This window comes from Carassius carassius, chromosome 35 (genome assembly GCF_963082965.1).
Source record: "Carassius carassius chromosome 35, fCarCar2.1, whole genome shotgun sequence".
NCBI lineage: Eukaryota > Metazoa > Chordata > Actinopteri > Cypriniformes > Cyprinidae > Carassius > Carassius carassius.
This window is the reverse complement of record NC_081789.1, coordinates 25,825,920-25,898,008: the sequence shown is the minus strand read 5'-3', so window position 1 is coordinate 25,898,008 and position 72,089 is coordinate 25,825,920. Positions and strand designations below refer to the sequence as shown.

General features: G+C 36.5%; 3 protein-coding genes across 8 annotated transcripts in view; 1 reads left to right on the top strand and 2 right to left on the bottom strand.

The window, feature by feature from the left end:
* Positions 1-8,378, bottom strand: part of slc6a16b (solute carrier family 6 member 16b) — an 11,966-nt gene extending 3,588 nt beyond the window's left edge. The window contains exons 1-8 of one of the 3 annotated variants that reach the window (XM_059525196.1): positions 8,130-8,378; positions 5,810-6,014; positions 5,575-5,732; positions 4,086-4,206; positions 3,780-3,955; positions 3,565-3,675; positions 2,873-3,114; positions 2,551-2,734 (exon numbers count right to left, since the gene is read on the bottom strand). In XM_059525196.1, coding sequence (XP_059381179.1) covers positions 2,551-2,734; positions 2,873-3,114; positions 3,565-3,675; positions 3,780-3,955; positions 4,086-4,206; positions 5,575-5,732; positions 5,810-6,014 — 1,197 coding nt within the window. In that variant the 5' untranslated portion in view covers positions 8,130-8,378. Of the gene's footprint in view, positions 1-2,550; positions 2,735-2,872; positions 3,115-3,564; positions 3,676-3,779; positions 3,956-4,085; positions 4,207-5,574; positions 5,733-5,809; positions 6,015-7,140; positions 7,381-7,647; positions 7,801-8,129 lie in introns of those variants that run through there. The other 2 variants (XM_059525194.1, XM_059525195.1) reach the window with 2 other exon arrangements.
* An 11,259-nt stretch (positions 8,379-19,637) lies between these two features.
* Positions 19,638-29,267, top strand: LOC132116381 (epidermal growth factor receptor kinase substrate 8-like protein 1). Of its 2 annotated transcripts, none has more exons than XM_059525207.1 (15): positions 19,638-19,885; positions 20,621-20,762; positions 20,844-20,902; positions 21,811-21,940; positions 22,352-22,440; positions 23,114-23,188; positions 23,360-23,508; positions 23,585-23,723; positions 25,253-25,305; positions 25,577-25,673; positions 26,608-26,733; positions 26,805-26,925; positions 27,294-27,456; positions 27,642-27,774; positions 28,972-29,267. In XM_059525207.1, exons 2-15 carry the CDS (start codon positions 20,672-20,674, stop codon positions 29,056-29,058), a joined length of 1,512 nt encoding a protein of 503 aa, XP_059381190.1. In that variant the 5' UTR covers positions 19,638-19,885; positions 20,621-20,671; the 3' UTR covers positions 29,059-29,267. The 2 variants fall into 2 exon arrangements, with proteins under 2 accessions (XP_059381190.1, XP_059381189.1); XM_059525206.1 differs by having other exon boundaries at positions 19,639-19,885; positions 20,656-20,762.
* A 13,679-nt stretch (positions 29,268-42,946) lies between these two features.
* Positions 42,947-69,237, bottom strand: LOC132116375 (netrin-3-like). Of its 3 annotated transcripts, XR_009425626.1 has the most exons (10): positions 69,054-69,237; positions 68,266-68,339; positions 62,056-62,224; positions 59,489-60,737; positions 51,600-51,788; positions 46,691-46,840; positions 45,366-45,419; positions 44,590-44,664; positions 43,116-44,453; positions 42,947-43,041 (listed from the first exon to the last, which is right to left on the bottom strand). XR_009425626.1 is itself a non-coding variant. In XM_059525197.1 (9 exons), exons 4-9 carry the CDS (start codon positions 60,525-60,527, stop codon positions 44,119-44,121), a joined length of 1,842 nt encoding a protein of 613 aa, XP_059381180.1. In that variant the 5' UTR covers positions 60,528-60,737; positions 62,056-62,224; positions 68,266-68,339; positions 69,054-69,237; the 3' UTR covers positions 42,953-44,118. The 3 variants fall into 3 exon arrangements, 2 of the variants coding, with proteins under 2 accessions (XP_059381180.1, XP_059381181.1); XM_059525197.1 differs by having other exon boundaries at positions 42,953-44,453; XM_059525198.1 differs by lacking the exon at positions 68,266-68,339 and having other exon boundaries at positions 42,953-44,453.
* Between the last annotated feature and the right edge of the window lie 2,852 nt (positions 69,238-72,089).

Genomic DNA, 72,089 nt, shown 5'->3' with positions numbered 1-72,089 from the left:
ATATAATGTCACATATATAGTAGCCTAAGAACAAAATAGCCAACGTATTATTATTTGAGGCACTTTCTTGCAGAATTCCACTGAACACATCAGACAGCGAGGGTGCATGTCCCTCATCTGGTGCAGACACGAGTCTTTTTTTCTGCGCTCTGATCTCAGTCTCCTGCGCTTGGAGCTTCTCCGTCTCCACGCGGGTTCTCCTCATCCAGCGCGGCCTGGATCATTTCTCGTGCGCGCTGCCTTATTTCCGCATCCAAGTAATGGTCTTTATAACGCGGATCAAGCACATTAGCGATGAAGTGCAGAGGATCCGAATAGATCTCAGTGAGACGTGTGCTAACAGACTCTATAAGACTGTACTTTTCTTTGTTTTCACTTCGTGGTCCGTCTTAATCTCTTTGTTAGGAGACGCTTTAGTGCTGCGAATAAAGGAATAAGAAGAGAGAGAATGTTCTCACTGGTGTGAAGTGAATGTCGCGGGGAGCTCGTGGTCTGCGCTATGCAGGTGCACGTGCAGGTCGCGGTTTCTGTTTGCGTCATCACAACATTTCGGCCGTGTTGTTTCGGTGATAAAAGTCCATCGGCCGAAAACCGAAAATGCCATTTTCGGCCGAAAATTTTCAGTGGCCGAATTTTCGGTGCATCCCTAGTCTTTTGACTTGATGCATTTGACCCATTTTTGTATAGAATTACTAGTACATAAAGATATGAGACATTATTGATTTAAACATGAACCAAGTTACTGTACTAAATATTTTAATACAAGAACAGTGCTTTTTCAGTACAATATATGTACATAATAAATTAACTTTGTGCTTTACAAACAGTACTCTATTAGTAATAGACTAACAACAATGTGACTACCTCTTTGAAAAAAAGTTGTTTTGCAAAATGTAAACATTAGAACTAGGGATGCACCGAAAATTCGGCCACCAAAAATTCTTTTATAGACTTTTAATCACCGAAACAATACGGCCGAAACGTTGTGATGACGCAAACAGAAACCGCGACCTGCACGTGCACCTGCATAGCGCAGACCACGAGCTCCCCGCGACATTCACTTCACACCAGTGAGAACATTCTCTCTCTTCTTATACCTTTATTCGCAGCACTAAAGCGTCTCCTAACAAAGAGATTAAGACAGAGCACGAAGTGAAAACAAAGAAAAGTAGAGTCTGTTAGCACACGTCTCACTGAGATCTTTTCGGATCCTCTGCACTTCATCGCGAATGTGCTTGATCCGTGTTATAAAGACCATTACTTGGATGCGGAAATAAGGCAGCGCGCACATTTTTAGTTTGAATTTTATTTTAATACTGTGCATTGTTGCAATGTGCTTAATAAATATTTGCATAATTTGTAATTATGTATTTTTATGTATTTTTTTTATAATTTATTTAATTGTAATTATCTTTGAAACTTTAATATTAATTTATGCAATTGCAATGTCTTAATTTTAGTACAGTTAGTACACGGTCATAGCAATAAATGCAATGGTAATAATTGGCATTATTTCTTTCGGTGTTTCGGTTTCGGTTTTCGGCCTTGGTTTTCTCTTTTTCGGTTTTCGGTTTCGACCAAGAATTTTCATTTCGGTGCTTCCCTAATTAGAACACAATGGTGTTTTCTTTGTGAATGTTTCTGCCAAGGTCTGTTGTGTCTTTTTTTTTTGTTCCGTGTTTGTAGCAGCAGTGCAGTTTTGTTCAGCACAAAGCCTTTCATGCTCTTCAAACTGTGTTTTGTGCGTGGTACGGAGATGATGGAGTGGTTGGTTGTGACCCTCTGCTTTACGGCGATCTGCTTGCGACAAATTCTACAGCTGGGCGACTTTTGTGGCTCGTCTTTTTCGTCAAAACCAAACCATCTCCTGGCTAAAGATGCTGACGTCTCGCTGTTAGCTCTTCTGGCACTGGTTTTGAGGATGACTGTGTTTTTTCGCTTTCTTCGCTCATTTTTGTGTTGTCGCGCTCGAAGCTAGATAACAAGTGACTGATGAGTAACATGCGCACGGCACACTGTAATGATGCAAGACGTCAGGGGCACTGAGGCATTATGGGAAATTCCCTGTATTAATAAAAATGTTTTAGTTTGTGTTTTCTAAAAGTTAAAAGAAGCCCTGTTCGTGTTCGGAGGCTATTCCGGTTGATCATCTTTTGGAGTCATCATTATACAACGCAATTTTCTAATGATGCAATCATGAAGCTCGCCACTTGAGGACGCCACAGACATTCAAGAACAACTTCCTAACTTTAGACTTCAGTTTTCTGCAAACAACGCATATTTTACCTTTTCTAGCAGCTATTTCATTAACTGTACATCGGCTTTACTCTTTAAGTTTTTGGACTGTTGCCTCAACATAAGAAACATCATAACACATAGGTAAGCGCTCCTATGTGGAATTTGGATATTATCGTCTAAACGATATATCGCCCATCTCTACTACCAACCACCTAAAACATTTTAATAATACCCTCGCAACCACCCAAAACTATATTTTGCACCACTCATGCTTTGTTCAGAAAAGATAAAACATGTAGTTGTGTTCTGTACCTGTTTCAGCTCCTCCTCCAAGCTGCAGGCGGTGAGGTTGTAACCATAGATATTTAGCTGCTGGCCTCGAGTCTTGTACAATTGCTCATACTCATTCAACGTCATGTCCTCCACATCTGACACATTAATGATGAGGTCAGGGAAAGGACGGCTGGACATCGCTTTAACCACGGCCCTCATGTTACTGCAACATTCACAAACATACAGCTAAACATCTTAAAGCTTCAGTAAAAGATACCTAAATAGCCTATACTTGAGGCATTACAATGCATTTTTAAGATCAAACATTCACAGATCATTTGTGTCTGAGCTGCACACTGACCGGTTAACACACTTCGTGGCGATAGTTTTGGCTCTGAAACCCAGCACAGCAAACACCACCAGCGTGGCCAGAACGGACGTCATGAAGTTGACTCCAGACACGGTGAATGCGTCTCGATGGCAGTTGTTGTGCCTCGGGTTGTAGGAAGAGTACGCGATCACAGAACCGAAACCCAAACCCAGAGCGAAGAACACCTGGGTCGCTGCCTGACGCCACACCTGAACATCAGCCCAGATCTCCAGCTGAGAGAAATCAGACATTGACTTTAAACACACCTTTGGGGAAACTGAATGGCTTCAGAATTACACTAAACATGTCACATGATAATATATAAACGTACATTTATTTATTAGATGAAAAACTTAAAATACAAATGTTGGTTTGTCAACTAATACAAATGTTTTTCCTTGAAATACTAAAACTAGAATAAAAATAAAAGCTTAATAGAAATAAAAAAACACTAATAAAAATTATCATTGCACAGTTACCAAAAAAAAAAAAAAAGTATTATTAAAAACTTTTTTTTTTTTTTTTTAATTATTACCTACTATATTATTATATAAATAATATTAATCAACACTGATTTTTAGGTAAATAACACAACACAGAGAAGACACCGTCTTGGTGACTACAGTAATTTTCATAATATAAATCCCCAACTCAAACACACAGTTTAGTGTTTGTTTACATACCTTGGGGTAAAACATGAATTTGATGCCCTCGGACGCCCCGTCTAGTGTCACGCCTCTGATCAGGAAACACAGCAGCACCACGTACGGAAACACGGAGGAGAAATACATCACCTACACACAACCCATACTGATTAATATCATCAACAATCAAATTACAACACAAAATAAACATCATATATATTCAGATTCAAGACACAAACACAAACTCCAAGTACCTTGCCGGTTGATTTGATGCCCTTGTACATGGCCAGACAGACGATGACCCAAGCGGCCAGCAGACATCCAGTGATGATGGGGTTTAACTCTCCGGTTTCATCAATGGAATCGGTGATGTCCAGAGCTTTACGGTACCAGAAATATGCCGTGGGAGAACTGGCGGCACATTCCTTCACTGGGAGTGAAAATTAGATAATGCATCTCCATGTATAAAGTCAGATTTCTGGCATCAGTTCTTCATATCTTAATCTCACAAGTGTAAACTACTCATTTTATAATACACTACACAGACTCCTAATCCTTACCGGTGTTGTTCCCTTCTGTCGGACAGGCTTCCCAAGGTAGAGTATACTTGAAAGAGCTTCCCAAGTAAAAGATACTCCAACCGATGATGACGTTATAATACAGAGCTACAAAGAAACACACCTGGGAACAGAGAACAGGAAAACAGTGTATTAAAGGTCATATATTGTACACCTTTCTGGAGTTTTATTTTAGGTTTTGATGTCCTTAAGAATATATATTTGCGGTATAAATACCAAAAACCATCTCATTATTTTTTTACAGCTCCTTTCTCAGGAGGTCTTCTAAGAACAGGTTGATTTTAGCCCTTCAAATTAATATTCATGAGCCTCTTTTCTGATTGGCCTGTTGTTTTCTGAGTGACACACGGCCAGGCCGATCACAGCGCTAGCTGCAAGCAAAAACTGGAAGCGGCCCATTTAAACCACAGCACATTCGGCTATGTAAGGAGCTTAAAATATCACAATATATTGTTGTGATGTTGGGTGCCAGAATTGATGTAATACAGCCTCAAATTAGAAATTTGATTACATATCTGCAACCATTGCCAGACAAAAAAGATTTATGACATCTGTCATTAAACGTGATAAAACAAGCTGAATGTACAGAAATTATCGTCAAAAATGCTCGTGTTTGCAGCGCACACTTATTACAAAATGTCTATTAAAGTATTGTCTTTTGTTGTGATGGACAGATTTCTTGCATCTCACTTAAATAGTTAAATAGCCCCTAGACCTCAGTTATCTTGAAAAAAGCCAATCAAGATTTAATGTTGTTTACATGTCTATCTGTTGTTGTTGTTGTTAAAATGCTTAAAGAAAAACCAAGTGCAAATTCATCACTCGACACCATTGCAGAGCATTAATCGTTTCAGCCTTATTCAAAAGTAATCTACAAGTATTAAAAAAAAATAGTAATCCATCGAGTTATCCATATTATGTAACTAACTGCAACTTTCATCATTTAATTTGTAATCAGTAATGGACTACAATTTGCAAGTAATCTACCCAGCACTGGAGAGCAATACATAAAATGAATTATCCAGGGAATTCACAGCCTCAATATCTTAATTTGTGCTGCGAAGATGAAGGTCTTAGGGGTTTGGAACGACATGAGGGTGAGTAATTAATGACAGAATTTTCCTTTTTGGGTGAACTATGCATTTACAATTGCATAATAATGCATTTAGATAATGTATACAATTAGTACATATGATTTATATACTTAAATATGAAACTAAGTCCACAAGTATTAAATGCGGTGTATAGTTACATTTAAGCCATCTTAAGGAACAAAGAATACAAATTTCCTCAAAAACAAAAAACTTTAAAACGTCATTTTGACAATAATATGGCATTTAGAGATAAAATTATTGATTGAGGAGGATTTTAATGACATTTTGGTAATTCTAATTTTCTGCAGCTGCTAAAGTAGTACAGTTTCTTTATTATGCATCAGTGCAACTGACTAATAAAGCCACATAATACTCACCACACAGCTGGAGTAGCCAATGCCAACAAGTCTGGGAGAAATGTGCCTCCAGACGCCGATGCTGCCCTGTCTGATGCTCTGACCCGCCGCCAGTTCCAGAAAAAACAACGGCACGCCGACCAGTCCCATCAACAGCACATACAGCAAGATGAACGCTCCTGAAAGACAGTAATATGACGATTACAAAACAAAATCAATCAATACATGCAATCAAAACGATCTCGTCCTCACTCACCTCCTCCGTTCTGGTGGCAGAGGTACGGGAATCTCCAAACGTTTCCCAATCCCACACTGAATCCCACCTGAGCGAGGAAATACTCCACCTTGCTGTCCCATCCGTCTCGGGCCGTTTCCATTGTGACCTCCTGCTCGAGCACTAAACCCGCTTCAGCTTCGTCCCGCTGGCCGTCCGCAGGCAACGGCGGCTTCTCTGACGTCATCTGAGAGAGACACAGACACTCATTTGACCATTCAAACAAATCACACATAAAGCCACTGCGGATTTATCTTTGTTATAGAACATACAGCTATAAAAATCAAGTTCATCTTGCTAGTTCAGTCATAAAACTGCTCAATCATGTGTGCTGCTTCATGTCTGATGGCTATTCAAGTTCACTTCTGTCTGAGTAATCAGTCCAAGAAAATGATGGAGTAAAAGCAACAAACAGCATTAGAAAACAATCATGTGAACACCGTTTGATCTGTGAATTTATACTGGATATAGATTTTAAAAAATGATTCGCTAAAGAATAAATGAGACTGTTTGTGTTTTATACGTGAACACACTTAAGAGCAAACTCAAACTGCATCTCAGTTATGATTGCTTTTAATATGCAATGAGTGAGTGCATGTGTTTTTCAATTTGCATAATTATTAATATTTTTGCCATTCAGGTGATTATACACACAATGGAGATGTAAAAAAAAAAAAAAGCTTGATCTTGTTTTACAAAATGACATCTTTTAATTGATCCTTTCTGTGAAAATGCTAATTACTACATAAGGCTGTTAAAGATAAGATATTAAGATATTACATGTTAATGTACTATAAGTGTACTATTATCATCATAATCATCAAAAACAATAAAATACTAATTATTTTTATAATTTCTACAATATTCTAGTGATTAAGGATTTGGAACAATTTGAGAAGTAGATGGACCAAAATGAGATCTGAGTCCACTTTCAAGGCAAAAGAGAGTGTGAATGCAAAAAAATAATAATAATAATTCCTTGATTCTACCAGACTCTTCAAGACCTACCAAAACACGTGGTAGTGCGCATGCGTACAAGAAACATAATCAGTAAAATGACAGTTTATGCTCTAAAACGATCATTCAGAAAAAGAAATGCACGATCAAACAAAACCAAATGCTGTTTAAGTAAGATCTAACACTGAGCCAGTAAAGCAGCTGAAACAGTTAAAGAGATCAGCTAGTGCATCTCACACATGAAACAAAAATGAAATAAATCACCAATATGCGCCCAAATTCGCATGTAAATCAGTAAATCTTACTTTCAATATATCTTTGTACACATAATAAATAGGAATTAAATAAATTCTCACCGCTGCTGTGATTCTCAAAGCACGCGCACGTGTTAATGTCTTACGGCGCGGGCTATTGTCACCGGCTCACACATACACGACTCAAATCCTCTTAATAATACCACTCTTCAAGTTCCCCAGCTGATCCATACAAATATAAATTACAAAACCAAGTATTTAAAGTACATAGCGACAAAGAACAACATTTATTTTCGCGCTCTTTCAGTGTGGCGAGCGCTTCCGATGCGCGGTTGTAGATTCACGGAACTTCAGCCAACACCCTCGTCATATTTGTGTGGCCCCGCCCACCTACGTATGCGACGTTCTGAGCTTTGGGAACGAGTGTAAAAATATTCGTGCTTTAGCATAGTACATCACATTATTTTCCAATAGTAAAAATGTTAGAGTATAATACCTTATTTAAATTTAGAACTTTTATATAAAAAAAGGTACAGGAAGAAATGTTCAACGTAACTGATGCATCAAATAGGTTATTGCATTATCCTTCGTTTCTTCTGTAATACTCACAACAAAGTTTTCATTAGTTTGTCCTTGCTCCGCATCCATAATTATCTGTCTCTATATAGCATCTGCTGAATGGTTTATTTAGGCCTATATTCTTAGCATGATTCTGCGTGCTGTACAGTTGACATGCGGCTCTTTATTTCCTTCCAAAAATTGCTGAATGATGCAACTTCAGACAGGATTACAGTGAGTTTACTGTAAGTTACTGTCAAGCAGGTGGCGCTGTTGTCTCTTTGCATCTTATTTCACAGTCAAAGTGACCCAACTGACCAGGACACGAAACTTTACTCTCATACATTGTAAATAAGCCTGGCCAGGATTAATAATTGCCTTAGATTGTTCTAAGATTCATTTAATAAAAGCAACATACAAACTACATAGGCTTTACAATGCAAACTGAATATAATTTTAAAGCTTCTTTTTTATTACTATAACCATGTACGTCATCTGACTTAATAAGCAAATAACCATTTGTCATAACCTACCGTTTTGTGACTGAAATCCTAGCAGATTCCTCTTTGAAAACATCCACGTTGTCCTCTGAATATCACACACAAATCAAATTATCCAGCACTTTTAGCCACACAGCTGAAATGTCAGGACCCCAAAGTCCAACAAAGCAATAAAATGCGTCGTGACTAAACGATCAATTTCATTTTAAAAACCAAGTGCTGTTTCAGCACCGAAGAGAAGTTCATTCCCATGGAGTTTATTTTGCCACGTTGAGTTCCATCGCAGCTGTCAATCACAAGGAAGAACCGCCCAACACAGCAGCCAAGCCCCGCCCATAATCTTGTGAAATGTGGAGCTCGGTTGGACAGAGAGCTGACCTGAGAAATGACATGACCTTTGTAGACTTAACAGTGTGAATAAGAAAAAAAGAGGTCTCAAGACGCGTTTTCTAAGAGTCCTCTTTTACAACGCAATTAGCCATTCTTTTACGAGTTCTTGGATTATTATTATGAGAGTCTCCCACTTATTGATAGCCTATCGACTGCCTGACGCCTGCAAATTATAGGCCTTCATTATCCTGGAAATATAATTGAGGCAAAATATAATCGGTAAACAGTCTGTGGGTTGATGTTTGCACAGAGCTGTATATGGGGAGATAACATGCTGGAATTGTTATGCATTTTTTTAACAAGATGAGAAAATAGGGAGACTTATTATTGTATAATGTTCTATTATGTTGGTATATTAAATGACATAGTCATGTTGGTGTTTTGGGGGTTAGTAACCATTGTACACTGTACCATTATGTTGAGAATGTGCTGGGGTTGAGGATCTGTAGTAATGAAACTTTCATTAAAAAAAAAAACAGCAATAACAAAAAGTTACTATGTGATTTAATTAGGGATAGTGGTTTCAGACTATTCTGTTTTTAAGTTCTGAATTTAGGTTTGCAGTTCTCTACATTAATAACAAGGTGAATATAAACTAAAATATACTATTTCACACAAATAGTAATCCACAAAATAATGTAAAAAAAAATTACAATCGATAAATTATCAAATTTGCCTTTTATCTTTTCAGTTGACTATCATAATTAAATGATTTCTAAGACAAATGACAGGCACTTGTCTCTTTAAGAATAACATATCACAAATAAGCTGGGTAATTATTACAACTTTTATTGACACCTTTCATAAACCAAATAATATGTTTGACACCTTTTCTGAAAAAAATACAGTCAGTAGAAACAATGTCAATTATAATATAAAACAACTTTGAGACATAATTTTTTTTATAAAATATGATTGTACACAAATCAGTGCATAAACTTTAGTATTATCAGTTAAACAACAATTAAAAGATTTAAAGAATGGATATCTGAATACAACAGTTCCCATGGGGCCTGAAAGTAGTTAAAGTGTGTGTGTGATTTAAAACACTATTAAATAACTCCTGATCAGTCGTCATTAACAGTAGCTTCTTGTGCTGCTCTTTTCTGAACCTTTTCTTCACACAAGTGTGTTCTCTTCATTAAAGCTTCAAGGGTTGCTAGATATAATGCGAGGGACAAAGATCAAAAAGTGTTCACAGTTATCAACCCCTGTATGACGCCTAAGATTTGTGAACCACAAAAACAGATTTGGTTTCATGTAATGTAAGGCCTTCACGAAATTAATTTCCCTAGTTCTCAACAAAAGAAAAGAGTTCAAAGAGCAGGAAATAAAGTGAAATAAATACAGTGCGAGAATTCAAGTTCAAAACTGCACCACAATGGACAAATGACAGAACAGCATCTCATTCAAATCAATAATACAGAAAACTACGTAAACCAAAAAATAATGCATTTGAAAATGATGAATAAATATAAAGAATATAAGCACAGCTCATGTAAAGCCGTGGAGGATGTGTGAAATATGCAAAAAGCAAACTGAAGAAAGTTGTCCAGGATGGAGACTGAACTGCTGTCACATACAAGAGTTTAAGCTCCAGATTTTTTCTTAAAAAAGCATACATTTCTGTATTATAGGCCCTAAGCTTTGGAATAAGCTGCCCTTATAATATTAATGCTGCCTCCTCTCTCCAGACCTTCAACATAAGACTCATCTGTTCACTTTGTTCAGTGAATAACTGATTCACCTCCCCGTGTCTCTGTTTCCTAACTTTGTTTGTATGTTACACAACCACCCTCTTGACATAACTGATGTCCATCATCATCTGATTGCATGAACTCTTATCTGCAGTTATTTGTTGTCAACAGCTGTTTGTCTGAATGTTCCCTCCGATTGTCAGGTGCATTCTGTTTGCCAGTTGCTTGTATTATTTTGCGTAATGTCCTTGGCGCTATAAAAATAAAACATAATATTCATAAACATTAGTCAAGAGTAAAGTACATTATTGATATCACTACTCCTGCCAATAATGTAAACTCACCTCATCCTGGACCTTCTCTGGATGATCACAAGAGACTGAAATATCAGTAATGAGAACAAAACATCAGTATATATGGATGTCCTATAGAAGGTTTAAATCGGCTTCATAATTGAAATGGTTGGTGTTATGTAGGGATGTAACGATATTGACGATATCGCGCTATCGCGGTGGTAAACGTGTCTCGATATCGTCGTGGTTGGGTTACAATATTAAAAGGACAGGTGTCCGTCAAAAAGCAAGAGGAATAAACACAGTCCCGTGGAACAAATCATTGTTAACTACATAGACCATGATTCTTTGCGCTGCGTCGTCACAACAACCGTTGTTAAGCCAATAGGATTGTACGCTGTCCACACAAGCTCACAGCAAGCCAGCATGGCCGACAGCGATACTTGTAAGGATGAAAAAAAACAAAACCAAAGTTAAGATTGTGCCTGCCCCTGCAGCTTTTAAATCAGATGTCTGGAAACATTTTGGTTTCGCCATGTCAAAAAACGCAAATTCTCTCACAAAGAAAGTCCTGTCCGGTCATAAAACCCTGAAGGAGGCATTTTCAACAACTATGCCACACAACAGCGCAAGGGCTCAAGAAATCACGAGGTACATCGCGGAATACATAGCGTGTGATTTACGTCCCTTTTCTGCAGTAAATCTTTTGATCTTTCTAAAGAAAAACTTGAACATTAGCTAAAGGATAGTTCAGTGTTTTTCAGAAGGCTTTTTGCCAGACTATTTAAGCATTTTTTTTACTGTTTTTTTTTCTTCTCCCTTGCAATGTAGATATTTTGATCTTTCTGATGAAAAACGTGACCATAAGCTAAATGATAGGTCAGTGTTTTTTAAAAAGCTTTTTGACTGACTATTTTATTTAAGTTTAAGTTATGTTCCTAAATACCAGTTTTAAAAGGCTGCTTTTATTTGCCTTGCACATTTAAACCTGACTTAACTTGATCTTTGTTTGCACTTAAAGGGAATTCCCTATTGTTTACAATTGTTCTAGTTGCTCCTTAACTTTGAACATTGCACAGAAGCATCAGTTATGCAACCAAATATTACTATACAGAATATTGATGTTCCTGACTACAACTTGCACTTTAAAAGCACTATGTGATCAGCGTTTTATGTCGTCATGGATCCATAAATACAACAATAAATTGCCTGTTGACTGGCAAAAGCAGAATAAATGTCAGCATTTTTTCGCTATTATCATCACAAACACTATCGTGAGCTATTTAACAATACCGTGAGCTTTTCCACAATATCGCAATAAATATCGTACCGTGAGGTCAATACCGAAATTGTATTGTACCGTGAGATTTTGATATCGTTACATCCCTAGTGTTATGATAAAGGAAAACTAAAAAACTAGTTTTCTGAAATCTCTTAGAGAATCTAGTAGGCTTCAGTACTCACAGTCTGGTCTCACATGCTCCATGCTGTCCCATCGAACAGGTTTCACTGTATTTGCATCTATTGACCCTTTAATTTGTGACTTTTCTTGCTTGTTCTTCATCTTCTCGTTCTTGCTCCTCTGATGATCAAACTGCAGTTTGATGGGCATCATTCAGGTTTCAGTGTTCTTCTTCAAACATTTCTGTCTGTGTTAAACAAGACGTTTAACATTTTGGAAACAATCGTGTTTGTTCAGTCCTTAGTAAATCTCCACTCGTCGAAGAAAAAGTGAGGAGTTCTACTTTTGTTTTTCCTCGTTGAAGGCTCTATTGCATTATCCTTTGTTTTTCTTAAGTCCACGAGACAAAGTTTCGCAGTTTTTTCTTGCAACGCAGTCGAATCTGTCTCTACATCATCAGCTGAAATGTTGATTTATATTTTAGCATGATTCTGCATGCTGTGCAGGTGACATGCGGCTCTTCACTTCCTTTGGAAACTTACTGAATAGAGTTGTGACGTTCGCGAACGAACCGATTCTTTTGAACGGCTCATAAACATGAACGATGGGAGCCGAGTCGCGGCTGGAGGGGAGCGGTTCTTTCTGTCGTTCTTTTATCCTATGCGTGTTTCACACAGATGCACACAAATGAGCTCCTCCGCGAGACAGAACAGTTGTAGGGGGAGGAGCGCACCCAGCGCAGGCCAACCCTTTATAGCGTGATGATATTAGTTATTAGTTGTGCACGCATCCTTCACATCCTGCGTGCCTCTGTCATTGGGTAGGAGCGTTGAAAAAAAAGCTGTTTTGCACAGACATTTATTGCAGCCCACTTTGTTATTGTTCATTGACTTGAAGGGGCTGATGTTTGCAAAGTTTACAGTAGTAATTGTATGTAGTATGTAGACATTTCCATTTTATTTATTCTAACTTTAAATATTTTTTGTTTTCTATCAAAATGTTCTTGTGTGATAACAATGTTCTTGTGTGGAAGTGTTTGTAGTAAAAGCTGTTTTGCACATAAATTCATTGCAGCCGGCTTTCTTTTTGATGTTTATTCGTGAGTAGGTATTGTATGAATAACATAAGTCAACGTAGCTTTACACACTCACACTTTGTACTAAAGGTAAATCCAAAATAGTGATGTCACTGTCTAAGCAGAGGGATTTGTGCAACCCTATGGAATATAGTCCACACATGACAAATGAGGTAATAATCAATATTTCAGAATAATTCAAACTCAGATATTGGTGTGTGATATCTGAGTTTTAATTATTTGACTACAAATCTCACCTCATCATTCCTCCCAGTGATTATTTCCAGGATAAACTGAGATGGCTCCAAGCTGGCTTCTTAAAACTGACTAAATATTTAAAAGAGCCAAAAGAGCCGTTCTTTTGAACTGCTCTTTGAAAGGAACGGATCGCGAAGATCCGGATCCCCTCAAAGAGCCATAAATCCCATCACTGAATGTGAATGATGCAACTTCAGAACAGAATCACTGTGAGATTATAGGTTACTCTCAAGCAGGTGGCGCTGTTGGATCTTTACATCTTATTTCACAGTGAAAGGGAAAGGGCAAGATTAATGAAAGCAACACACAAACTATAGACACTCTAATGCAAGCTGAACACCATTTTAAAGCTATTTTATAACTAAAACCATTGAAATTTCATCGGAATTAATAATAAGTAAATAATATAATAGTCATAATCAACAACCTTTTTTAAAACCTAGCTCTCTTAGTACTGATAATGTAGCAGTTTCTTCTGTGAAAACCTCCTTATAATATAATATATTTCCCAAATAATACATTTAAACAATTACGACATTAATTATCATGTTAAACTGAGCTCAAAATAAACATTACGATTCCCCATCATGCTTTGCTCTAGATAGAATGTTTAAACAGTGGTTTTATGACATTTTAGCAAGATGAGAAAATAGGGAGATTATTAATATTTAATGAATGCAACCTATATTAAAAGTGCCATGGATGCACTGTTACTATATCGTTACAGTGATTTAATAACTGATATTGGTTCCACACAAACATTGGAACATTGTTCTCTAAGTTATTTAAAATATTTCACATAGAATCAACTAAAATTAGACAAAATACAGCTGTGCATGACTGAATCATATTCAACCAAAGAGGATTATTTATTGAGTTACAAAGTATTGTTCAAATGACAGGATTTTAGTCAAGTTCTGAATTTAGGTTTATTGTTCTCTAGGACTAAACATAACAAGGTTAATATAAACTCAGAGCTAGTAGAGAGATAGTAGAAATTACTATCAATAAATTGCTATCAATTCATATATATATATATATGTGTGTGTGTGTGTGTGTGTTCTCTTCATTAAAGCTACAAGTAAAGGGTTGCCTGATATCATGTTAGTGACAAAAATCACAAAGCTTTCTCTGTTATCAACCACCAAAATAAGACATGAGATATGTGACCCACAAAAAAAGACAAAAACAGATTTGGTTTCACGTAATGCGACGCAAGGCTTTACAAATGACATTTCCCTAGTTCTCAACAAAAGAAAAGAGTTAAAAGTGCAGGAAATAATGTGCAATAAATCCAGTGCGGGAATTCAAAGTCACAATGCAACACAATGGACAAATGAGAGAACAGCATCTCATTCAAATTCAGTAATACAGAAAACTACATAAACCAAAAACGTATACATTTGAAAATGATGAATGAAGAAATACTGTCTTTGCTACAGGAATACAAGCACAGCTCATAATACACAGCCGTGGAGGATGTGTGAAATATGCAAAAAGCAAACTGAGGAAAGTTGTCCAGGACGGAGACTGAACTGCTTTCACATACTAAGGTCCAGATGATCTCTAAACAAATTCACAAACATTAGTCAGCACTAAAGTCACCTACATTCTTGATTTATCAAGATCAGTCAGTTTATAATCACTACATCTGCAGTAATGTAAACTCACCTCATCCTGGACCTTCTCTGCTTGATCAGAATGAGACTGAAATATCAGTGATGATAAAAAAAATATCAATATATATGGATGTCTGAGGTGGTTTTAAACAACTTTATAATTGAAGAAGATGGTGCTTCGATAAATTATAGTTTGTTTTAATGTAATCAAGCAGTAAGAGACATGATAGGCCAATCAGATCACTTACCCAAGACATTTTTGTATCTCAGATTTCTCCTGTTATCTGTGAGATGAATGTCTGGGCGGTTCAAACACTAACAAAACACATCTAGATTTGAGAATACAGTACTGGTCAAAACAGAGACATCTATGAATCAGCTGTGTAATGCCAAGTTGAGTATAAGAGAATCTCACGCGATTTGATGTATTTTCTGTTTGACAGATACTAGATTGTCCTGATTAGAGACATTTTGCTGGACAAATTCATCGAACAGAATCAATGTTTCTCATTAGTGTCACTCTCTTCTGTTTATTGTCTTGATGGTGATTTCAAGAGGAACTGTTCATAAAAAAATGAAAATTATGTCATCATTTACTCATACAGTGCATGCCTTTCCAAACCTGTATGACTGACTTTCTTCTTAGGAACATAAAATAGAGGATGTGAAAAATGTAAAGCTGTATATATATATATATATATTCACATCTAAGAACCATACATTTACAAATAAGAATGTTGGGCTTTTGGTGGAGGCTGACATTTTTGCATATAAAATATTACATTTGGGTCACTGGAATATTACATATTGGCTTGTATTGCCTTTTTATGGTGTGTTTTATCCTTTTTGGAGATTTACATCCCCTGCTCACTGTAAAAGAGCAGCTTGAACTTTTCATCCTAATGTCCTTATATGCTTTTGTGTTCGATTGTAACATGAGGGTGAGTAAATGATGACAGACTGTTTATTTTTGGCTGAACTATTCCTTAAATGAGTCAGAGTTTCGGTCTCAGTGCTCCAATATTTATATGCTTATTTAGCTCATTTTGTTGCATTTCATTCATTCCTCATAATAAAGCATCTGAGATAAGCTCTCTGTGCATCAGTGTAAAAGTGAATGTATGTAATTACTAAAAGTGTCTGTAAAGTGTCCTGAACCCGCAGGAATCCCAGCCTGCAGGCAGCTGAACAGGACCGGCCGAACGGTAGGAGAGAGACGGGGAAGGTGTAAAAATGACACGTTCTAAAGCTACAAGCAAGCTACAAGCTACAAGCAAAAACAGTCCAAAACCGTTATTAAAAATATTGTCAGAGGACAACAGTAGATGGACTTTTTCACTGAAGAAAGCATTATTATGCTTTGTGGAATTCAGCCAAAAGCAACAGTATTAAATTAAAAGTGCCTCAATGATGGATTAGTTTCTTACAAACCTGCAGCTTATGGCTTCAAAAGATGTTAACTGATGGGGTGGATCACTTGTGGATTATTGTGATGTTTTTATCAACTGTTTGGACTCTCATTCTGACGGCAAATCACTAATTTAAAGTATGATCAACAGGTATAGTAATTTAGCAAAGAGAACTTAAACAGGCCCATTACTACATCATTTAGCAGTTGCTCTTATTCAGATATGCTAAGGGTGTATAATTTAGTAGGGATGTTAGGGACATGTCCCTGTCACTATCATATATCCAGCTACTACTAAATCATCCCTAGCAATAGTTTTGATCAAACTATTAAATATATGTATATAAAACCACTGTTGTTGTAATTTTGGCTGCATCTGAAATAGGTCATACCATTGATAATACCTGAGAAGTTAAAGTAAATGCACAAAAAATATGCTGTAATGTAAATGTAAAAAGCTGTAATCATTGTATCGTGAATCATTTGTGAGCCTGGAGCAAAAAGGAAAACAGTCTTAAGTCTCTAGGGTATATTTGTAGCAATAGCCAAAAATACATTGTATGGGTCAAAATTATCTTTTCTTTTATGCCAAAAATACTCAGGATATTAAGAAAAGAAGATATTTTGTAAATATCCTACTCTCTAAATATATTAAAACTTAATTTTTGATTAGTAATATGCACAACTTTAAAAGTGATTTTCTTAGTATTCCAGATTTTCAAATAGTTGTATCTCAGCCAAATATTGTCTGATCCTAACAAAGGACAATGGAAAGCTTATTTATTCAGCTTTCAGATGATGTATAAATCTCAATTTCGAAAAACTGACACTTAAGACCAGGTTTTGTGGTCCAGGGTCGCATTTGTTTCAGATCGAGACTTCAGAATACAGTTTTGTTTGCTTTAGGGTTAGCAGAGCTTTGGATAGTTGCCTTGTACTTGTCTTTATCAACTCTGAACGAAGAAAAGAGAGCCAGGTTTTAGTTTATGTATGTGAAATTTAGCTAGCAGAGAACATCAATTTGTTATATTTAGCTGTATTCACTTCTGAGTAGTCAAACGATCAAAACAGCTTTAAAACCGCTGCTGTAATGTGGTTTTACATAATCAAAGTTTTATTATTGTCTGATTCATATAAAAAAGCTTTTTTTATTAATTTTGAGTATGTTAGTCACCCATAAATAAAGACTTTAGAAACTGTGGTTAAAAGTCAGTCATAAATGTGAATTTTGGAGTAGTTGGATGGGGAGGAGAGTGTTGTCTGCTGTTATGTCTCACCAATGTCAAAATCAAACCTACGCCCTAGAAACATACACTTCAGAGAGTTGTTATGATGGCCAAAATATATAAACCCATACAAATATGTACTGCCTAATAGGAATAAAACAAGCCAGTGCAAGAAGTGAGTAATCAGTCTGTAGTTTGGGAGATTGTTCTTACATGTAGTCTACAGGAAGTTGAGTCTATATGAGTGTAAAGAGAGTAAGTATCTAATATTTCTGTAGGAGAAACAAGGTGTGATGAGGTGTGTGTCGCTGAATTATACCAATTCACAAACACTCAAGTCCAGCACACAACTTTTCCCCATTAAATATCCAGTTACAGTCACAGATATTTCACATTACATTAGTAAAGTGAGTGCTGTTTTTTTTCTAACTTTAAAGCACTGTAGTTGTTTTATCATTAAAATGAGCTAATTTCATTTAAATAACTATATTTGGAGAGTTTTGGGAAGGTAAATTTTTAATCAGTTAATTATCTTTATCAAATAAGTAGGATAAATGTATAAAAGGCAGCTGAAGAGGTAATTCATGCATGCATGCTCCTGATAACATTGTATGTGTTGCCATGTTTTTATCTTTTTTACAGCCTGATATCCGTGATGCTCATTCCTCTTCTCATTGAATCTTATCGACTGTCCAGTGCTGAGGTGATTTTAGAAGTCTGTAAGAATACAACAGAGAATAGAGCGACTACATGTACTACTATTAAAACAAATGGAAAAAAAACTAAGACCGAAACTAGCATGGTTCAAAAATCCTTACAGTTTTAGCAATGCATGCATTCATTTAATGCAACAAATAATATGCATTAAATTGATAATTCACCCAAAAATATAATATACTGAAATTGAGTTTGTTTCTTCATCAGATTTGGAGAAATGTAGCATTTCATCACTTGCTCACCAATGGATGCTCTGCAGTGAATGGGTGCTGTCAGAATGAGAGTCCAAACAGCTGATAAAAACATCACATTAATCCACAAGTAATCCACACTACTCCAGTCCATCAGTTAACATTTTGAGAAGCAAATATCTGCAGGTTTGTAGGGAAGAAAAATCATAATTAAGACGATAACTTCAAACCACTGCTTATTGGCTGAAATAGGAATACATAATCCATAATAATGCTTCCTCCTGTGAAAATGTCATCTCGTCTGAATCAGGAGAGAAATCTGCATAGATGAAGCAGCGTTTGAAAGCGAAATCAGTCCAAATCAGTTCTAAACAAATATGTTGGCATATTTTTTTTTCACTGAACAAAACATTATGTTATACTGTATGGACTTTAGTATTTTAGCCAGAAGTGACGGTTTAAAGTTAAAAACGTCTAAACGTTTGTTTCTTACAAACATGCAGCTTTTTTTGCTTCACAAGACTTTAAATGATGAACTGGAGTGGTGTGGATTACTTGTGTATTTTTGTATTTGTTTATCAGATGTTTGGACTCCCATTCACTGCGTATTGTTTTCAGCACATTTAAAATTTTTGGGGTAAACTATCCCTTTTACTTGAATGCAATGCAATGCCACATGAGCCACTTTGGATATAAGCATCTGCCAAGTGCATGAATGTAAAATGTTATGCACAAACCAAAACACTAGTTTATTAAAAGACTTTGAGACTTCAAGAGAGAAAGATCCTGCAGCATTTGAGACACACATATGGACACTTGATCTAATGCAACAAAAGTTTCAAATGCTCACTCGAATACATTTTGTATCACCAGGCAATACTATGTACACAGTCCAGAATATTTATTTTCTGAATGCATATTTAATTGCGAATAATGACAGATTTGTTAATTGTTCCATAACTGACCATTAATGAGTAATTGAAGGAGTTTGCCGTGTCCTCTCTTCTCCACTGCGACTGCATAACTCCCCATCTCTCAGCCCTTCTCCTGCTGGTTAGTCAGAGCGTGTTTCTTCAGCTGCGCATCTGTCAAAGTGAGGCGAGTTTCATTTTAGCAATCACTATTAATACCTAATTCAGATTCAGATGATACTGTTGTGATTGTCCAACCAGAGCCCTGCCTCTTTGATTACATCATTCTCTACCAGTTTGTATATTTCAGGCATCAGGCCTGAAAGCAAGTTGTGTCATTACACAATAAGGGCAAATGGGTACGGTTCTTAACAGTCAGGTAATTTTGTGATTTCCACAGTGTGTCCACAACCTAGAGAAATAGAACCTATTACTGAGAACACAAACTGGTTTAACCAGTTTTATAACTTGAGAAGGCGTGACTAAGAGTACAGTGAGAGAGGGAGAGGGAGAGAGAGACAGATTTGCAGAGGGAAAGATTCATTGGACCTCGGCCGTTCTTTAGGACTAAACACTTACAAGACAAGCGGGACACAAGGAAGGTACAGTGTGTTATCTTTATCTGCTGTATGTGCTTATCAGCTACATATGACTGAAAGTGTGTGTGTGTGTGTGTTTTAGAGCAGGAGGCACACTGAAATAACCTCAAGGCATCTCAATGTCAAACTGAATGCCAAACATATTTTCTAGGATGGTTAGTTTTTATCATGAATGAGCATGTGTGGTTAACTAAGACTCTGCTAAAAGTGAGCAAAATCTGACCAAAGTTCACTTTAACGATGTCCTTAAAGAATAAAAATATTCATAAATAAATTCAATAATGTTTTTTCGTTCTTGAAATGCAATTTCTTTTAGGGTTTGTGTTAATGTATAATGAATATAATCATTTTCATATTTAAAAATAAATGGTGTGTCATTTAAAGTACAGCCCTTCGCTCGACTTTGTTGTTTTTAAACAAATTTGACTTTGACTGATTTTCCTAGCTAAGTAAATTAACTTGATTCAAAAAGGGTGTTTTATTCTTGTCCAAGTCTTTATGTGGAAGATAATATCTAGCTCTTTTTTCCATGTGTGGTTTTTCATAGGGGCGTTTTTTTTTTTTTTTTAGTTATGCAACTTAAAGTTGTTTGATGTGTTTGTTAGTGATTCATTAGCATTGTGTGCCGGCAATTAAATCACATTTTGTTTAAAACAGCGTGACGCACATCAAAACCGACTGAAATACTGCAGATCTGCTCATTGTCCAACAGGACACACACTTTCATTCTGAATAAAGGGAGTGTTGTTGTCATGTCAATCTGTGTGTTTCAGGTTCTCTGAGTCCAGTATGGATTATACAGGAATCCCGAGTCCACCATACACCCAAGCCCCAAATCCACCCTCACCCGTCCCTCCTCCACCCTATCCCGGCATCAGAGGTGTGTATGAATCAGCGCCTATCAATGCTTATCAATACTGATCATAAACAGCCACAGATTAACACTCTTCCTCAACTCTAGCTAATGGACTGGTGAACGGTCAACCTGATAAATCATTTCTTAGGGCTCAGATGGAAGTGGTGAGTACATATAAACAAATACAGAATTTAAATACAGAAAACGATCACAGAATTATATATAGACAGCATGTATTTGTTCAAAATTAAAGTCAAAATTCATTCTAACATGCTTAATTGGTGCTCAATCATACCATTTATAAAGTTTCTTATTATATATAAGATGAAAACTGCTTTTTCTACTTAATATTTATATTATCTTAAATTTCGAATGGTAGTATATCATGTTTTCCACAAAATTATGAAGCAGCACAACAGTTTTCAACATTGATAATAATCAGAGATGTTTCTTGAGCATAAATCAGTATAGTAGAATGATTTCTGAATATCCTGTGACACTAAAGATTGGAGGAATGATGCTGAAAATACAGCTTCGAACACAGGAATAAATTACATTTTACAATATATTCACATAGATCATGGTTATTTTAAATTATAATAATATGTCGTAATACTTTTACCGTATTTTTTCTCAAATAAGTGCAGCCTTGCGGAGCATAGGAGACTTAAAACAAATTTAATGAAGAAAAAAATCTAAATTATTACAAAGTTTTGACTTGTAGTGACCAGTAGTATGCATGTTAATACATATATATAATCCAAATTTCTATAATTAAAAACTTTATTTACTTTAGAAATCATGTTTAACTATGGTTTTGTTGTATTTGACTAACATCTGGGAACATATTTCACCCATATTGTCCACAAGTACAGCCGAATTATCTTGTTTTGTTAAAATAGTGGATCTTTATGCGACTGTTGACTTTCCACACTCTAGTTGACCTTCAGTTTGACCATTAGCTTGACCTATAACGCCGCATTGATATGCCTGTTTACATTACCAACAGAGTTAAGAAAAGATCTCTGCATGTATTTTCATTACTAACTGCCTGGTTTCTCTCTATTTCTAGGACTTGCTAAATCATTGTTTTGATGATATCGAAGCATTCATCGGAAAGCTGCAGCAGTCAGCAGAGGCTCAGATTATCCTCGACCAAAGGAGCAAAAAGAAGAAGAAAAGCCAGAAGAAAAGTGCAGATGGTATGAATCTACCTGTAGGAAAAATCAAACCTGAATGCTTAATGAAATCTAAAGCGAAGCTCTGAAACGCAGCTGAACTGAACGCTCTGTAAAGAGCATACTGTAGTGAGATCCTATCAGCAGATGGAGCCTGTTATCTGCAGTTCCTAGTACCATCAGGACATCAGCTGATGGGAAAGTGTTGTGTTACGAGGCCGACAGCAGTCTCCACCCTGTGTGTGTTGAATACTAACAATCTCTCAGTTAAAATAATATCACACCTGCATCATCTTAAACACACACCAAAACAAGCCTGCATTTGTTCCAGGAACACAACACACCTGGAAATCTTCACTTACAGGTTTCATTATTTCTTGTTAAGGGCACACATGATCAGTGTTTAAGAGTTTGTTGTGTGTTTGTGTTTTACAGAGGATCTTCTTACAGCTAGAGCCAAACCACCTTCTGAGAAAGAGTTTCTCGACGCTTTTCAGAAATTCAAATACAGCTTCAGTCTGTTGGTGAGTCGATATGTACATTTATGAAAAAATATTTTAATGATGGGTAACGCTACACGATAAGCAACGTTGAACATTAACTATAAAAAGCATTTATTATTCTCATTTCATAATAATTGCAACATTTAGCCTACTAATAAATTATTAAAATCCAAATATTAAAAAAGATCAAAAGCAGTCTTAAGTCGCTTGGGTATATTAGTAGCAATAGCAATTTTATAGATATATAAAATATAGCAAAATTAAAGATATATTTTTTTAAGCCAAAAATCATAAGGATATTACGTAAAGATCATGTTCCATGAAGTTATTTAGTAAATTTCCTACTGTAAATATATCAAAACCTAATGTTTGATTAGTAATATGCATTGCTAAGAATTCATCTGGACAACTTTAAAGATGATTTTCTCAGTATTTGGATTTTTTTGCTCCCTCAGATTCCAGATTTTCTAATAGTTGTATCTCAGACAAATATTGTCCTCCTAACAAACCACACATCAATGGAAAGCTTAATAATTCAGCTTTCAAAACGAATATATTATATAGTTATTCATTGTTATTAAAATGGTTAATATCAATCATTGCTATTAATAATACTATAATACTATGGATTATGTAGTGTGGCATCATATATATCTTCTCTCAGGTTTCCATAAGCGTACTGTTTGTTTTACAGGCACGGTTAAAATTTGCCATCTCCAATCCGACCTCAGAGGAGCTCGTGCATCACGTCTTCAAACCGCTCGAAATGGTAAATGCATGCTCATATTTCTCCTGTGCAAACAGCAGGCCTTTGTTGCGCTGCATTGTTTCTAGTGTTTCATCAAATGTTTGCACACTATTGTGTAGCGAAAGCTGGCGTCCATCTATTGAGCAGTAAAGAGCACTCAAATAATTCACCTGTATCTGTGTGTGTTTGTAGATGGTGAAGGCTACAGGAGGTCCTGGTTTCGCTGCGTCCGTCTCCAGCCCGGCTATGACACAAGGAGCCGTGACTCTGCTACAGAACAACCTGACAGCACAGGACAATGCACTGTGGATCTCTCTAGGGCCGAACTGGACACAACATAGGTACGAACTCTAATTTTTAGGTTATATGTACCTTAAATATATGTGCACATGCTGATGGCTTGTTACCTTCATGTAGATCTGCTCTGCGGAGCCCCGTGGCGCCGTACACACTCGTGTTTCAGGACGGATGGAGACCGCCGGGGTCCGATGCTGCTGGATGGGTCGATCCTGTGGAGTTAGAACACAGACACGACGCTGAGCTCTCAAAAGTAGAGGTAAAATCATCTAATAATGTACACTAGTCTTAGATAGTTTGGGTTAGGGGGAAACAAGTCTCGTACTCAACAAGGCTGCATCTACAGAAAGAATTGTGAAATATTATTACAGTTTAAAGTAACTATTTTATATTGTAATATATTTTAAAATGTAATTTATTCCTGTGATCGAAGCTGAATTTTCAGCATCATTCCTCCAGTCTTCAGTGTCACATGATCTTCAGAAATCGCTCTAATATTGCTGCTCAAGAAACATTTCTGATCATTATCAATGATGAAAACAGTTCTTTTTGTGAAAACGGTGATGCCTTTTATTTTTCAGGATTATTTTTCAGGACGAACAAAGAAGCATTTATTTGAAATAGAAATCTTTTGTACGGTGCCCGTAAAGTGACTTGTTCAGTTTACTTAGTTTCGTCGTGGCCACGAGATATTAATTTGTGGGAGCAACATCCATTTCTCGTGGCCACCACTTCTGATGTTGAGGGAACGACATGTGTTTCTTGTGGCCACAAGTTTAATGTGTAAACAAACCTGCGTGACCATAGCAACCCAGGATTATCAGAGATGGAACCATTAATATTTTATTTTTTAATTAAGTAATTATTATATGAATAATTACTTAATAATTACATTAATTATTATATGCTTTGGCTACCGGGCTGTATTATATGCGATCGTCAGCATTCAAATGAAGTTTATCATAAATAAATATTACATAAAGTGCATAATAAAATATAAAAACTTTTTTTATCCATCCTACAGTCTTGTAAGTCCATTAACCGATAGTCTTTCCACCGTAATATATGTACATTATTATTATTATTAGCCTATTATTATTGGTTATATTTTTTTATTTTGTTTATATTCTTTTTTTTTTTTCTTTACTTAACATTAATATAATTATCTCTGATAATCCTGGGTTGCTATGGTTACGCAGGTTTGTTTACGCATTAAACTCGTGGCCACGAGAAAAACATGTCGTTCCTTCAACATCAGAAGTCGTGGCCACGAGAAATGGATGTTGTTCCCTCAACATAGCATCTCGAGGCCACGACATAAGGATGTCGCTACCTCGACAAAATGATCTCGTGGCCACGACATAATATGAAGTTCCCACGAGTTAATATGCATTCCCACAAATTAATATCTCGTGGTCACGACATATTATCATGTTCCCATGAGTTATTATGTCGTGGCCACGACAAAACTAAGTAAACCGAACAAGTCACCTTACGGGCACCGTACTTATGCAAAATTGTAAATGTCTTTACTGACACTTTTGGTCAATTGAATGCATTCTTGCTGAATAAAAGTATTCATTTCTTTAAAAAAAAATGTTTTAATTCGGCTAACCACACAGTTGGATGAAAAATATATTGTTAAAACCGAATTAAACACACTAGAGTCTACATTCATGTCAAAAAACACACTAATAAATCCCACAAATGTGATTTCCCTGTCTGTCACTGTGTGTTTCGTGTGTGTGATGTTCTTGATAACATGGTTTTTGTCTCTGTCAGACTCAGCTGACTCAAGCGTCTGACCGTCACACTGCTCCCGTTCAGACTACAGGCCAACCGTAAGTGTGATTCACAGCTGAAGAATCAATCAAATCCTTTCAGATGTGTCAGTTTCAGCCATGGCTTTTCAGTATTTATGACTATAGGGTTTGACTAAAAGACTAACTAACACAAGTTCATCCATTGAGTCAACAAGCAACCCAGAGTTTCTCTTCTTTTTATCTCAGTAATCAAAGGGGGTTATTTTGTAACTGCATTTTAAAGAAGTATTTTGTATTAATGTTATTCAAATGTATGATCTGAGAAAGCATCTCTGTTTCTCGTCCTCAGTGATGGTGGAGTTAAAGAGCTCTTATATCGCTGCAGTTATGATTTTGTTGCACGAAACAACAGTGAGCTGTCTGTACTTCAAGGAGAGACACTAGAGGTTACACACACACTTATCTATAGTAGTTATCAAGATAAGACATTTTTCAGAATTATTATTACAATAAATTCATATTTCAGGATATTAATAAAATATATATTGATGTATTAATATGTTTTGGAGTTAATATTATATTATATTATATTATATTATATTATATTATATTATATTATATTATATTATATTATATTATATTATATTATATTATATTATATTATATTATGTTTTTATGTTTTTATGTTTTTATGTTTTTATGTTTTTATGTTTTTATGTTTTAGGGGAACATTTATTTATTTTGGAGACAACATTGTTATTTTAACAAAATATATTACTACTACTACTACTAATTATAATAAATCTTAAAAATAAATAAACACTTAATTTATTTATTGATATTCTAAAATATTAATTTATTTTTATATTAATTAAAAAAATGTTTGGTTTCACCGTAAAAATGTTTTTTTTGATAATTATATACACACACTAATATATTTATTAACAAATAATACAATTCATTTATTAATTACAAATTATATATTTATTATAAATAAATAATTATAAATAAATAATAAATTATATATAGATATTATATTTATTTAATGTATGCCATCCCCAGGATATATATAAACTGTGTGTGTGTTTGTGTGTGTGTGTGTGTGTGTGTGTGTGTTTTATTTTGGATGCGTTTATATATATATATATTTTTTTTTTACTATACTATTATAATATAATATAATATAATATATATAATATAATATTTTTATAATAGTTAACCCACATCTATATTAGTTTACAGTATATCCCTCCAAACTGAGCTAAAGAAAATATGATCTCTCATCTCACAAATTTTATAATGCAATATCATATTTAACACCTCCAAGTATTATATTAATACAAATAATCTTTATTTTCCTGTTGTTTGTCCGTGCTCCAGGTGATGGAGTCATCTAAGCGCTGGTGGAAGTGTCGTAATAAGTTTAATGAAGTTGGGTTCGTGCCCTTTAACATCCTGGAGCCGGTGACACACATTGACAACCCTGTGCTTCACAAAACTCCTAAGGTACTGAATAAATCACATCAGCAAACAGGCTTCAGAAACCACTTCTTCTGACATTACACTCTCTGTTTCAGCCTCCCGCTGCTCCACCGATGTTCAACAGCCCGTCCAGCCCGTCCGCCGTGACCTCTGACCTCAGCGCCGCTCGGCCACGCAGCATGATCATCGGGTCACTGTCTGAGGACACGGAGAAAGGTACAAACACATCACAATCAGATTGTTGATCATTGACCTTTTTTTATATTTTCAATTAGATTGCACATTTTTATTTTGTTTTTATTTTTGTTTGTACGTGCTTTGTCATTTTTTTAAATGATTATTATTTTTTATTTACTAGTTTTATTTCTGTAGTTCATTGTTTTTATATTTTATTTGATTTCAGCTAATGCTTATTTTAGGTAATTATTTTATGTTTTTTATTTTAGTTTTATATAACAATAATAACCCTGCTCAAAAATCTGCAGCAAGCGATTCAAAATATTCCTACAGACTATAATATCATGCATTGCTCAGGGGCAGGTTTTTGATCTTGTGCTGATATTGATTTGCTGGTTGTGTGTCAGTGATGCAGGTGAATGACGAGCTGCTTCACCGTTTGACCAGTGGGAAGAATCTCTCTCCTCGTCTGGTCATCCCTCGTTCAGCAGAGACGTCCGTCCCGCTGGACTTCAACTCACCGCCCACAGAGGTGGAGATCTGGCTGCGCAAGAAAGGTTTCAGTGAACCGTGAGTCTCACACAGGACACACTTTACAGCAGAAATTAATAATCATTCTCCACCTGTAACTCCACACATCACTCTCACATTCACTTAGTATGATTTTATATGAAGTATGCAATACATAGGAGTTTCAGTCTACACTTCTGTGATCAGTGTTTGAGGTCAGTGAACGGCTGTGGATGTGTGTGCAGGACTGTCCAGTGTCTGCGGGTTCTGAATGGAGCTCAGCTGTTCTCTCTGAATAAAGAAGAGCTGCGCGCTGTTATTCCTGAAGAGGGCGCTCGAGTCTACAGTCAGCTGACCGTCCAGAGAGCGCAGATAGAGGTGCATCACACACACACATCCACGTCTCTGCTGTTTTACTTGAAGCTGCAGATGATTGATGGGGGCATTCTAACTAAAGATATAGAAGAAAACATTTGAATATTTTTTTAGTTGCATTTATTTCTTAATTTAAAATGTAAAAAAAAAAATGCTACATTAAGAAATCTAAAAATTCCTGAATCCAAATGTGCTCTAAAAATTCTGAAATGTTACATACATAAATCCCCAGCATAATTTAGGTATATTAAAAAAATATGTTTAAATATGTTTTATACAGGATTAGAAGCTAGAAGCCTTTAATTAAAGGTTAATTAGTGATAATTTATATTTTAAAATTATAAATTAAAAATTATAAATTATAAAATAAAATCCATGCAGCCTAGAGTTATTTTAGTGTCAATGACACATTATAGTTTTTTAATATTTAGATTTTTTTAATGTTTTGTTTTCATTTCATTTAATTGTTAGTTAATTTTGTTACGAGTTGTAATTTTTATTAGTTATTAGTTTACTAGTTACTTTTATTAGTTATTTTGACATTTTATTAGTTTATCAGTTATCTATATAGTACATATTAATTTTAAATGATTGGTTTAGTTGATTAGTTTTGTTGTCGAAATAAATGAATATGACAAAACTGCTGACAGCTAGCCAAAATAGTTTTGTTTTTTTATTCTTTTCTTTTTATATATATATAATTTGTTTAAAGCTTTTGTGTTTTATTTTATTTCAGTTAATATTAATTTTAAGTATCAAATTTGTGTGTTATTTCATTAACACACAATACGAACCCTGATGCAGTCAGAATTTTTGCAATCCTATTTGGTGCAGCTATTTTCTGTGTAAACATTACGTGAGGGACTAAGGCTATTATATTTCATATTTTGAAGCACTGACGAACTATCAGAAAGTGTTCCGTTTTAGTATTTAAAACTATCTGCCATTTTACAGTATATAGTGCAGAGATTGAAACACTGGATCACTCTGCAAAGTAACGACCTGCTAAAAACTGCCTTAACACTGAAGCGTAAGATGTGTTAGTCTAGTAGTAGTTTTAATATCCTGACTTAATATGCAGCAATCAGTCTAATAAACCCTTTTATTATTATTATTATTATTATTAAACCAAGCAGTTTGATCTTGACAGCCAGCGATCAGCATGCATTTATCATCTAACCACATCTGTCCATCTCTCAGGACGCTCGCAGAGCCACAGAGCTGGAGACGGTGATGGAGAAGCAGAAGATGAAGGTGGATTTGAAACTGGAGAGTGGAACTTTATGAAGATCTTATCTTCTCTTAACACCCTCTGTCTGTATCATACACATGCAGAAGATCATTTACGCTATTGTAACCTGCTTTAAGGGTTGTTTTGTCTTCTTATTTAGTTTTACAGCATGAAATAAGAATGCAAATCGGCACAATGTTGTACAAATTTCTAAATTCTCTATGTAAAATGGGTTAATATATTCTTAATAAAGACATTTAATGCACAAATGTGAAACTATTAAATCATCTCCCGCCTCAAGAGGGCGCCAGACACCAACTAACCACTCACTGAAGCACAGCAGATTAATAACTCTTCTGAACCTGCAACCTTTGGGTTACCAGCCAGGTCTTGAACTGGTGCTAAAGAACACACAAAAAAAAACACTTTAAACCTTCAGGATTCGGGAATCTCAGCATGCACTTTGACAAGAAGAGCAATAGTGATACTTGACTAAGTAATGATATTACTATAAATCACAAAGCCAAGCCCAAGTTTGTATGGGTCCAACTAAATAATAAAAGGTTTTGGTGTTAGTTTTGTTGTTTTGGGACTTCAATTCAAAATCTTTGCCAAAGTAAATGCTATTGCTCCATTGCTTGGTCAGCTAAACTACACATTTACATTCACAGCTCCAACAAAACCCACAAAGATAGAAAACACTGACTAGAAAAATGATGACTCACTAATATAACAAGAGATCAACTATTATCTGCTGCTGTCTATGACGGGTGACTAAAACTAAGATATAAAATAAACATTAACAGAGATGAAATATGAAAACTGCTTTTATTTCAGCTAGAACATTTCTCATTGTCGTTTAACTTAATGTACAGTATATCTGGTCTGTGGAGGGGCTTATTTTATTTTATTTTTTTATAGAAGTACATGGTAAATATACAGTCTTCCCGCACTGAACACACACATCACAATTGTATATAATGTGTGTATGTGTGTTAATTTGGCTGTGAGCAGCAGCAGCAGCAGCTCAGGTGTCAGGTGTGTGAGGTGACGAATGTGTGTTTATATGTTTGATTAAACCAGCTGCGTGTGTATGTGTGCGAGATTCATCAGCTAATTAAACCCATTTTTATGATTTCACACACACACTGAACCTGTACAAACATGAGTCTGATGCTTTAGGCCCAGAAATCTCTACTGTATGCACCTGAAAGAGAGCTATATTCAGTCATCTCAATGGCCGTAGCGATGAAGAGCTGTCAACTCTGCATCACGAAGCTTCGAATCATTTGCGAATGCTTTGTTTCGAATCAGTAGAATTGAACTCGCCGAGTCACGTGATTTTGCTGTTGATTCAAAGGATCGCGTGTCACGAATAATTCGAATAACTTGATCATTGTTAAGGTTAACGTCAAGCTCGTGGTACTCTCCAAAATAGTGGAATCACTTTTGAATAACAAAAAAAGAAGAGAATGCAACATTGCATTGTTATGAATTGCATTCACACACATTTTAGAACACCATGCATGCAATCAAGTTTGTTTAACTTGAAGCATTTACTTCATGTTTGTTTGTTTAATCTTTTAAAATGCATTTATTCATTTTCTTTCTTTTTTTTACATTTTCAATTATTTGATGCATGGATATATTTAAATGTATATTTTATGAATATATACATGCATTTAAGATTTTGTTACCCAGTCATAACACTGAAAATTTTACAAATTTAGCTAGTATTGCAAGTTTCTAGTTTTGCCTGATTTGTTGTATACTGACACATTTAAAAAAAAATACAAATGCAACATTGCATTGTTATCATGATTTGCATTCAGACACATTTCAGAACAAGATGCATGAAATCAAGTTTGCGTCACTAGAAGTGTTTACTTCATGTTCTTGCGTAGATCGGCATCCAGGCCTTCGCATTAAGTTTCTCCTCATATCCTGACTGTGAGGCGCTCGCTGCACCTGTTCAAGATTTGTACTGAAATGCTCTAGTATGTGTGTGTGTGTGTGTATCAATATCCAGACTGGATATTTCACATGAGAGCAGGAAGATGACCTCTGACCTTTGATCTCTGAGGAGTTCGTGTTTCTGTTGAGTCCCTCAGGTTCTCACGGCCCCTGCAGGTGAACATCATTTCAAACACATTCCAGGATCCTGCACCTGCAGCGGCACGGCTCGTGTGTGTGTGCGCGCGTGTCACTCAACAGGCCGTGATAATGACACAAAGCCTCTTTGGATCCGACCGACCGCTCGCTCCGACACCAATCACAGAAGAGATGATGAAAATTCCGTCACAACATCTTCTCTCTTCAGCCTCTCCTTCTGTTTCCCTCCGACACTGAGAAAAACGAGGGCAGAATAATGAGAAAAATACAAGCGGGATAACGTACTGGATTTTGGACAGCCATCTGAAACGCTCCAGAAATGTTAATTCTAGCAGAACATCAGAAACATTCCACTGGAACATCAGAAACATTCCAATGGAATATCGGGAACATTTTACTGGAAATACACTGTCTTCACCTCAAAATTTTCCACCAAAACATCAAACATCATTGGAAAACTGCTTGTTTGCCATATGAGAATTACCACATTGAATGCAAAGCAAAAACTCATTTACACTTATTTATCTATATAAATGAGGACATAACAAAGTTATAATGTTCTAATAAAAAATTTTTTGTATAAAATAATTTTATATAAATTGTACATATAATTAATTATTCCAACAGGCTTAACCCAAACCTTTAAAGAACATGTTCAGCACTCTTACATGAAAACAACAAAAAAATACAAATAAATACAAATAATAAAATAAATTACTCCATAATTTAATCCTTTTTTTTAATTGCTAGTAAATTACACGATAAGTTACAAAGAAATTGCAAGTAACACATTGAATTAAACATAACATCTTGAAGTATTGAAATTAGAAAAAAAAATTACTAATTAAAAAAAAACCTATTTTATAACAATCTTTCAATAAAGAATATCCATGGGTGTTCCCTAAAAGCCTTTTAACTTTTGAAGAAATTTTGCTCCCCAACTAAGTAACCCCTCACACACACACACACACTGGGTGGTCTAGACAATGAAGACAGTGTGTGTGCGAGTGCATCTTTGATCACCGTGTGTGTGTGTGATTTTGAAAAGTTTTAGGATCATCATCACTGAACTAAAAGGCTGCTTATTTTAAATTAGGCAAAAATTAAACCCAGACTCCACCTAACAAGACCACTGGGAATACAGGAGGAATGTGTGAGTGTGTGTGTGTGTGTGTGTGTGTGTGTGTGTGTGTCTGGCAGACTTGCCTCTTTTCTTGGCAAAGGAAATGAGGAGCTAAAAATTGATTTCATGCTGCAGAAAGAGCGCTGTAGAGAATGCTGAGAGCGGGAGAGAGCCACCTGACCGCGTGATGGATGGAGAGTATGTAGACAATGCCTCACACATACGCGCTCTGGGTCTGAACGAGCTGTCTGCCGCTCTTAAAGCCTTTTGTTGCGCTTCTTCTGTCTGTCCTTCAGATTGTCCAGATTGTTTTCCCATAGCACCGTGGAAGCTCCTCCTCCTGGGCGCCATGGAGATGTAGCTTTGCATCCTCAGAAGCCTCTGAACGTTTGTGAACGCATGTGAACGCAACGACAAACAACGCGCACTGGTCAGATGAGGATGCTCAGCAAAATAATCCAAAAAATCATCAAACCCACTTTTACATGTTCTTGGAGTTCTTGGAGTTATTATTTACAGTCACCTTACAGAAACACTTCTCACCATTTATATGAATAAAACTAAATTCTGTCTTAACTTGCTAACCTCACATTAATGGTGCTGTATGTATTTTTTTGGACTGTTCTAACGTATAAAAATACTATGTCTGCAGATATTTAGGAAACATGCTAACATAATACATAATAATAAAACATAATAAGTTCATGTTGTTTCTCTGAAAAACAACAACAGCCTGTTCTTCCTTCCATGTCGGAATGTCTGTTTTTGATTTGGTCCGTGTGACTCCGCCCACTGACAATTTATCCAATAGTAGGGGTGAAGTCAGCAAAAGTGTGACCCTTTTTTGGTGAACGGTAATTTGTACACAATTAAATCAATACAAAAATATAAATACAAATAAATCAATTCTACCAACACAATTTATGCTTTAAACAAATTATCAGTGTCTTGTGTCCCCCAGTAGGGTTTTTTTTTTTTAAAGAATATTGGTTGTTGTTATAAACACACAGAGATTCAAAAACATATAAGTACCCATTTTTTTTCCTTCTGGCTTTTTCTGGTAAATTGGGACACTGCATCTTGTAAAGTGGGACAAACATTTTTATCTGCTTTGCTATGCAGCTGCTTAAGTAGCCTACTCATAGGTTGTTCTGGTTAGTTTTTAAAGCAGCTGAGGTTACTACAGCATCGCTATGCAGTTGTTGTTAGTGTGTTCTGGTCTCTGAGACACTGCAGACAGATGGATGGAATAAAACACGAAATACATAAAAACAGAGCAAAGTTGAACCGTAATCAGAGTCTCTTCAGCTTTGTTTCATATCTTGGCTCTTATGTGTTCATTCTTCCTGGCAGGATGAAAAACTCTCCATCAGGTTGGAAGGAAGCTTAAGTTCTTCTGCAGATGCTCAGTTGGACTGAATACTGCACCGGGACATAAATCTTTCAGTTTGGAGTCACTCTCACATCAGCTTTATGGCATGTTATGGGTCATTGTCATTGTGTTGAAAGATCATCTCAGTCCCACGGATGGCATGTTACAGTGCCACTTGTTTTCCCTTCTGTCCTTTTGAGTTTTACAGCACTCACCTGCTGCGGTCAGCGAACTCCAAACATCATGATGAATATTCACAATCAAATCTGGTCTTAGAGTAGATTCTTCCTCTGGACTATCCAGAGAGTTTTGCGTGCATTTAGGCCGAACACTGGCTGAGATGTGATACGAGTCTGTTTAAATAAATTCCTTCATTCATGCCGAGCAAATTGAAAAAAAGAAGAAATGGAAGGTTCTGGAATTGCCGAGTTAATTCCCAGACGCTGTGGGGAACTGAGGCAGGCAGGACACGGTAACACGCGAGGAAAACTTCAGCATAACACTGCACTTCAAAGTCACACACAACACACAGCGCATCTCTGAAAAACACACACACTGTATAAAAAGACTGGCTTTAATTCAAAGCACCTGTGAGCTGTTTAATCGCTTTTTTTACCAGTGTGAAGCATGTACATTATATTTTATACTACAGGTTTAACATAATTTAAGCTCTAGATAATCTTGACTCATGCATTGGTTTACAAAATAATACATAATACATAATAAAAAATAAAATAAACAATAAAACACTTGCAATGGAAATCTATGGCGTACATGCACTACAAGGTTTAAAAGCAATATGAGAGTTGAGTTTGTTACATTTATGATTTATGATTTATGAGTCTTTATTTATAGTTATACTAGCCTAGCTAATCATAATTCGTAAAGAGGGCTTTTTATGTTAGCATATTAATCAGACAATAATAACACAATTGTGATTATGTAAAACCAACAAAATTAAAGCAGCAGTTTTAAAGATGTTTTGATTGTTTGACTACTTAAAAGAGCAAAATATAACTTAATTAGTGTTACCTGCCACACTTTCACATACATAAACCTCTCTTTTCATTAATCAGAGTTGATCTAAATATATGGAATCAATCCAAAGCTCTGTTAATCATAAAGCAAAAAAAAAAAAAGTTTATTCATCCCATATGTGCACTTTTAAGTTATAAATGTATTTATTTTTTGTTGTTAACCTGGGAACACATCCCTTCCAAAAATGAACCATGGTTTTGCTACACTAACAATAGTTTAACCATTTTATTTGATTCACGATACTTGCTCTGAAGTCCTGATCTGAATAAAAAGATATACACACCCGCTCTGAAGTCCCTATTTTAATTAAAAGATTCACGACCCCCCTGCACCGATTTTGTGATCTGAATCAAAAGATTCACAAACCCGATCAGATCTTCTAATTTGAATCAAAAGATTCACGAAACCGCTCCGATGTTCTGATCTGAATCAAAAGATTCACGAAACCGCTCCGATGTTCCGATCTGAATCAAAAGATTCACGAAACCAATCCGATGTTCTGATCTGAATCGAAAGATTCACGAACCCGTTCCGATGTTCAGATCTGATTAAAAAGATTCACTAAACCGCTCCAATGTTCTGATATGAATCGAAAGATTCACGAAACCGCTCCGATGTTCCGATCTGAATCAAAATATTCACAAATCTGTTCTGATGTTCCGATCTGAATCAAAAGATTCACTAAACCGCTCCGATGTTCCGATCTGAATCAAAAGATTCACAAACCTGTTTTGATGTTCTGATCTTCCGATCTGAATCAAAAGATTTACAAAATCACTCCGATGTTCTGATCTGAATCTAAAGATTCACGAAACCGCTCCGATGTTCCGATCTGAATCAAAAGATTCACGAAACCGCTCCGATGTTTTGATCTGAATCAAAAGATTCACGAAACCGCTCCGATGTTCCGATCTGAATCAAAAGATTCACGAAACTGCTCCGATGTTTTGATCTGAATCAAAAGATTCACAAACCCGTTCCGATGCTCTGATCTGAATCAAAAGATTCACGAAACCAATCCGATGTTCTGATCTGAATCGAGAGATTCACGAACCCGTTCCGATGTTCAGATCTGATTAAAAAGATTCACTAAACCGCTCCAATGTTCTGATATGAATCGAAAGATTCACGAAACCGCTCCGATGTTCCGATCTGAATCAAAAGATTCACTAAACCGCTCCGATGTTCCGATCTGAATCAAAAGATTCACAAACCTGTTTTGATGTTCTGATCTTCCGATCTGAATCAAAAGATTCACGAAACCGCTCCGATGTTCCGATCTGAATCAAAAGATTCACAAATCTGTTCTGATGTTCCGATCTGAATCAAAAGATTCACTAAACCGCTCCGATGTTCTGATATGAATCAAAAGATTTGTAAACCTGCGAAGCTCCAACCTAAATAATGATTTGCAAACCATCATTTCAGATTGGGACTTCGGAGCACTTATCACACATTTTATCACACACGCAAAATGATTCACCAACCCAATACTAAGTTCCTATTGAAATCAAACGATTCACGATACACACTTTGACATCTCGATCTGAAACAAATGATTTGCGATTTGGACCATATTCAATACCGCGATTCATTTTGTGAAACAATGGTTCAACTGATTCTGACTGAGTCCTTATAAAGAGCTCAGAGATTAATCAATATTAAAAACTATAGTTTAAAGCAAAAATATATATGAAAGTAGAATATGAAACAAGTATGAATATTTGTTCCTTTTGTCTGATCTAAGGCCAGCACGAACATGAAAACTGTAAGTAAAATTGCTCCACTTGTGATGGTGTTCAAACTACACGTGCGAGACATGGTTTCAAGGGTCTTTGTGTATTTTTCACTAAATGTGTTGAAATGATTACAGCAAATGCTGTGTCTCTCTTCACCAGCTAATGAGATACACAGACTTGGGAATTGCTCTTGGGATGAGAGAGACTAAATTTCTAATTGTAGAAGATCAGCATTAGTGTGTGTGTGCTTTGGTAATCCTCAAGATGTGCTTTAATTGATACGTGTTGAAATAAAGGATGAAGTTTCCACTTTAAACCCAGTAACTTGAGAGAGAGAGAGAGAGAGAGAGAGAGAGAGAGAGAGACTGGGTTAGTATGTGTGGAGGTTCTTGTACCACAAACCAAAAACTGCTAACGAGAGAAGTTAAAGAAGAGTGAAGTGACATTCAGCCAAGTATGGTGACCCATACTCAGAATTTGTGCTCTGCATTTAACCCATCCGAAATGCACACACACAGAGCAGTGAACACACACACACACACACTGTGAGCACACACCCGGAGCAGTGGGCAGCCATTTATGCTGCGGCGCCCGGGGAGCAGTTGGGGGTTCGATGCCTTGCTCAAGGGCACCTAAGTCGTGGTATTGAAGGTGGAGAGAGAACTGTACATGCACTCCCCCCACCCACAATTCCTGCCGGCCCGGGACTCGAACTCACAACCTTTTGATTGGGAGACAATGTTTAAGGGACAGTTCACCCTTTTATAAAGATTTACTGTTTATTTAGGATCGGATCACCTTTATAAGGCTGTCTGGGTCTGGAGTCGGGCATCTAGCTTCATCTGTCTTTATTTTGGTTAGGTTCAGATTCATCTGCAGTTGTTGTATGTTGTAAAAAAAAAAAAAAATCCATTCATGTCATGCAAAAGCACGCAAATAAGATTGGGAAAACCTATTAGTAAGTCTGATTTTATTTATTAATTTACTTACAATAAATAACAGTAAGATGTATTAAAATAACTACATTGTATGCATATTTACTTTTGAGTTGAAAACATTATTAATGAACAAATATTTAATAAAGCTTTCAATAGTTAGGGGGGAACGATTGAAAATAGTACAATATTTTGCTAATTACTTATTGCAAATAGTTGCAATTATATGCACCTCAGCATTGTAATACATTATCAACCAGTATGAGTTGAGTGTAAATTGAGTGTAAATTTTAATTCAAATTATTAAATGGATGCCAGCTTATTGGGAAAAAGCCCTCCCTATACCTACCCTAACCCTACCCAATATTTTATTTTCAACTTTCTGATGATTTTCTTCAATGTTATATATAAAAAAATGCTTTATTGATGTGAATTTTTTTTTGCCAAAAGGCAGATTCAAACCCATGTCAGTTGTTTCAATTGGGATGGTATGACACATGCTTTACCATCTACACCACTGAATATGATGAATGGCAGCTGTCTTTTGAAATCTTGACTAGCACAATCGCAATCCGCCAACAATACCAGGTAATTGTAATTTTGTAGTGTAAAATAGATGCCAATTTTGTTTCCCCCAATAGTTAAACAGTTGCCCACATCCCGCGACTAAGTTAATCGGTCATTTGAACTGTATGAACGAATGAATGAGTTCACAGAAAATAATCATATTTCCCCATTACAGGAATTAATGTTGTAAATAATGTTCAGTTTCTTGCACAGACTGATCATTTCACTTCATAAGACCTCAGTATATAGTCAGGAGCCACGAGTATTCATTTTGTGTTGCCTGTATGTGCTTTTTTGACTCTCAAATTGACGGTAGTTGCTGAAAATATTCTATACTATTCTGCTGAAGAAAAACAGTAATCTTTGATATCCTGAGGGTGAATAAATGAACAGCAATTCCATTTTTGGGTAAACTGTCCCTTTAAGACAAAAAGTTAAAATTTGCTCCCGTCGTCCTTATGCTACAGAGCTTTGTGTTCTTTTTCAACTCCAGCAAACTCAGACTAATGAATTTACTGAGATGATGTTACAGCACTTTGAGGGGCTATTTCACCTTAAATGCTTGGCTTTTAGCAGATGCTTTGTATCTTAAATGACCTACAGTACGCTAATTGCAGGTTCTGTCCCTCTGGAGCAGCTTGGAGTTAAATGTCCTGCTGAAGGGTACAATGGTGACAAAGAGTGATTGTAATCTATGTTACTCTCCAGGTCCTGGGTCGCCCCTGTATACTTGGATGTGAAACTGCAACCTTTGTGTTTGCAGCCCAGATCCTGAACTTGGCACACATATACTGTACACTCTTCAAAAGAAAGGCTCCAAGAAGATTTGCATTTGCAGTGCATGCAGGGTACAAAAAAGAGAACAGTGTTAAAGTTTCATGCTCTACACAACTAAAAAAAAAAAGTTGTAAAGAACCTACAAGCCAAAATATTGATTTTCATCTTCCAAATAAAATGTAGCAACCCAAGAACCACAGCCAAAATGGCTCTTGATTATATTACTCAGTTCTGAACCAAAAGAGATCCTTTGAAGAACATTTATTTTTAAGAGTTTAGCATCCTCATGAAGCTTGCTGTTCCTTAACGAGCCCTTCTGAGTCATTCATTAGTCATCAGCTGGTTGCTGAAACACACAGGAAGTGTCAGATGAGTTTCCTCTGGTGTAAAGCCAGAGCGGTGTGTGTGTGTGTGTGTGTGTGTGTGTTGTGTGAGTGCTTAGCCAATCTAAGCAGACTCATTCTCTAAGATCAACAGCACAAACACCTGAGAAAACACAGTAATAGCACCTAAATTCTCCAAACTCCCTGTACGCTCTCGTGTATAAATATTAAGAAACGTCAGTGTAATGTATACAGCCTGACAGAAACCTGCTAGTGTTTACACACATTTGAACATGTATATGATTAAACTGCTTGTTCTGTGTGTGCGAGTGCCAGAACGTCACCAACCTGTCCCCACTACGCCTTCCACATGAAAACTCCTGGAAAACTATTACAAACCTGGTCAAATAATGTCTTAGATCTGTAATGGTTTGATTTGAATTTATTTTAGACTCATCAGAACAATAATAAAGACAGTAGCATGAGCTGATCTTAAGTTTGAGAGTATTTAACAACGGCTGCCATTGGTTTTCTTCATCTTCATGCAGTGCAGTTTTTTCTAATTGACTCTGAATGGAATCTGCGAGCTTCATTTCTTTCTCACATGTGCTTTTTATTATTCTAAATATGCTTTGACCCTGCAAACCATGTCGGAAAGTTACCAAAAATCACTCACTCTGGCTTTAGAGAACATACACATGCACAAATACACAAGCTTGGAGTTGTTTGTAGAATGGGAATCTTTTCTTTCTTGTGGTTCTTTCGGCAGCTTTATATGATTCACTCACAGTTCTACTGGACTTTGGACTGGTTGGTTATGAAGGACAGAAATCATCTTGAAAGCAAAGCCTTTGTACACCCATACATGTGCAAATTGAAATGGCCACCAAATGAATTGGAATGACGGGGAAAGGAATTTACTGAATTCCAATACAACCAAATGCAACATAGGATGAATGCAGTGTCACTTTAAATAAAAGCATCTGCCAAATGCATGGATGTAGCCTAACTAAATATAAATTTCTACAGGGGGCTTATACTGTTTATGGTAATACATACATTTTATATGGAAAAGATGGCCTACCTTTTATTGTGGCGTCGCATCTAATTTCACTAATTGCAGCTGATAAATTCCAGGACAAAATCGTACATCAACTAATAATTTATTTGTATATTTGATTAATTCAGTGGTCATTGCAGTTACAGAGACAGCAAATAAAACAGGTGATGAGAAGGAGAGAAACTCTCTCTGTACGTCAGAAGAGGAATATTCCTCATGTGGAAACACATAAAGTTCATCAAACTGCACATTTACTCATGTACATGTTCATACACACACACATACACACCTCACATTCAGACTAATGGAAGTGAATACACACAAATACTCATTTATACACAGATATGTCAAAATATAAAGTTGTGTGCAAATGTCTGTGGCTGAATTCAACATCCTCTGCCATATTGATGCTAATTTTCGAGCTGTTTATCTGATGCATTTCTTAAAAGCTAATTTCACACATGCCCAGTTGGGATGCCAATGCCAGACTGAATCACCCGGACATGAATTGTGGGAATGGTGCCAAAACTTTTGCACACAAACTATAACTATAACACAAACTGCTTGTGTTATTCTGATTTGTCACTTTGGATAAAAAACCCACATAAACAGCATTCTGTCAAATACAGTATGCAGCCATAAGCATTTAGTAGGAAACTGCGTTCTCACATGACATCATTATGCGAAGGCTGTCCTGTTGTCATCTTGGTTTTTTTGCATTTTTAACCCAATGACTGTTGTATTATTTCCTGTGCATATGTCACTGCATTGCATTGTGGGATACAGTCTCACACGTGCACTTAGCAGAGTTCGGAATGTAATATTATCACACTGCTTACTGCTCATTTTTGAACGAAGTGTGTGAAACAGTCTTTAGTATAAATTATGAATAATATTATAGTTCGGTAATGGTATTCCAATCTGTACATATCCCTAGTCCAAGTATTTGAAATGTACTTTTATTGTGTGGAATTAAAAATAAGTAGCTAAAGTGTGTATATACTGATGTATTTGTCCCGTCACTGGCACTCAGTGGACAGCACATACTGAAGTTGCTGTGCATCATGATGTGTGAGAGAGTTTACTGTAGTTAATCTATGGACGCTTGTAAAAAGTATTAACAGTTTAACACTACTTCAGTTAACTTGCCTGTTAGTTTAACATTGGCATAAAAAGAACTATCAACATTGACTATCAACATAAAATAGTAAAACAATAAAAAAAAATCCTGTTATCCTAACAATAAACATTTATTTATTCATTAATCTCTCTCTCAGAAAATTAGACTTGTTTGATGGGTGGAACCAGGTGGTGTTTTTTACCAATAAAAAGGACTGTTTACTTCTTAATGCAGCAAAGACAGAGTAAACCAAAGTTTTTGCATTGAAATTCATCTCAACATGATCAGAATGAATCTATATCTAGTTATTGCTTCACTGTGATTTCCTCTGTAATATTACTGACACAGGAGACAATATCGTACTGTACATCATACAATGCAGATACATTGAGGTCCGAAAGGTTAAAAGATTCAGATCTGGCATTTTTATTTAATGCTAGAAATAAACAAAGGATTGAAAAAAAAAAAAACATAAAAAGCCAAGTTGTGATGAAAAATGTAGAAGGGATATTTAGAATTTGGCACTATTTCTAGTATGAAATATATGTGGGCATTATCAGTCAAATCATGCTGGAGAACATGATCTCAGTTGTTCAAGTCAGCTGCTGCACAGAGACACACCAAATATCATTAAAGTGTGAGAATGCAATGCAAACTAATGCATTTGCAATTAACAAACTCAATGCAAACTAATGCATTTGTAAAAAAAAAAAAAAAAAAAAAAAAAAAGCAAGTTTATGTGTGACCCTGGACCACAAAACCAGTCATAAGGGTACATTTTTCTAAATTGAGATTTATACATCATCTTAAAAGCTGAATAAATAAGCTTTCAATTGATGCATTGTTTGTTAGGATCATACAATATTTGGCTGAGATACAACAACAATTCTAAATACTGAGAAAGCCGCCTTTGAAGTTGTCCAAATTAAGTTTTTAGCAATTCATATTACTAATCAAAAATGACATTTTTATATATTTACAGTAGGAAATTTGGGGCATAAAACAAAAAGCAATAATTTTGACCCATACAATGTATTTTGGGCTATTGCTACAAATATACCCTAGAGACTTAAGACTGCTTTTGTGCTCCAGGGTCACGTGTGTTTTCATACACATCATTATTCTCATCTTTGTCTTGTCTTTTATAACGGACAGACGGCAGATAAAAACACAGATATTCAGTAGTAGAAGAGAGAGAGAAACATTAGGACAGAGCATTAGTCCTGAAAGCTGCTCTACACAAGCATGCAAACACTCTCAATTTCACATGTCATTAGATTCAGTAATGCAGCAGAACGTAACTCGTGACGCTATACTCATCACTGCCACAAGGGGAGCTATGATGCTTTAGCATCAACACACTTAATTAAACACACACTGCACAACTTTTGCCCAGATCTTTTCTCCAATTTACAGTCTGAATGAGTTGATCAGAGGCTTTTGGCAGTCTACATTTTTTAGTTTCAGATTATGAATTCATTTTTTTAGAGGAGATGAAACATATTTGATATTTATGAGGCGAGTCTGAACACATATTGTGTGGTGTATTAAATCTTAAGCTAGATCATGTTAGATATTTTTATTTCTAGTGACCTGAACATGACACAACTGGTTGTAGTTCAACCAAAAATGGAAATTCTGTTATCACTGACTCACCCTCAAGTAATTCAAACCTGTCCGACTTTTTTTTTTCTTCTGTGGGAGATGAAAGAAGATATTTTAAAGAATGTTGGAGACAGTTGGTAGCCAAACCGTTTCGGTTCCCACTGACTTCCATTCCAACACGTGTTGGTTACCAACATCCTTGAAAACAGCTTTTGTTTGTGGACCACAGAAGAAATATGTGTATTTTTGATTCTTGGGTGAACTATTCCTTTAAAAAGGATACCAAAATTTGATCACCTCATGTTGGCTGTCAAGAAAAAACAAAACAAAAGCAGTCCACACAACTAATGTTTTATAATACAAGTCTTCTAAAGCCATACGAAGCTGTTAAAAAGCCATTATTAACTAATAATCTTCTCTCAATTGTGCTTGTATTTAACTCAGTCTCTAAATGGATTTCTTTGACAGTGCTTTTTTGTCATCCTGTGGTGCTTTACAGCCTGTTTTTATATGGAAAAGAGGGAAATTTTCCTCTTGCGTTCCACAGAATAGAATAACACACTATGGGTTTGGAACAACATGAGAGCGAGTAAAATGATGACAAAATATTCATTTTGGTTAAATTTTGGGTGAACTATCCCTTTAATGACAGACATTTGTTCCTGCCACAGTAACTCAAAAAAGCATGTTAAAAATGCACAATGAAACTATGTTTGCCAAGCATTCGTGCATTTGCATACTTGCGCTTGAGTATGTTTCTGTCTGCTAACAGACATTCGCTCTGTTCTACACTAGATCCTTCTGTATCAAAGTACACACATCCACACGTATGACACACAACACACAGATACGAGCGCTCTTAATAAGCTCTTCAAAAGTGAAATGATCCAGACCGATGATGATGCAGATTTTGAGGTTTTCAGAACTGAAGCGAGCAGCATGTGGTGAACACCAGTGTGACCATCTGATGAAGACCACAAAGACTAGAAGAACCGAACCAGATGCGGACAGAACCGTTCCCCTGATTTGTAATTTGAGGACACATTTCATATTTGATTGATTAAATTGTGGCTTGGAGAGGAAATGGAATCAGTCCGTGTGCAGCTCAGTCGAACTGCAGCATGTGTGTGTGTGTGTGTGTGTGTGTGTGTGTGTGTGTGTGTGAGAGAGAGAGAGATTCAGTGGTGTGTGATTAGAAACAGTCTTTTTAACGGTCCCTTTAGAAGGCTGACCAACAGGACGATGTCAAATAACACACTGGAAACGACGATACGTAGAGTTCGCTCTCTCAGTCTCCTGCGTATGCTGGACAGTGGTCAATAATAAAGAGTTCCCTGCCATCCCATCATGCTTTGCTGCACTTGCCTTTCTTCTCTTTGCGCTGGAACTTGCGCAGTCGTCGAGTCCAAATGTCCCTCCACTGAATGACCAGGCTGTTTTTGTCGGCCAGGAGTCCCGGGTGTTCGGGGCTCGAAGTGCCCTCGCTCGTGCCCAGGATGAGGAAGCGTTTGCCCATGTGTATCCGCGGACATTTGCAGGCCAGATCCTTCATATGGACCCACAGCACGTGATCGCCTCTCTTCAGCGGCTCTCCGCGGCTCTTGTACACAGACACCAGGCTGACGGAAAATTTGGCCCAATCTCCAACGGTCTCCATGTCCAACACACTGACCTGGACAGCTACACACACACACACACATACACATGAAGACATTACACCAGATATGATTAATGCTTGATTTTGCATTAGATCACAACAAATGCTTCTTAAATATAAAGAGACTAAAAGGGGAGAACAGAATGAGAGATAAAGTACCGTAGTCCTTTTTGCAGTATTTCTTCATGTTTATCTTGAGATTTCCCTTCAGTGGTTTACAGTACGAGTCACAATCTAGAAACACAGAAATGTTTGAATTAAAATTCTATTAGAATTTAAATGCACTGTGCACTGTTCACCCATCCATCCATCCATCTATCTATCCATCTGTTCTCCCATCTATCCATCCTTCCATCCATCACCCCATCCATCTATTCGCCTGTCCTTCTATCCATCCATCCATCTGTCCGTCTATCCATCTATCTATCCATCCATCCATTCATCCGTGTGTCACAGAATGGATGCTGGTGAACTAGCATGCAACTAGTAAGTTGGTTTACCAAGGACCACTTGTTGGTTAAGCTAGTTAGGAAGCCTTTCCTGGTGTTTTCAACAGAGTATTGTGAGTGTTTTAGAGTGTTTGCAATAGTTGGCATGACTTCACTCTGTGTGTGTGTGTGTGTGTGTGTGTGTGTGTGTGTGTGTGTGTGTGTGTGTGTGTGTGTGTGTAGGGCTCATGTGGCACACTGTGTGAAGTGTTCATTGACCCAGAAGGGCTGTTGAAAACACACAATTCCTTCACTTCTCTGCTTTCACACACCCCTGATTCATTTTCACTCATGACAAGGACAGATTGCGAGTTCTCCGCCCCTTTTCCAGCACTGATACAGAGCGAAACGCTTCACAAAAGTGAGAGGTACTTCCTCTGTCTGTCTCTAAACTCTGTCCTGAATGTGTGTGTGTGTGTGTGTGTGTGTGTGTGTGTGTGCACAAACCTGCAGGCTCCTCTGTAGTGCTGATCACAGCCGTGGGCTTTATCACAGGGATTTCTGAAAGACACGTATAGGATGATGTCAGTGTGCATTCCTGTAGCTCAAACAGCAGATTGGACACTAAAGGTCATGGGATTGATACAATGTAAGCCACTTGCATAAATACATGAACCCAAATCTAAATGTGCAGGTGTGGAGAAAGTGTTTGATTGACAGACAGTGATAAACACACCTACTGCCTTACTATGTGCGATAGCCAACCATATATTCACTTGTCTACACTTTGAAAACTAAATTGTCCCTAAAAGTTCTCCACATACATCAGTGTCCCAACCAGACATGATGCAATTAGTTTCCAGACAAAGCAGCTCAACCAATCAGATATCTGATTGTGGATTTCACTCAAGACGAGGATACCAAGAATAAAAGTGCCTACTTGTCTATAGTTTGAGGACAAAAAAAGTGTGTGTGTATATATATATATATATATATATATATATATATATATATATATATATATATATATATATATATATATATATATATATATAAAAGAGAGAAATCTGACAAAACTTTCAAACAATCATTATATATGAAATATTTTTTCATATTTTATAACATTGGTAAAGTTATCCAAACTATGACACAACCAAAAAAGTTTGTATAATAATAATGTGAACAAAACAGAAAAATAAAAATGAATTTAAAATTAAGTTAAAATAAATTACATTAAATAAAATAAATATAATTTCCATGAATTCACATTTGCTTCATGTCTCAGTGCCGTTTGCAGTTTTGTCTTGCATGTGAACGCTCAAAAACCATAAAAACTATTTTCATTAAAAATAAACATTTCAGTAAAAAATAAACATTAACTGAAATAAAATTAAATAGAAATTAGTGTTTTTTTTTCAGGAAGTTGCAAACATTCTCTTTTTAAACTTAGTTTAACAAAAAAAAAACTGAAATAAAAATTACCAAAACTATATATATATATATACTGTATATATATTAAAATGAAATTAAATTGATTAAAATAAAATGAAAACATAAAATCTAAAAACAACTACATATAAAAATATACAATTCAAAATAAAAAAAACTCTAACACTCATTGACACAAAATAATATATCTTTTACCTTGGGCCTCCTGATTCTTAAAAATAAAACATAAAGTGAATAATGCTTTTTATTTTTTGTAATGCAAAACTTTTCTGTTAGGTTTGGGTGTCATTTTGGGTTAGTTCTAGTCATTGTTTTTATAAAAACAATATAAGTTTATAATACATATTCATGTAGACAGATAAACAAATGTGTGTGCCACTCACTAATGCACGGGGCGATGGGCGATCGGCTCTGCTGATACCCTTTAGCACAGCGGTTGCATGTGATACCAGTCACCCCATCTTTACACGGGCACTGACCCGTCGTCTGGTTACACGTTTTACCTGCAGCTCCCACAGGATGGCAGTCACATGCTGGAGAGAAAAGAGAGAGAGAGAGAGAGAGAGAGAGAGAGATGATCAGCTCTGGCACAGGGGCAAAAGGGAAGTCCAAATAATGGCCTTAGTCCCCGTCTGGACCCGTAAACATTGCCATGACACTCAATCTGTTACACACTTCCCGTAACCACACGCACACACACACACACAAACACACACACACACACACTGCTATATCTCATTTAAAGTCAGATGGCTCAATATTATATTAAATTAGGGGCTGTGTTACAGGAATTACACATAGTAACCGAAGTCTCCGACAACAACAAACAAAGAGTCACAGCATGGAAAACAGGTTTCATGTTCTGCATGACAAACTCGAACACTCAAAACATTATACTGAAAAAATCGTTCAGAAAACATCATGTTATGATGCCAAGACCAAGAGCTACTTACACTTCTAGATTGTGCATATCTAATTATTCTTTAATATGACTATTTTGCATGCTTTATAATAATAGTAACGTTATCCAAACTATGACATCAAATGACACAAATTGTGACAAATAAAATAAAATAATTTGTATTATGAAATAAAATGTTAAGTTATTCTTAATAAAAAAAAAATGTAATAATAAAATGAAACTACATTATTAATAATTTATATAATTTAAAATGGCTTCATGTTTCATTACAGTTTGCATGTGAAGACTCCAAATGAACTTAATATTGTGGTTAAAGTTCGAATTGCGAATTCTGCCTGTTTTCTCAGCATTATGAGTTTATATCCCGCATTTAATTTTTTTCCTCGCAATTGAGAGTTTATATCTCACAATGGTGACTATTTCTCTGAATTCCGAGTTTATATCTTGACTCTTTTTTATCAGAATTTGTTAACAGTGTGAACGGAAAGCTAACTGAAGTGATCCAGAGCCAAGTTCACTTCCAAGTATAGTGTGAATCCAAAGAAATAAGGTCCACTTAAAAAGGTTTAGGCATGTTTAATGTCTTATTTTCATTCATACACCATTGAGACACTATTATACATTTTTACAAAAATGTGTCTGAATGAGTTTTTATTTTATATTACCTGTTTACATTTTAGTTATGTTTATGTTATGTAGTAGTAATTATGTAGTAGTTTTTATTTAAGTTTTAGATTTTTTTAGTTGAACTAAATGAAAATAAGAAATGTTCAAATAAATAGGGATTTTTTTTATTTTTTATTTATATATATATATATATATATATATATATATATATATAATATTACATTTGAATCATCAATAACTGTGGATTTTGGGCAAAAAAAGTGAACAGTTTTCAAATTAGAATGATGGTTTTGTGTGTATTAGTGATAACTATTCTAGTGTTTAAGCATGTGTATGTGCACTGATGCGAAAATGTGTGTTTCCTCTCTGTGTTGAGACTCTCAAAACACACACACACAGATAAGGTCTGAACAGCTGTGGCAGCTGCAGGTGAAGCTGGACGCTCCGGAGACCGAGCTGTGACTTCATCTGTGTGTGTGTGTGTGTGTGTAGGTGGAATTTAAGGAATTCTCAGGTGCTGTATCACAGTAACGCTGATAAGAGTCTCAGCGCTCAACATGGGCGTTATCAAATTAACACTGACAGCACCACAAAAGAGTTCCTGATTGACGCACATACACACGTTGTTCATTCAGTCTAAATACTAATGTCATACCAAAGAGGTTCTTGTGCAAGAGCAGCACTGGTTCTTGTTACCACACACTCAACCACATGCTCTTGGGTTCATTTCAAACCAGCAGAGAGCAGCAGAAACAACTAGACTTTTAATTTATGAAGCAAATGTCAGACGCTAAGGTGCTCTGCTTTTTCTGGATTCCGTTTGATTTTTCCTGCACTCTGTTTTAATGTTAGCTATTACATTTTAGCATTAGAATTTAACAACAATTTTATAAAAGTTTAACAAAAATACAATTTTGAGGGCCCTAAGAAATCGGATTTACTTTCTCCAAATTCTTAATTTTCTGTTTTATTTTATTACGGTTTAATGTTAGTAATTAAATTTTAGTGTTACATTTTAACAACAGTTTATTGAAAGAGGAATAAAACTGACTTTTTAGGGGCTTACTTTATTTATTTATTATTATTTTTCCCAAATTTGGTGTTTTCAATTAAATTTTCTGGACAACGTTTTAATGATTTAATTAACTATTAACAATCAAAAAGGATGTCGGTTCAATTCATAAGACTTTTTTCTGAAATAAATGTTTCTGATTTAATACTTATTTCTTATCAAAAATTGTGGTAAAAAAAGCATTAAAACATTAACAGTTTAACCAATCCTCTAAAATGTAATAAAAATAAAATATACATTTAAGACTTGAAAATAAAATATACATTTTATTTTTGTCAAACTGGTAACACATGCTGCAAAAAATAATAGTTTTATGAAGACTGTGTGTATATGACAAACTATGCTGCTCAGAGACGTTTAATATTTAAATAGCAGTTTTTTTGAGCTGTAATATTCACAGACACAAGTCCATATTTCAATTTGTTTAAATTTACAGCCCTTCTTTTGATTTATTTATACAACATTTGCCAAATTCAGTCACATTCTGTAATATACTGTAAATTTTATTTTTATGACTGGATTCCATTATTCCATTCTTGTTTTCCACATCCCTGAATCCATAGGGCTCTATATCATTAATAATAATGATATTTTATAAACACACACACACACACACACACACACACTTTATCACTGTTAAATATTGCACATTTAAACCTTATCACTGATCCAGGTGAATAAATTTCAACTCTTGGCACAGAAATTGCACATTTTTCCAAGCAGCCACAAAAGCAGAATTACTGATTGATAGTTCTGTAGGAAGCAGACTTTTTACACTGCTCGCAATTTAACTTACAGAAACCCCTTTACTTATGGATTGACTTTTCCTTCCAGGAATTCTCGACTTACAAGACATCTTTTATCCAAACACTTCAATTTTTCTCAAACTCTGATGTGTGTTTACTTTGGCCGGAGTGATGGCAGCAGATATATGAGCTTCATGTACAGCCTGCTCCCAGTGCACACCGGCCCTGGTCTGGTTTTATTGAACTCTATTCTATTTTTAGATCTTAATTTATATACATGTGTGTGCTACTGATTTTATGTTGAAGCTTTCAACCTGGAAAACACAGTGCATAAAACATTTGACGCACATAAATCCATTTTTCACCCATAAATAAAGAGTAATCCATAAAAATGACTGAAACACAGTCAAAAAATAAAGACGAGTGACTCTTATGTAGCAATAAAATCATGTCTAAACACATCCAGTCTGCAGTTTTCAAGGTCCGAAATAAAATAAAATAAAATAAGTGTTAAAAATCTAGTCCAGGATTTCACAAACCCTATTGTCAGCCGAACCTCTTTGACTTCGACTCTCTGACATATTTACTCAGTCAATATTTCAGTAAAATTAACAACACATTTGCATGTTCACGGTTCTCTGATATCAGTTAACGGTCAAGTGGCTTTCATGTAAACAAATAAAATATCTGATAGTGTTTTATGTTGATTGTTTTTATTTTCTATATTATAATTCTATATTATAAATATTTGTTTTATTTTAGTGATACATTTTTATGATTTAATTCATTATTAGCCTTTCATAAACTCATGAACACACTACCTGAACAACTCTGCCCAAAAATAATACATAAATGTACTTATTATCCAAAAATCGCCAAGTTGCTCAATACCATCATTTATAGAGGCTTGTGTAAGTACTTTAAACAGCTGTAAGTGATTTTTTGGAACACAACACATAACATGTCGCTGTAACTTGACAGATGGCCTCAGAAATCACACTTGAATTTCAAAGTTTTTCAAATTATTTGTATACTTGTCTCTGTGGCAGCTCTCGGTTCTATAAACAGCAAAAAAATGACCTGACAGCGGCCCATTACACGTTAACCAATAAGAAACATTGTCCTGTTTATTTGAGCGTTCCCAAATTGTTTGGGATGGGACTTCCTGTCTTTAGAGTGGAAGGGAAAATCTGTTTGGAAACAGTCATAAATTTTGTAATTCAGCATGCTGCCACTAGGGGCACTGAACGTCACAGCTGAGGTTGACCTTGCAAACACTTTGAAGTAATTCAACACAATTTTGGAGTGTAGAGGTGAAAAAATGTAAACAAAAATTGCTTTTTGAAGATAAAGAAAAATATTTATGAATGCCTCAGAATTGTGAATTTTATATCTTAGAATTGTGAGTTTAAAACTCGCAATTCAGATTTTTTCTTGCAATTGCGACTTTATTTCTCACAATTGTGAGTTTATATTTCACCTTTTTGACTTTTTTTCTCGGAATTCTGAGTTTCGGAATTCGAACTTTGTTTTGCAATTGTGAGTTTATATCTCACAGTGGGGACTATTTCGCAGAATTCCAAGTTTATATCTCGCCATTGGGAATTCTGCCTTTTTTCCCAGAATTACAAGTTTATAGCTATCCTGCAATTCAATTTTTTCTCACAATTGAGAGTTTATATCTCACAATGGTGACTATTTCTCAGAATTCCGAGTTTATATCTCACCATTGGCCACTCTGACCTTTTTTCTCAGAATTACGAGTTTATATCTCGCAATTAGAACTTTGTTTTGCATATGCGAGTTTATATCTCACAATGGTGACTTATCACCAAATTCTGATTTCAACTCCAGATTTGCAGAAACAGGCTTCCATAAATATCTTCACTATAGAATGAAAAGTGAAAGAATGAGGAGTGTCGTACCTTTGCAGGCTCTGCGGTGTGTGATGGGTTTGCCCATATCTCTGTAGAATCCCTCTTTGCAGTAATGGCAATGGCGTCCGGCGGTATTGTGTCTGCAATTCATACACACTCCTCCACTCTTACGGCCCGACAGCTTATACAACTCCATGTTAAAGCGACAGCGCCGCGCGTGCAGGTTACAATTGCAAGCTATAAAGAAAGACAGGGTGAACATGTCATTGATGGAAGTTACATATCACACATATGTACATATGGTGTTTTCTCAAAAAGATGATTGCTTGAGACATACAATATAATTAAAAGGATTTCACAGTCTGCAGGAGAAGCTTTAGATCCCTACAAATTTTTGTTTTTATTTTATCTGTTTTCTGGTGAAACTACAAAGCAAATAATGTAAAAAATAATGCAAAAATAATGAAACATTAAACATGAAACTCAAGAATTCTATTAAGCCAAAAAAGGCCATATATATATATATACACGCATATATATATATATATATATATATATATATATACACACACACACAGTTGTATATTTATACAGTATATTAAAAATTCCTTTAAATATTCAAATATTTGGTCTAAAAGGTTTTGTCTTTTTCATTTCATGATTTGAAATGCCTACCTGTTTCATTTCAGTGTTTGACTTTGTCCGTGTTTGTGTATGTGTGTGTGTGTTATTACAGGACCAATTTGTATGGAATTCTGTGGTTAATGAAACCTGCTTGGGCCATTCCCTCACACACACCATCTGCTGCTCTGTGTGTGTGTGTGTGTGTGTGTGTGTGTGTGTGTGTGTGTGTGATGAAAAGGGGGTGCAATTTCGGGGGGTTTCTGGGTTAAAGTCAACAGGGTGAGATTACAGCAAATTCAACTCGATAAACGTCTGCAGGCGATGTGTGTGTGCGAGTGCTGTAAGGGTGTGTGCATTTTTCCAAATGAAATTCCAAAAGCGTGACAAAAAGAGCACACATATTCACACCCAAATTAAGTGCTACGCAGTCACACACACGCACAAGACAGAGACAGAATTATTAAAGCATACGGTCTAAATATGAGCACTTTCTAGGGTGTTTCCAGATGGGCTCTGATTTGAGCGGGAAGGCTTTAGAAACGAGCGCAGATTGGCTGATATCTCCCAGCTCTGCATTTGTGCCTTGAGCGTGGTACTTAATCTAAAGTTGTTCCAAGGGTCTTTCTCAATGGCACCCTTCCTCTATTACAAGAGCTTTCCAAACACAGCTGAAAGCACTCAAACCTATTAACCTGAGGTTAGAGCAAACCCAGAGCTCCAAATTCATTTATGTAGAGCAGAAACTTTAGTTTGATGGAGCGTGCACTACAGGTATTCACAGAACTACACCCAAAAACACATTTCTTTAAACCCCATACATCTTACAGTTAATGTTGTGATAAATTTGAACACAGACACGTTTAACTCTACATGATGTCTAAATTAATATGATTAATTAACTGTACAAACTAACCATAATTAAACTAATATTGCTGTACAATTAAGCGGTATAAAAATACTAACTGCTGTTACCAATTGCGGCTCCCCACTAACTTCCAAAATACCATGGAAGTCAATGGGGACCTTTAACTGATTGGATACCCACATTCTTCAAAGTATCTTATTTTGTGTTGAAAAGATGAAATACAATTATACAGGTTTGGAACAACTTGATGGTGAATAAATTACAGAATTTAAGAGGGAGGGGGGGATAAATTATCTCTTTAAGATTACGTGTTTCTTCAAATTACTATCCTGAAGTATGAGAAAAAGTGATAGTGATGCTTGTCTTAGTGAACGCCACTAATAAAAAACACCAATAACACCTTCCACAGAACATCACCTGTGTGTTTTAACACACATATGTTTTATCAACTAGGAATAACAGCACATTTAAAATTCCATCCGTGGTTTTATGTGAGCATAAATATCAGAACATTTGGCTCACAGGTGTTTCTAATTGATTAGGCGTTTCCTGTTGCGTAGATTGTTCACACATGAAAGAGTCGTGAAGTCTCACGTCTCCGGTCAAATCTTTTGTTTTCTGCTTGTGAGAGAAAAGCGAGTGTTTTTAGATTTCAAAAGAATTAGGAAAATTGGGAAAAGTCATAACACAAGAGTTGGCTGTAGTCAAAACAGCAGTTTGGCAGTGAAGCTGCTTTGAAACTGTAGCTGGTCGAGCTACAAGCTACTCATAATTTAAATTTCAAACAAGCTACTAGAAAACAAATGGCTAACTACTCAGTATAGCCATTTTTTTTTTTTTGCACACAACAGTATTTTGTTGCACAAAAACAATGAGAATCTCTATTAGGGTAAGAGCATAAACAAATACATTTACATTATGTGTAATGTGTAAAATGTCTTCAACATGAATTTATAAATCTTTTAATCGGTTAATTCGAATGATTATCTGAGCAAGTGTTCATGTTATTCAAGTGGTTTGCAAAAAGTGAACTGCATAACATTTCTGAATGAACCAATTCACTAAAATCTTCCTATTGCTATATGAGAAAAAAGGACATATCATAAAAAATAAAACAACTGTCAGTGAAATGAGTAACAAGAACTCCAAAACTCTGTACAAATCCTGCCAGGTTTGTTGGCAGGCCCTTCAAAAACACAACAGGATGGTGATTCAAAACAGCCAAAAAAAGAGGAAAATGTTCGATTAGTCAAGTCAATCTCGGCCCTTGGCGGACATGTTTTTAATCTTTTAAACTTCTATTCAACTAAATAGGCATTTCACTTGCTGAAGAGTGACTCACTTCGAAACTCCCAGAAACAGGCAACAGCTGGATGTTTCTTCTCTGAAGGTTTGGCACAGGACGATAGCGCAAGACTGGCGACGTTGATGAGTTACAGACACGCCGCCGCTATTTCATGCTGGAGATCTCTGACTAAATGCTACATTTTATAAGCTTTATATTTGTTTTGAAATGTCACGATACTTATGTTAACATAAAACGGAGTAATAGGGCGCTGAGAGTGCTTTTATTTATTAATTTACTTAATTGCTTACATGTGTTTAGACAAGCAAAACCTAAAAGGTGGCATTTAGCATTTTTGGTTTACAGGCATCTTTCAGACTGTTTAGAAACTGCTGGAGTGAACAGGAAATATAGAAATCCAGTCCCGATTTCTAGATGGCTTTGGTTTTACAGGAACACGAACAATTCTTTTAACAAGTTCTTCGACAAATGTGTCCTTTGAATTGTAGCACGCAAAGAAACAAAATGACAAGCTAGTTACAAAACACATAATCACTGGCAGACTAACAAATAAACAGGAAGATAAACATATCTCTACAGGGTTTCTCTACAGTGTCACAGCTTTATATCATTAACGCTCTGTGTGGCGTTTTTTTTTCCCTCGGAAGCAGCATGTTTTGGTTTGTGACGTATAGGAAATCCAAGGCAGTAAAAGTGGGCTTGTGTGTGTGTTTAATGAGGATATGGTTAGTACTCATACTTCCAGTGTCCTGTGCAGGTGGCCGTGACTGGCATATACAAACATAATTACACACTTTATTATATTAACCTAGCAACCGCATAGCAACTAACTAACAACCACTTAGGAATCATTAGTAACTGCATATCAAAACACTATCAAGCATTTAGAACACCCCTGAAACCGCATAGCAACTCATTACCAGCATCTCATAACACCCTGGCAGGATACACTAACTACCATTTAGAACATCTTAGAAACTGCATAGCTAACACTAACAATACTGAGCACCCCAGCAACCCACTAGCAACGCACTAACAGCCATTCAGAACACTCCAGTAACCGCATAGCAACACATTAACACTCACCTAGAACACCCCAGCAACAGCATAGCAACACATTAACACTCACCTAGAACACCCCAGCAACAGCATAGCAACACATTAACACTCACCTAGAACACCCCAGCAACAGCATAGCAACACATTAACACTCACCTAGAACACCCCAGCAACAGCATAGCAATACATTAACACTCACCTAGAACACCCCAGCAACTGCATAGAAACACATTAACACTCACCTAGAACACCCCAGCAACAGCGTAGCAACACATTAACACTCACCTAGAACACCCCAGCAACAGCGTAGCAACACATTAACACTCACCTAGAACACCCCAGCAACAGCGTAGCAACACACTAACACTCACATAGAACAGCCCAGCAACCATGTAGCAACACACTAACACTCACCTAGAACAGCCCAGCAACCGCGTAGCAACACACTAACACTCACCTAGAATACCCCAGCAAGCGCGTAGCAACACACTAACACTCACCTAGAACACCCCAGCAACCGCGTAGCAACACATTAACACTCACCTAGAACACCCCAGCAACAGCGTAGCAACACATTAACACTCACCTAGAACACCCCAGCAACCGCGTAGCAACACATTAACACTCACCTAGAACACTCCCAGCAATCGCGTAGCAACACACTAACACTCACCTAGAACACCTCAGCAACCGCGTAGCAACACACTAACACTCACCTAGAACACCCCAGCAACCACGTAGCAACACACAAACACTCACCTAGAACACCCCAGCAACAGCGTAGCAACACACTAACACTCACCTAGAAAACCCCAGCAACCACGTAGCAACACACTAACACTCACCTAGAACACCCCAGCAACAGCGTAGCAACACACAAACACTCACCTAGAACACCCCAGCAACAGCGTAGCAACACACTAACAGCCACCCAGAACACCCTAGCAACTGCATAGCAACAGCAAAAGTTTTGACATGTTCTCCAGACAAACTGTTTGATTTGAGCATCAGCGCCTCTGTTTGTGGTCGGCAGCTCATTAGTCTGCTGTAACTCTGTTAATCTCTTTGTCCTTGTTCTCTCAGCTGAATGGCGGGATGATTTTAACGAGATCACACTCAACCACTGCCAGGTCGGGCACCAAATCGGCAGGAGTCCTTGGCGTGTGTCGAGGCGAGAAAACGAGGGAGTGGAGCGTGTAGCGGGGGTCAGTCAGAGACGGGGCCACCAAACCACAGCAGATGGCAGGAGGAGAGAGAGAGCCAGAGGTGAGAGGAGACAAACACAGGGCGCTGCCAATCAAACGAAAGAAAAATAAACGATCTGAAACCAGTAGAGAAGCACATGGGAAAAAAGACCAAGTGGACAGGAAGAATTAGACGAGGCAGAGAGATTTATGGGAGACATTAGTGATACTAATGGAGTGTCAGGACTGCCCAACTGGAGCATTTGGGCACAATATATCTTTCCTGACACAAAGATTATTACATTTACACCATTTGGCTAATTTTTCGTTCAGTAATTATACTGCCTTCTGATAAGATAAGATAAATATTTGCAGCTGCTACTGATCTTTAACATATGGATAGTTGTATATCTACAAACAGACGCTGAATACAAGAATTAGAGCCATCAAGTATATGCATCTTAAAAACATAAAATAAAATAAAATAAAATATAGTACAAAACAGTGCCCAAAAACTGTACATAGATGATAGATAGATGTAGATAGAAAAATGTAACAATATTTATTTATTTATTTGTGACATAAACTGTAGTATAAAAGTCCAATTCAAATTCATAAATATAAAGTATTTGTATTGCTTTACAAAACTCTATATAGCAAAAGACTTGCAAAAGTCTGCGTTGATAAATAAGAAAAAAAAAAAATTCAAAGGTGCATTTAAAACTTTTTTCTGCAGAGTGACTATGCTGTAAAAAAAAATACACTTACATTCTGCTAAACGGCACTGCGCTTCTGCAGCAGCCGGTGTAAATTCTGTGATAATATGGCCGCCAAAATAAATAAACGCTGCTTTCGCACACGTGTGAAATAGGCCTAGAGCTCTCATTGCTGTCAGGAGCGTTGGGCTCTGAGCGTGGGCTGTTCAGACACAGGCTAAGAGAAGAGGTTTATGTAAAGATTAACATACTGCAAGACAGACATACACAAACACAAAAATCTCGGCTCTGCACTCGAGTGTCAGTCTGTATGTATTCAATGGAATGTATCCAGCATTAATACCAATACAGGCTAAGTTAAGCTCATAAATCACGTTCAGATGTGAGATGCGATGAGAATTAACCTTCACGATTTTGCCAAGAGATCATTTCATAACACCACACTGCAGCACTGTTCTAAAATGTAGTGAGCTGTCTACCTAACAGCGTAAATATGCTGCTTTCGATATTATTTTTATTTATCTTTCACAAAAAAAGCCAATTCCAGAAAACACTGAAACAAGCTCCAGTGAAAAAGTCCATTCAATATGGCGGACAGATTGAGAGAAATGGTAAATATAAACATACTGTAGAGTAGCTAGTCCCAGTCTTTTTTTTTTTTGGCCAAGCGACATTTAGTGATATTTAACATAACATTTCATTCAATTCTGACATATAATTAAAAGATAATACAAAATTTTGTATGTGTTGTGAATTTGCATAAATAGTTTAGCAAAGTTCTACCATCAAACTCCACAAGTGTCCATCACAATTGATTTGATGGTAGCATAGCTGAGTCGTCCATGTGAGTGTTACAAATCATTGGCAAATGAGGCCTATTCACGCTAAGAAAGATAATTATTAAGAATCCGACATTATATCATTGTCCATGCCAATGAGTGATAACAATAATCTGTTTATTATAAGCAAGCATTGCCATTTTGTCATCTGCAACATTGAATGCTTATGCTCTTGATTTGGGTGGATTCTGATTGACTGTCAATGTTTTATAATTGATCAACTTGAAAAATCGTTCTGAATTGTTCCTCAGTTGTGGTGTGAACTTCGTTATTCTCATAGAATAGGAATGATTATTAAAACTTGATAAGTGTAGTTATCTTGGTGTGAACTGGCCTTCGCCTATGAAGGCAACAGTCAGAAAGGCAGCTCACTAGGGGCCAGATTTACCAAACAAGACAAAATAGTGTGAGAGCGCTATGTCATAAGAGCACCGAGCAAGTTCTACAGATGATCTACAGGTGATTCAAGACGCACCCAATGCATTTCTATAATGACCAGCACAATTTACAGAGAGCAGCACAAATGAGCAATACTCGCAGCCATGTCAAGCACAAATGGGTAAAGACATGCTTTTTGGTCTTTAAATAATAACACAAATACCAGCAAACTGACTACTGCAAATATCGGTAAATCACATTCCAAGATTTATTTAAATACTCTCCTCCCATAAATTTTTCAACTGTAAGGGAAACTACTGTAAATGCATATGCAATAATATCAGTCGCAAAAGTCACTGTGTCCATGCCTTTTCATTGTTTATTTTTCACTGCGTGACTTTAGTAAATCTTGAAAGTAGTGTTTTAACGGCAGAAGAGGTTTTGTGATGGTACAAGCTGTAAGTAAATCTGGAACAGCTAACGAAGACTGAACAACTACCACATTTTAATGAGAACTAGGGGTGCGACGATAAATCGATTCATTGCGATTCTCAGGAATTGATTCTGAGCTTAGATTTTAACAGCAGATGGCGCTCTAGGCTAGTTTTTAACTTCACACTCAAATGTTCACGAAGAAGAGCACTTGTGCGTTCGGCTGAGTAATGTAAGTGGTTAAATGCACTTCAGCTTTTATGCTTTTATGATGCGTGATTCATGTAAACAGCCCACTGTAAACACTCTTGCAATTTGCTTCAACCTTTAAGAACTTTATGAATAATAATTTTAGGTTCAAGTGGCGTGTTTAAGGAACTCAAATCAAGCAGAGTACAGCTGTTTCTAAAGCATGCATTGCCATCTGCTGTTAAAAACTAAGCTGAGAATCAATTCTAGAGAGAATTGCAATGAATTCAGAGCCTATTTATCGTCACACCCCAAATGAAACAAAGCGGTCTGTGTGCAACTTACGCAAACACTCATTGGCTTCTTTTGCTGTTGCGCGTTGCCAGGGCCGGTCGTAGTGAAATGGTTTGCAGCGGTCACACTCTGGACCCTCTGTGTTGTGTTTGCATTCGCACACCAGTTTCCCATCCTTCTCTCGCATGCACCTGGAGGCGTGGCCGCTACATTTACACCTCCCACCCACTTGAAAGTCGCCAACCGCGTAGTAATAAGTAGGCAGCGTTCCAGGCGGCCCGAGTGGGTCTTCGCTCTCACGTCCTGACATGGGCAGCGCTCTAAGGTGCTGCGGGCGACTGAAGACCACTCGGATGTCAGTGACAGTCACCCAGTCCTGCAGAACAGGGCTCGAGTCGAAGTCCTTGCCCGAAGGGCGTCCGTCTAATGTGCTAAAAGCAATAAGGCCACCAGAAAGTGGGTAGAGATCGGTGTGTCCATCTGTGCATAAAGCTTCCTGCTCGTTCTGCTTGGTGATCGTTGCTTTGTTGGGTCGGTTGTACATGCGACGGCACTGCGACGAGTAGAACTGGTAAGGCGACCAAGTGCGGCCATAATCCATGCTTTTATAGATGGCCAGGGACTCGGGCCGTGGGGAACAGAACTGCAGGCTGACATAGGTGATCTCAAACTTCTTCCCGAGCGACAGTGTGAGTGTCACATTGAGCGGCGAGCCCTGCAGGTTCTCAGACTGCCAGCAGGTGAGGTTGTGGGCGGAGTTTAGGTCAGTGAGGTAGGAGGCAGGGTGAGCATGGCGAGGGTCTGATGCATCGCAGACCTGACAGGTGCGCACAGCGGGACGGTCGTCACGTTCCACTAAACTACAGGAGCGAGACGGCGGCCGGCCGCATACGCTTGATACGCTGACCTCCTGGCCGAATGCTGCATTGATGAACTCTGGGATACATCGGCGGGCGGCGCCCGTCTCGTCATAGCAGGGGTCCGTCGGCGTTACTTGAGGCCCGGCGAATGGGTTCAGACTGTGACTGGAGGCCCAGGAAAGCGTATGAAACAGAGTAAGCAGAGAAAGCAAGTTCTGAAAACTCTGCATGATGTCACGAGAGGGAATGATGAATGTGGGATGGGGAAGGGAAGAAACGAATCCAGACGGATGGTAGAGAGAGGAGGAAGTCAAATAAACAAATATGGCTGTAGCGTCTCTTCAGACTGGAGTACGTGTGATATCTTGGAAAGACAACCCGGTCAGAAAACGTCCAGTGGATAGACGACTTTCCCAGAACCAACTCTCTACAGTGTGTGTCTGGAAATGGAAAGGCACAAAATGTCAACAATATTCATATAGTACTTCAAAGAAACCATGTTCAAAAAATGATGTTATTACAATGATACCATAACACAAGTACACTGAAGAAATCAAGGTACAAAAACAGGGCCTAAAACCCTTTTTTCAAAAAATAGTCAGTGACAAGTAGAGATTATCCTTTTTAAAATGTAAAAAAAGACTAAATTTAAAAAAAAAAAAAATATATATATATATATATATATATATATATATATATATATATATATATATATATATATATATATATTCTTTTTTTTTTACAAATAAAAACTTTTTAAAAAATAACTATAAATTCCATCATACATTTAAATAACTAAAAATAACTAAATTCAATGAATAAATACACTGTAAAACACAAAATAAAATAAATGTAAAACTGAATTAAATTAATTCAACCAAACAGACAGAGAGTTACATACATTAATCAACATAAATTCAATAGTCTCTCAATAGGAGCTAGATTGTTTAGGAAAAAATTTTGTTTTGTAGTTATTGATAAACTCACAGCACTAAATCAAATACTACACTAAAAAAGGGACATCGATGAGTTGTGAATTATTGTAAAATATGTGTATCTACTTTATATTTAAGTTGTTTAAATACTTTGCAGCTGAACTTTTTGCAATCATTTGTAAAATTCACTGCCGTGATGTTACTCTGATGTGTGTGAATGCCAGGACATTGCTATAGAGTTGCAAAGGTGTTCTAATTAGATTTTAGTGTCGCTATGCAGTTGCTTGGGTTGCTAAGTGATTGCTCACAAACCAAATCAAAAGTGTTCACCCTCTAGTCTCTAGATCTGGTTTCAATGTGCATTTGTGGGATTCTTCGCCTGTTTTATAGGCCTGCAGTTAAAAGTGGAGCATTTTATCACTTAGTAAAGTAGGAACACATCTTTGCAACAACACACTATTTAAGGAATTATTAATTACTAGAGCACAAACGCAGCAGGATGATGCAATAATTTAACAATAATAGTGACGATTGTGCAAGTGTGTTTAGAAATGCTCATTTATAGACATTTCAGCCATTTTAGGAAAGCCGTGCATGCAGAAATACACTGCAGATTTTATTTGATGGGTTAATTTTGTCTTGGTAAACATGCTGAGATTCCTCATGTTTTCTTGGGGAGTTTGGGCAGTTGGAGGTCAGGGGTTTTACTGAGAACATTTAATTTAATGTTGCTGTGCACAGATGCTTTTCTAGATTCATAAAGCAGAAAAAGATTTCTACAGTACAGTGATATGTATCTTGTTTTAAAACAAAGAAAGCATACTTCCTCTATTGCTGAAGGAATCAGCAGTCAAAGTCCATCCCGCATCCTATGTGCCATGATCCAGACAGACACTGAATTAAACTCGATACTCTCAAACTCTCCTGATGCTTGGATCCGCAGGTCGACGCACATATGATCAGCCCGGAGGGAATCTGATGAGATCTGCACGCTGTTTAGAGTTAATGAGAAACAGTTTGACATTAGTGTGTATCTGAGCCGAATCACACTTCTACAGCACTACAAAGGGCAATGAACCATGAAACCAGAGTAAAACTCCTCTCTTAGGACCTGTCACCGCATGTGTGTGATGTGAATATCAATGCGACTCTTTCTGCTCGGGCCCCTTTGCAACGGTTCAGATGGACCCTCAGATAAAGACAGTAAAATCATGCTATACACAACTTACGAATTAGATAAAAAGCCTGAAAAATTAATTATTATTGTGCTGAAAAATAGATTAGAAATTGGCTCAGATGCATGAAAGCTTCACGTCACACCTGTTACTGTATCATGCATGCTCTTCCCATGCGATTACAGTGAAGGTGTCAAAAGCATCAAAGCATCAAAAACGGCACAAAAGCAACCAAAAGAGTCCATTCGAGTTTTCTGAAACCATACAATGTGTGTTAACTTAAAATCAGAGAATCAGAAAAGTCAGAATCATTGGTTTAAGTTGGCTCTTTCAGATGATTCAGTTGATTCAGTTCACAATCCATTCATTCATTTATCTAACTGAATCAATAATGCAAAGCTATGATTCTATAACATTTTTATAGTGATTTTGTGTCCTTTATCAAGTTTTTAGATAAGTATATTCCGGCATTAGTATTATTAAATTCTATGAAGCCTGTGCTTTTGATGATTGATGAATTATAGAGCATATGTTTTATATGAAGACACAATAAGCTCTGAATGGCCCCTTTTTTTCCTCTGTTTCTGTCACATTCTACCAAACTCTCTCTCTCCCTCTCCATACACACCTCTTCAGTCACACATCATCAAACACCAAACAGAGAATTAAGCTCATTACTTGACCCTCACGCCGTCAGTCGAACTCTCTCACCCCCACCTCTCTCTTTCTCTACCTCGCTCGACCGTTATAACATAAACAGACCGAGAAACACGCATAATGGGGCTCCACTAGTTTAACCACTACTGAAAAAGTGCCTTTTTTAAAGACTTTAAAAACTGTGTTGCAAATTATCAGTGTAAAAATGTTATATATATATATATATAAATAAGATTCTGATGAACAAAGCCTGATGATTATGTTATCTAGCTTTATTTCAGAATCTTCCAGCATCTTGTGGTTCAAGAAAATAGTACTTAAATATTCAATTTAATGATAAATTTTATATATATATATATGTATATATATATATATATATATATAGTTTAATTGCTACATTTTAATTGAACAGTACATTAAACAATATTTATTTGAAAAAATATATATTAAATATATAAAATAATCACACACACACATATATATATATATATATATATATATATATATATATATTTATAATGTATGTACTTTGCAAACACTTTTATCAACATTGACTTACATTACATTTAAAATTACATTGTTTTATAAGTTCATGCATTCTCTGGAAATCAAACCCATAACCTTCTTGTTGCTAGTGCCATGTTTTATGGTTTGAGCTACAATAATGCTACATTTTTAAATGTTTCTTAAAAGTCTTTAAAAAAAACGTTCTTTATTTTTCCAGAATTAAATGAAAAAAAAAATCCAAAAATGTCAACGCGGTCTGAGACGTTTGGACCCCATTGTATGTATACACACATAATTCTGATTGTGCGGTCATTTGGTGTTTACACTGTGTGTATGTGTGTCCATGCCACAACATCATTTAATGTTGGATCCGTCAGATTCTGAGAAAAAGAAAACGCATCCCTCTGATTACACACACACACACACACACATATGGGAGCATGAGACAGAAATAGGTGAAAGGTTTAGTGAGACACAAAAGGACAAATATGGACAGAACTGAGGAAAGGGGTGGTATGTGGGAGAAGAATAAAAAAAGACAGATAGTGGCTGAAGATAAAAGACGGCAAAGTACAGATCAGATACATGAGAGAATGAAAGAAAGAGAGATGGATCACAATGAAAAATGGACGTCTCTCACAAAATGACTAAATATGGAGAGTCGAGTTTCTGCATCGAGCATGTGTTTGTGTGTGTGTTTGTGTGTGTGTGCGTGTTTGTGTGTGTGTGTTACTCATGACACAGAATTTATCAGAGCTGAGACATAACACAAGTGCACAGGCTCAGATGGCAACTACATACATTTTAGATTTAAAGGTTATTATCATTAACTAAAACTATTTTTTTTTTAAATGGTTAACTCAAATAATGTTTAAATAAAAATAAATATAAATACAAGATGAAAAACTAAATTAAAATGAAACATGTAGCCTTGTCAGCTAACTGAATTAAGTTTAAGTAGAAGCATTAAACTTACTAACTGGAAATAAATAAAAAACTACGGTAAATATAATCGAAAAACTGAAATAAAAATAAATGAAACCTAACAGTGATATTTAAATCGTATAAAAAAATACTACATTTAAAAATGACAACTGTAAATATAAAAATAAATAAAAACTATAAGTAACACTAAAATATCACTGTTCAGGTCTGATTCCAGTCTGGATAAAACTCCCACTCTTAAGATCCAGTCAATTCCCGATAGATACAGTTTTCTAATTAAATATCCCTTTCATTTTAAATGGGTTAAATGCAGTTGCATGTTGATTTTAATGGAAGAGAGAGAAGAACTGGTCAGGGCAAACTAATCCAGAGCATCTCAGCAGAGAATAATCACGTATATCACTCATCTGACTCCCGTTTTCGATACAAATTTTCCTTTAAGAACTTCGAGATTGCAATAACAAGATGTGCTCTGTAAGAGGTGTGCAATCTGTCAGCATAACTTAATCCACAGAAAACCAGTTATCAGTGTTGATTTGACCTTACACATGGTGAAGAAGTGTTGATAACTACAGATTTCTCTTTTCTGTTTTAATTTTTATCCAGTCTCAGGCCCAGTCTAGGTTTTTTCACTTGTTTTCTGGTCCAGCAGGTGAAAATGGTGCATCTGACACTTAAAGTAAGAAGCAGCACGCTGTCCTCAACAACACACAAGATTTGAAGAACCATTCATGCCTGGGAAGGTTTTCGATGGTTAAAACTGATTAAAAAGTCACATACAGCAAGCCGACAAGTTAAATGCATGACTACAAATGTGCGAGTGGAAAGAAAACCGCCTGGTAAAAGAATGCAGCCACTGCGACCAGACCCTTCCCTCACACACACGGACCAAACCCAGCCCTGACTAAAACAGCAAAACCTGATCTTAACCACACACACACACACACACAGAAAAATACACATGATGACCGGGTCACGCATTGATTGCTGATTTGAAAATAATTTGAAGATAATTAGAGAATCTGTGCAGTAATACATCATGCGTTGCATCACACTTCTGTAATTTTACTTTGGGGACAGAAATGCTGCCAGACGTTCTTTAAAACTAATCTGGCAAAAGCTTTTTCCTAAAAAAAAAAAAAAATGATGCATAAATAAAGACATGTTTATTTTAATTCAAAAAATGCAAAAAATATAGCTTTGGTTGGTTTGTATTAATTATCAATTGTTTTATATGAAAACAATGTGTGTGGTTTAGGGGTTTTAAATGCATGGGTTCTGTGTAAAATAACACGCAGACTTTCACAATCTCACACATAAGTACACATCTTTTTCCATTTGACAACAAAAAATTCACCGCTAGGCATCACCAGCTTTGAACTCAGGAGGGAAACCACAAATAATTTTATGAAGTGTTCAAATACTGACAAACACATTTCGTGCACCACACTCGCACACACACATGCACACACACACACACACACACACACACGCACACACGTACGAAGTCATAAGGTGCCAGGGCTACAACAGATTGAATCATTTAACACTGCTCTCCGACTGGACACACTCCGGGTGTGTGTGTTTTTAGGCACACCCCAAAAGTTACAGCAAGGGAGTTGCATGGCAAAGAATAACTTCAAGCACACACACTCCCACAATTACACTTTTACGGCTGTCACCTGCTATTTTATGACCCCTGACCTCTTGACATGCTTAAAATCACATGCATAAACAGACACAAAACACACACTCAAGGCAACGCAATGACTCTTAAAGGGGTCGTATCATACATTTTTGTGTGTGAGTGTGTTTGAATATAAGTGGATCTTAGGTTTATATTAAAGAAAAAAAAACATGCATGTGTACATATATATATTAAATATTAATTTTACTTACCACTTAAATATTAGTAGGTTTTTTTTTGGACTAAATGCAGTAATTAAGTGGTAAAACATGAGCTGTTATCCACAATTGACTCATATGCAGTATGGATGGTCATGTGTTCAAATGTATTCAACTGTCTAAAGTCAGAGGTTTGCAACACTTTAATAAATGTTTTGGAATCTGAAAGTTGCTTTAATAATACACTAAAACTCTTTTATCTCAAAAGATCAAGCTAAATTTGATTCCTGATATGACCCCATTTATGGTAAGTCCAGTAAAGCTGTGAAAGTTAGTGTATAGACTATTTTGTTGGCGACAAAAGAGAAAAGGCTGTCATGTGCGCGCACACACACACACACACACACACACACACACACACACACACACACATAGATGAAGCTTCCTGTCCTGGAAGAGAAGGAGAGTGAAATATAGGCCATGTTGACTTTAGCTGCTAAGGTAGACCGAGCCAAGACTGTGTCAGGTCCAAACCTTTCACTGAAGTTGAAAAACGCTGCTCTCATGTTGCCCTGCGCTGAAAATACGGCCCAATTACGTCTTAAAATGCAGGAGGAAAGGAACATGCTAAAATATGATGCAAAATCATATGCATGCAGTGCATTATCCCAAAAGTGCATGATGTATGCTAATTAAAGAAAGAGTTCACTCAAATTTTCGCCATCAGTTACTCACCCTCATGTTGTGGGATTTCTCCCTTCTGTGGAACACAAAAAATGTTTCGAGAATGTGCGAGCTGCTCTGTGCATGCAATGAAAGCATACGGTGTCCGGACTCCAAAATTGATTAAAAAAAAAGCACCATAAAAATATCATAAAGTAGACCATATGACCATTCCAAGTCAAACAGCTCTGTTTGAGGAACACCTGAATTAAAGCGTCTGAAAAAATTCCAAATTTTGATGGAACATTCCATTTTTTCCATCATAAAAAATTTCATTATTATCCATCACATAAGATCTGAGAGCCAATGGTGTTTAGTGTTATTCAAAAGGGTGTTTTTGGTTCCGTAAAGAACCTTTCAGTGAAACATTCTTCAGAGAACTAAGCGTAAAGAACATTTTAATAATCTAAAGAACACTTTTCAACTATAATGAAAAAGGTTTCATGGATGTTAAAGATCATTCATGGAACCATCAATGCTTTTCAACGAAAAAAAGAAAGACTTAGATTTTAGAGTGTTCTTCACATAAAGCTTTAGATAGCTTCAGAGGACCTGGAATATAATGCACAGAGACTTTATACGGGACTTTTATTGTGCTTTTTAGTTCTTTTTATGGACTGAAGGGCTGTCTACTTTCATTGTATGGAAAATAGAAGCTTAAACATTGTGCTAAACATCTTTTTTTGTGTTTCACAGAATAAAAAACCTCATACCACTTTAAAATGACATGAGGGTGAGTAAACTGTGACAGAATTTCCTTTTTTTTTTTCTTTTTTTTTTTTTTTTTTGAGAACTATTCCATATAGTTCTGTCAGAGAGAGCTAGGATGTTGTAAGTAGGTCAAGAATCAAACTAACACACGGTTTAGTTATCAGATCTCTCTCCCTGTCTGCTACACCTCTGAATTTACTGTCAAACACAGTGCTTTTCATTTTGACAGCTCTGAAACATCTGATTTTTTCCCCCTTTTTCTCGAGGGCCAGCAGTGGGCAGGATCAGTAAACTGAGCTAGCGTAAATGTTTTTCCCAAAGTTTAACTCTACAGTTCATCTGTGACCCCGGGGAAACCAGAGAGGGGCTTCACTGCAATAAAATCACAGGAATCCACACAAACACACACACAAACGTGTGTGTGCCACGTCCATCAGGGGAAGCAGAAATCTTGACGCTGTCACACATACCTAAGAAGACTCGTGAAGAGTTGCTTTCCTTGGCATCTCTCACAGACCGGGAACGAAACAGAGTTTGGAGTGCTCTGTTAAATCACCATTAAAAGAGAGAGAGAATTTAGACTTTAATTGTCCACCTGTCAGAGAGTGAGCAGTGCACAGGACCCTCATTATTGTCTAATTAATATAATCTGATTATTCATAATCATAAACAAAACACACTAAATGAACACTCATTTTATAAATGTCACTGCTTTAACTTATTAACTTGGTAACAATTAATCAGTTTTCATAATAACTGCATATAAATTGATATTTTAAATAAAGTCATTTGAAAATATTTTCCAGCTTTTATTTAAAAAAATGCACTTAAATCAGAATCAGAATTAGCTTTATTCACCATGTGTGTGAAAACACACAAGGAATTTGGTGCTCACTAACATACATACACATCTCACATGAGAACAAAAAAATCATTTAAATAGTAAAACTTAACAATAAATAATGTGTATGAATCTGGAACAGTAGATTGATTTATGTACAGATCTGTGCATTTTTACTGATATGCATATGTATAAATGCATGGGACTTTGGAGGAAGACTATGGATACCGAGGTACATTTTTCTGAACTAATGCATGAATTCAGTGTCAGTTGTAAATGAACTGGTTGTGTTCAGCAAAGCTCTCGTTCACCTGCGTTGTACAACTAGAGTTGTATATGATACCATGCACATGTCCATTTATAATAGCAAAATGCATAATGTAGATATTACAACAGTTAAACTGTTTGAGAACCCACCTGAATCTCTGGATCGCGTCTGAAACCGCTAAACCTCAATCAAGAGGGAATGTGAGGAAAATAAATCCAGATCGATTGTGATTTAGTCCTGTTCTCTGTTAGTGAATGAAACTCACAGATGCAGCAGCGGTCAGTTCCGTTCATGAGACAGACGCACACTGCCACACACGCGCACTGAAGAGAGAGAGAGAGAGAGAGAGAGAGAGAGAGAGAGAGAGAGAGAGAGAGAGAGAGAGAGAGGAGGGGTGACGAAGAGCGAGCCAAGGTGAGAAAACCCGACTGTGCCCCCTCACACACACACACACACACCAAAAATACCAGACTCAAACTGCATTAGAAAACGAGTCTCTGTTTCAAAACCTTGTAAGCCGCCTCTCTAGACAGCATTTTGTTGCATCATAAGCGCGCAGCGTTTTGGGGCACCGTAGTCGCGTGCAACATTTCTGGACTTCATATGAGCGAGCGGCGCAGCGCAGCGTTGTGTGGCATCGAGTTGGTTGCGCGCGCCAATGATGCTATAAAATGCTGCCTTAGCAACTCACTTGGGTTACAGACGATCCCAATGGGTGGTCCGGAGTCTAGCACCTGGCATAGTCGCGTAGAGCATTTCTGAGCATCACACTTTTGGTTTTATCTTCGGAATTATTTAGTGACCACTTTTGTCAATAAACGACTTAAAAAGAGATTAAACAAAAGAAATGACAATGATATCAGTACAAACAGTATTTATTTTATTAATTTAACGCCTATATTGAGCGAAACTCGCAGCATGCTGTCGAGGTAGGCAACTTGCTTGGTTTGGAGTCGCTGTGCGTGTAGGGGGTCTGGTAGGCTAGTAAGCGAATTTTACTTTTGGTGGGATAAATTTCGTCTCTAAGAAGAATTTTAAACGTCTGTTATAAATTATGTTGTCTCATGTCGTTCCAATCCCGTGTGACCTTTGTTCATCATCGGAAAACAAATTTAAGACATTTAATATTTAAAAAACATAGTAAGGACATAAGTAAAATAGTGCATGTGACATAGTTCAACCATAATTTTACGAAGCTAAGATAATTTTTTTGTGTGCAAAGAAAACAAATTCAAAGGTACAGCACGCACATCCAAAAACTTTAAAACTGGGCTGCCCGAAACGTTACACGTGGTGAGCAACCATTAAATTTCTAAGGAGCATTTTCTGGTGTGCGGACTCATTGTTTACCTTTGCAAAGAAAACAAAAACAACAAGTTATTCAGTTCTTCTCCTCTAAATCACTTATTCTGCTATTATGAAGAGTACCATATGTACATTACATTCCTCTGCACATAAACAAGGCTCAGCGAATGTGTGTTCCACGTCAGCAGCATCACGTGCATATGTTGTTTATGTGCAGAGGTAGCTAGCTGTAGTTACTCTTGATAATGGTGGAAGATGTGATTCGGGAGGAGAAGAACTGTTAAATAAACTCATTATTTTTGTTTTATTTCAGCACAAAAGGTGTTCTTGTAGTTTCTTTATGGTCAACCCACTGATGTCACATGGGATGTTTTACCGATGTCCTTACTACGTTTCTGGTTCTGAGAACATTTCAGTTTACATTTATGTCTATGGAGGGTCAGAAAGCTCTCAGATTTCATCAGAAATATCTTATTTTGTGTTCCGAAGGTCTTATGTTTGGAACGACATGAGGGTGAGTAACTTTTTGGGTAAACTATCCCTTTAAGGGCTTTAAAACAAAACAGTTTTAAATTTGTAATAAGAAAATCTATAATAAAGTCAAAGATAATGGCAGAATTTAACACTCTTTATCGATGCACAGCTTAAAAATGATCGCATGCGCTAGAGATGTTTAGTAGCGCTATTTCTTTAATGTCTATTTTTCAACAGGTTCACTCTGACTAACATTTATTAATACCTTTTGTTTTGACTTCTTGAGGGGAGGAGGTCAGACCCAAATAATTCACACCTCTGGCATCTCTGTCGTTTCTGCGCATGCATGCGTGTTTTGCTCTGTTGATGTTCTGATGCTTATTTTGACATTGCTGTTTATTTTTTTCCCGATACTATCTCATGGAGCCATTCATGAGGCTTTGATTCCCGTAAATCATCGGAAACACTCGGTGTGTGATGGAGAATCCAGATGGTGCGCATAATGAGAGCGTAAAACACGAGACAAACTCAAGGCAGATGCGAGTTGGTGTGTGCCTGTGTGTGTCCTAAACAGATCAATTATTACAATCATCCCGCAACGCCCGAGTGACAAACCGGGATGCATCACGGAATTCCAGAACTGATCCTAAACGCTTGATGAATTGCACTCATCCGGTGTTGAACAACTTCCAACATCAAATCAAAATACTTCATCAGTGGTCTTTATCTTTACCCAAATTGTTGGTGTGTTATCTATCAATAAAACAAATCTTTCATTGTGTCACGGAAACAATGCATGTTCTCAAAATATCAAGTGAATTCATAATCTTTTTTTTCATATTCTTAAAATCTCCATGTAAACTACTTTTCTCTTCAGGTTGCAAAACTATTTGCCTGGGCTCCATCTCGTGCATTTGAGCCATTTAACATAATACAGAGCAATCTCCAATGAAACGTTCATCATGAGAACATTTTGAACTCATCCGAAACAGTGTTCTTAAAAAAACTAGTCCAGGAATTTTCCAACACAGTAAGTGCACCTCAAAGCACACCAGAACATCATTAAAAAGACGAGTGCATGTGGAACAACTATGATTCTGCATGGCCATGCTCCAGAACTGAGTGTCTGAGCAGGAGGAAACGCTGTCAAAGACACAAAGATGCTTACGGGAACTCCTTCATTACAGAGATGACTGTCACTGTGCATGAGGCAACAGCTTAAATACTTAAAACACAGTAAATTCATGAGACTTCTGTCTTCATTTACTCACTCTCTTGACATTCCAGATCTGCATGATGTTTGTTCTTCTGTGGAAGACAAAAGATGATGATTAACAGATTTTTCATGCTGTATCCAATGAAAGTGAATGCTTTAAAATTACAAAAAGCATCATAAAACTTCATCA

Coding starts and splice junctions, on each gene's coding strand:
- LOC132116381 (XM_059525207.1), top strand. CDS start 20,672: ATGGATTATACAGGAATCCCGAGTCCACCATACACCCAAGCCCCAAAT. Junction 26,734..26,804: donor TGCTTCACAAAACTCCTAAG/GTACTGAATAAA, acceptor TCTCTGTTTCAG/CCTCCCGCTGCTCCACCGAT. Junction 27,775..28,971: donor TCCAGAGAGCGCAGATAGAG/GTGCATCACACA, acceptor TCCATCTCTCAG/GACGCTCGCAGAGCCACAGA.
- LOC132116375 (XM_059525197.1), bottom strand. CDS start 60,527: ATGCAGAGTTTTCAGAACTTGCTTTCTCTGCTTACTCTGTTTCATACG. Junction 51,789..59,488: donor AGAAGCCAATGAGTGTTTGC/GTAAGTTGCACA, acceptor CTTTCTTTATAG/CTTGCAATTGTAACCTGCAC. Junction 46,841..51,599: donor ACACCGCAGAGCCTGCAAAG/GTACGACACTCC, acceptor TTTTCTCTCCAG/CATGTGACTGCCATCCTGTG.